This window comes from Peromyscus eremicus, chromosome 8b (assembly GCF_949786415.1).
Source record: "Peromyscus eremicus chromosome 8b, PerEre_H2_v1, whole genome shotgun sequence".
In the NCBI taxonomy this organism is placed as follows: Eukaryota; Metazoa; Chordata; class Mammalia; order Rodentia; family Cricetidae; genus Peromyscus; species Peromyscus eremicus.
The window spans coordinates 61687647-61758829 of record NC_081424.1 but is presented as its reverse complement, the minus strand read 5'-3'; the positions used below and the strand labels follow the sequence as shown (position 1 = coordinate 61758829).

The 71183-nt window shown below is 41.2% G+C and overlaps 3 protein-coding genes across 5 annotated transcripts; 2 read left to right on the top strand and 1 right to left on the bottom strand.

The window, feature by feature from the left end:
* Positions 1–4937: 4937 nt before the first annotated feature.
* Pdcd2 (programmed cell death 2) lies at positions 4938–24671 on the top strand. Of its 2 annotated transcripts, none has more exons than XM_059272923.1 (5): positions 4938–5284; positions 5640–5882; positions 6684–6815; positions 9823–9926; positions 24423–24671. In XM_059272923.1, the coding sequence occupies exons 1-5, from the start codon at positions 5002–5004 to the stop codon at positions 24480–24482; spliced, it is 822 nt and encodes a 273-aa protein (XP_059128906.1). In that variant the 5' UTR covers positions 4938–5001; the 3' UTR covers positions 24483–24671. The 2 variants fall into 2 exon arrangements, with proteins under 2 accessions (XP_059128906.1, XP_059128905.1); XM_059272922.1 differs by lacking the exon at positions 24423–24671 and adding an exon at positions 10754–11376 and having other exon boundaries at positions 4944–5284.
* Positions 16638–34221, bottom strand: Tbp (TATA-box binding protein). 2 transcript variants are annotated; one of them, XM_059272924.1, is made up of 10 exons: positions 34091–34221; positions 33198–33416; positions 32938–32987; positions 29849–30013; positions 28398–28774; positions 26167–26254; positions 21179–21270; positions 19307–19474; positions 17983–18077; positions 16638–17114 (listed from the first exon to the last, which is right to left on the bottom strand). In XM_059272924.1, the coding sequence occupies exons 4-10, from the start codon at positions 29900–29902 to the stop codon at positions 17035–17037; spliced, it is 954 nt and encodes a 317-aa protein (XP_059128907.1). In that variant the 5' UTR covers positions 29903–30013; positions 32938–32987; positions 33198–33416; positions 34091–34221; the 3' UTR covers positions 16638–17034. The 2 variants fall into 2 exon arrangements, with proteins under 2 accessions (XP_059128907.1, XP_059128908.1); XM_059272925.1 differs by lacking the exon at positions 33198–33416 and having other exon boundaries at positions 34091–34220.
* A 1805-nt stretch (positions 34222–36026) lies between these two features.
* On the top strand, positions 36027–50625 carry Psmb1 (proteasome 20S subunit beta 1). The gene is made up of 6 exons (XM_059272926.1): positions 36027–36186; positions 37998–38105; positions 39024–39105; positions 42085–42214; positions 49210–49316; positions 50379–50625. Exons 1-6 carry the CDS (start codon positions 36077–36079, stop codon positions 50562–50564), a joined length of 723 nt encoding a protein of 240 aa, XP_059128909.1. The 5' UTR covers positions 36027–36076; the 3' UTR covers positions 50565–50625.
* The last annotated feature ends 20558 nt before the right edge of the window (positions 50626–71183 follow it).

The following is a 71183-nucleotide window of genomic DNA, read 5'->3' as shown; positions in this document are numbered from 1 at the left end:
AGTTCCAGGAAAGGCGCAAAGCTACACAGAGAAACCCTGTCTCGAAAAACCAAAAAAAAAAAAAAAAAAAAAAAAAAAAAAAAAAAAAAAAAATCAATATCTCTCCTATATACAAATGATAAAAGGGCTGAGAAAGAAATCAGAGAAACATCACCCTTTACAATAGCCACAAATAATATAAAATACCTTGGGGTAACACTAACTAAACAAGTGAAGCACCTGTAATGATAAGAACTTTAAGTCTCTGAAGAAAGAAATTGAAGAAGATATCAGAAAATGGAAAGATCTTCCATGCTCATGGATAGGTAGGATTAACATAGTAAAAATGGCAATCTTACCAAAGGCAATCTACAGATTCAATGCAATCCCCATCAAAATCCCAACACAATTCTTCACAGACTTGGAAAGAACAATACTCAACTTCATATGGTAAAACAAAAAACCCAGGATAGCTAAAAGAACCCTGTATAGACATTAGTATCAAGACATAATATCATGAATGTAATAAATCAATACAATTAATGTAATTAATATCATAAATATAATTATTGAATGAATACTGCAAATGTAATCAATGAATACCACAAATGTAATTAATATCATGAGTGTAATTAATGAATATCATGAGTGTAATTAAAAAATAAAAAAAAGAATCCTGTACAATAAAGCAACCTCTGAAGGCATCACTATCCCTGACCTCAAGCTCTACTATAGAGCTATAGTAATAAAAACAGCTTGATGCTGGCATAAAAACTGACATGTGGACCAATGGAATCGAATTGAAGACCCTAACATTAATCCACACACATATGAACACCTGATTTTTGACAAAGAAGCCAAAACTATACAATGGAAAAAATAAAGTATCGTCAACAAACGGTGCTGGCATACCTGGATGTCAACATGTAAAAGATTGCAAATAGATCCATATCTGTCACCATGCACAAAACTCAAGTTCAAGTGGATCAAAGACCTAACATAAATCCAGTTACACAGAACTTGATAGAAGAGAAAGTAGGAAGTACTCTTGAACGCATTGGCACAGGAGACCACTTCCTAAATATAACACCAGCAGCACAGACACTGAGAGAAACAATTATTAAACGTGACCTCTTGAAACTGAGAAGCTTTTGTATGACAAAGGACACAATCAATAAGACAAAAAGACAGCCTATGTAATGGGAAAAGACCTTCACCAACCCCACATCTGACAGAGGACTGATCTCCAAAGTATATAAAGAACTCAAGAAACTAGACATCAAAATACTGAACAATCCAATTAAAAAATGGGCTAAAGAGCTAAACAGAGAATTCTCAAGAGAAGAATCTCAAATGGCTGAAAGACATTTAAGGAAATGCTCAACATCCTTAGTCATCAGGGAAATGCAAATCAAAACAACTCTGAGATACCACCTTACACCTGTCAGAATGGCTAAGAGCAAAGACACTAATGACAGTCTATGTTGGAGAGCATGTGGAGCAAAGGAGAACACTCCTCCACTGTTAGTGGGAGTGCAAACTTGTACAACCACCGTGGAAATCAGTATGGTGGTTTCTTAGAAAATTGGGAATCGATCTACCACAAGACCCAGCCATACCACTCTTGGGCATATACCCAAGGAACGCTCAATCATACCACAAAGATACATGCTCAACTATGTTCATAGCAGCACTATTTGTAATAGCTAGAACCAGGAAACAACCTAGATGCCCATCAACAGAAGAATGGATTTTTTTAAATGTAGTACATATATACAATGGAGTACTACTCAGCAGAGAAAAACAATGACATCATGAAATTTGCAGGCAAATGGATGGAACTAGAAACTATCGTCCTGAGTGAGGTAACCCAAACCCAGAAGGACAAACATGGTATGTCCTCACTCATAAGTGGATATGAGATATAAAGCAAGGAACAATCAGACTGCAACCCACAGAATCAGAGAGGCTACCTAGCAGGGGGGACCCTAGGATGACTGTGGCTTATAATAAGTTTTGGTTTTACTCAATCACTGGGCAAGCCTTAGTGAAACATTTCACTATTAGGATAAGAATTTGTACTGTATCAAGCTGATAAAAAAAAAAAAAGACTTTGAAAGCCTTTAATCCCAGTACTCAGGAGGCAGAGGCAGGCAGGACTTTCTATGAGTTCAAGGCTAGCCTGGTCTACATAGTGAGTTCCAGAACAGCCAGAGCTATAGAGACACTGTCTGGGGGAGGGTGGGGGGAGACTTTGAAAGTAGATTCTCTGGCTTTTGAAATAAATCCTGATAAGCAAAACATGAAGACAGAGCTCTCCTTTCCCAAGGTGTCTCAAGAGTGCTGCAAGTAGCTGGGTGGTGGAGGAGCACATCTTTAATCCCAGCAGTGAGATCCAGGACAGCCAAAACCACACAGAGAAACCCTGTCTCCAGAAAAAAAAAAGTGCAGCAAGTCAAGAGGGCTCATGCTGGCCTCGAGCCAGAACCCACGGGACCTCGTGACCTTTGAGGTGACCTGTGTCAGCAGTCCTCTCTCATTCCTAAACCACCCTACAGCACCATTTACGAAAGTAAATTCCTTAGAGTAAGAAATAGCTGGATGCCGTGTAACGACAGGACCTGGGAAGCTGAGGCAGGGGTCCCCTGAGAGTTGAACTCTGGAAGAGCTTTCCACTGGCACAGCCGCTTGACAAAGACCCAGCGAAAATGAGATGTGTGATGGCCTCCGGGCCACTTTTGCTTTTGATCTCCATATGTTGCCTGCTTGGCGGGCTTCTAATATTTGTACAATTTGGGGATATTGGATTGACGGAAAATTTCTAATGAGTCATTAATGCCTCCTCAAAAAAAAAAAAAAAAGGCATGTGCCACCACTGATGGTCAGTAAAGTTTTTTGTTGTTGAAAATAAAATAAATTAAATTTAAAAAGTATGCCAAATGGCAGAAAAAACATACTTTTATAATTAATAGGAAATAAAAGAAATGGGCTGACCCCTCTATGAATATGTATAGTCACTCCCATGCTCTCCTTGCCTGCTGAGAGTAATAAATCTTTCTCCCCTCTTCTGTCTTAGCTGTGCTTAATTTGGCTGTGCATACAAGATTGGAACCCACTGCAGTCTAATGTTGACACAAAGACTACAGCTTTCACCTCAAGGTGAGGTGGATGAAGTTTATTCTGGAGCTAAATTTGAGTTTCTCAGGATGTTAGGTCTGACACAGAGGTAGGCACTAAGGGCTCCTTAAGGGGCTAAAAACAACTCAAAGAGAAACAGTATCAGTAACATTTTAAACTCTTCAAAGTAAAAAACGTTTTGTTAATTGATCAGACTATGAAAACAGCTTCCTTCCAGGAATTCTGGTTTACATTAGCCAGTAACACACTTTTGTTTTGTCTTTCTGTTTTCCTGAGATCTGTCTAAATCCAACACACAGGACAGTGAGTATTTGGGCCCCCCAGCTGTGTGAAGCGTTTCCATGAGTTTGTTTGTTTGTTTCTTTTTTTTTTTTAACCACCCAGCTAAAAGATTTATTTATTTATTATGTACACAGAAGAGGTTGCCAGATCTCATTACAGATGGTTGTAAGCCACCATGTGGGTGCTGAGAATTGAACTCAGGACCTCTTGAAGAGCAATCGGTGCTCTTAACCTCTGAGCCATCTTTCCAGCCCCCCATGAGCTTGTTTCTAATGCTCATCCTCAACTGTGAACATTCTTTAACCGCAAGAGGACAAGCTTCAAGGCTCTGCGTTTGTTTGCCGTTATGATATTACACGGTGTGTGAGTGTGTGACCCCGAGGGTATCACGAAGGTGCAGGGAAACATGTTGGGCAGATGCAGCAGCGGGCTGGTGAGCCACCTGCTCCATGCCTATATGGCATGGCAGCAGGGCAGCGGGTGGACATTCACAACTCAGAGGCTGCATCCTTTCGGAAATGGTTTATTATAATGAGGGATAAAGAGAAAGACAGGAAAAGACAGAAAGGAGAGGGAGAGGGTTCGAGGGGTGTGCACCTCCTGAGAGGGAGACAGAGAGTCAGAGAGGAGAGAGGGGCACAGAAGAAGAGGAAAGAGAGAGAGAGGGAGAGAGGGAGGGGAGGAGGGAGGGAGAGAGGGAAAGTTTTTCCTTAAGAGGAGGCTTCTATGTCAAGAGGCAGGGCAAAGCCAAGGGGTGGGTAAGAACATTAACATTTGCCCCCAACCTCAATTTCTCGCAGCAGAGCAGACCCTCCCTTTGAAAGAGAAGAGGAAAACAGCAAGCTCTAACATTTACTATGATTAACAACCTTACTTAGGATATACTACGTTACATGAAAACAGAATAAGAAACTCTCTGATACGACACAACACCAATATCCACTTAGACAACAGGTTCCGTTTGCTAAAGATAAAACTGTCTTAATAGAAACCTGCAAAATTTCAGCTTCTGTACAACTTGCTCAGCTCCTGGAAAAATCTTTTGAAGCAGGGATTAAAAAGGACCACCCTAAGATAGTCACAAGATTATGGCAATATCTAACGAACATAAAACTATGAAATGAGCCTGGCGTGGTGGCACACGCCTTTAATCCCAGCACTCGAGAGGCAGAGGCAGGTGGATCTCTGTGAGTTCGAGACCAGCCTGATCTACAAAGCGAGTTCCAGGACAGCCAGGGCTCTTACACGGAGAAACTGTCTCGAAAAACCAAAAAAAAATCAAATCAAAATAAAACAAAAACCAACTATGAAATGTTTTTGATCCGGGCCAAGTCTCTTTACCCAATAGCTAAAGTCTACAGCTACGAACCAACACCTTGAGCTCAGAGGTCCCCAAAGCCTGAAAAAGCATCTGGCCCCCGCCTTCCCGGAAGTAGAGACAGTGCAGTGGAGGGTTGAAGAGGTTGGGTCCCGCCCACCAGCAGCCCGTATTCATTTCCGCTTCCTGCCTACTCTTACGGTGACCGCCAGGCGGGTCCCAGCCAGCGGCCTGACCCCGCCTTCCGGTCCAACGCGGACCACCCGCTTCCGGCGCTAGTACCCATGGCTGCAGGGGCGGCCGGGCCGGCGGAGTTGGGCTTCGCCGAGGAGGCCCCGGCCTGGAGGCTGCGTAGCGAGCAGTTCCCCAGCAAGGTGGGCGGGCGGCCGGCGTGGCTGGGCCTGTCGGAGCTGCCGGGACCCGGGGCGCTGGCGTGCGCGCGCTGCGGCCGCCCGCTGGCCTTCCTGCTGCAGGTGTACGCGCCGCTGCCCGGCCGCGACGACGCCTTCCACCGCAGCCTCTTCCTCTTCTGCTGTCGCGAGCCGCCGTGCTGCGCCGGCCTGCGAGGTGAGCGGCCGGCCTGTGGCTGGGCTGCCACGGGGGCCAGACCCCGGGCGTGGGTGGTTGTGGTCCGGTAATGGAAATCGTTTCTTAGAAATGTGCCCCTACGGAGTCTCATCCTTTTGCACTCGGTGATAACTGTGATCGGCACGAACTCTTTAGAGACAGCTAGTTGTGCTCCTGTCAGGTGGAACTTCCCGGTTCTATTCCCTCTCCTATAGGAACTGCTCCCTGAAAGCGAAAACCTCACTTTTCCTTTTTAAATAACCCTTTATGAGGTGACACCGAAGAAGGTCCAAATGTTTGAATTTTGTTTCTCTGAAAACTTTTATACTTCCCATACCTCTTCTCTTCGTTTCAGTTTTTCGTAATCAGCTACCAAGGAAAAATGAGTTTTACTCATATGAGCCACCTTCTGAGACGGGAGCTTCAGACACTGGAGGATTGGTTTGTCTCCAGCTTAAGTCCGGAGCCCATCTCTGCAGGGTTTGTGGCTGCTTGGGCCCTAAGACGTGCTCTAGGTGCAGGCAGGCACATTACTGCAGTAAGGAGCATCAGACACTAGACTGGCGGCTGGGACACAAGCAGGCTTGTACAGAGTCAGGTAAGACTTCCTTGTTCTGACTCAGTTTCCTCGCCTCAGTCAACCCAGATACTTTATTTTAGTTTCTGATTAAAGTTGAAATTAGAAAACTTTATAAATGTTCTAAGAACTGGTAACATGAACACTTCAATAATGAAAGTACAGTGTTGTTGAATCTTACTCATGTGGACAGCCTTTCTTGAGTATTGGCTTTTAGGACTCCCTAACCTAAAATACAACCAGCCATATTAACAGAGAAACATAGTAGTTAACAGTAGTCATACATAAAGCTTCACTATCTTTTGGTTCCCTGATCTGATTAAATTATCAGTTCTTAACTGTGAGTGACTTTGTAGACTGTGATCTATGCTTGTGCTGGTCCTAGAGTACATGAAGTTAAGTATATTAATCCAATCCTTTGATAACAAGTGACTGCTAACAGCTGGTATATTTATTGTACCATTTAATCTTATTTTAGCCTACTGTGTATTTTACAGATATCATTGAGCCAGTGGTGGTGATAGATGCAGGAGGAGTTTGAGTTTGAGGCCCATCTGAGCTACATAGTGAGAGCCTGACTCATAAAACTCATAACTTCACATGTTCTATAGGCAGCAGCCTCGTACATTTAATGTCTGTTATTTCACTTGGTGACTGGCGTAAGGCTACATAGTGATTGTCCTCTTCCACAGTGACTGATGTTCAAACTGTGATGAAATCACTCACCAACACTGATCTCAGAACTACACTTTAGAAATGGGAACATTTCGGATCACCTTCAAAACTAAATGTTTATTAATGAAGCTAATAACTTCTTTGTAGATCATTTAAACCAGACAGCTCCAGACCACAACTTCCTATTTCCAGAATTTGAAATTGTAACAGAAGCAGAAGATGAGATTACACCTGAGGCTGTGGAAATGGAAGATTATTCTGAAGTTACAGGAAGCATGGGTAAGGAGTCGGTGCATCAGTTTTACAGTACTATGATCAAATATACTTTGGAAAAAAAACTTCAGTGAAGAAAGGCTCCATCAGTGTGTGTCTGTGGTGAAACAGAGAATATCATGGTAGAAGATTGTAGATCAAAACAGTAACTATAGAATGTATGACAAGAAGGGCCCTTTATAACTTAGTCTTTTAGATACATACTTTGGTTATCTTCTCTAGAGTTCATGCTCTAGGGCTGTCTATGCTGACCATTTAACAGAAACCTGAGTAGTAAACAACACAAGTGTAGTCACCAATCCAGGATTCACCCTATCCTAAGGCTGCTTATGCATGGGGTGCATTGCACACACTGCCTTGTACTTCCAGTGAGGAAATGAAGTTCTAGGTATCATGTGTTTGAACAAAAAAATAGGCTTTATAGTTTGATTCTAGATCTTGCTAACTCTAGAATTTGAACTTTTAAACCCTAAGGTCAGGTTTATAGAAACTAAATTAGAATCTCAGTTACTGGTTCATTTGCCACAAGCATTAAAACATTAATGTCAGAGTTGTTTTGTGGCCCAGTTCATGCTTGGTAACAGGAATACACAATGGGAAGAATGGCACCTAGTAGTCAGGAGGAAGCCCATGAATGCTCAACCAAGTAAAATGTCTTGTGACAGATAAAAGGATGCTGGGCTGGAGAGATGGCTCAGAGGTTAAGAGCACTTGCTGCTCTTTTGGAGAACCTAGATTTGGATGCTATGCGAACTACCTGGATGTAACTGTGATGTGTCTACTCATGTGTACACTGTTGCTCATGTTTTTACAAGTGGCAAGACATGCAAGTTTTCCTTGAGAAAGGAAGTTAATGGGAGGGACGGTGTGCTCAAGAGTTGTGACTGTGGGACCTGGCAGTCATATGAGTAGGCATTCTATAAGAAGCAATCATAACAGTAAGCAGTTGAATTATATAACCACTTAATTCTACATGACTTCAAACCAGTATTTGACAGTAGATCTCTAGTAAAAATATATTTCAACAATGAAAAAAAAAATTAATGAACATATTTTTCTTTTACTTGGAGACAGGTTCTCCTGTAGGCCAAGCTGCCTTGAATTCATCCTCTTGTCTCTACCTCCTGAGTACAAATATTACATGTGTTACATCATTTTATATCTGACTGCTGTATTTTATTGAGTAAATTGATGTACTGGGTCTGGGAAAAGAATAGTACAGATTTGCAAAAAGTAGGTCTGAATTTTTATTAGAAGATGCCAGCAACTCATAAGTACTTTTATCTACAACAAATATTTAAAATTCTTGAGATTTTTAAATGTTTAGAAATTGTTAGATGATCTTATTTGTAGTTGGTACTCCAGATCTATAAAATGATCTACTTAAAGAGGTAGTTGATTCCAAAACTAGGGAAGAAGTACTCAAATAATAAAAGAAAGTGGTTATTATCAGAAATTAAAGAAGTTAACAGTTAAGAATTCAGTAATCTATCATGTCTTTAATCCCAGCACTTTGGTGGCAGAAGCAGGTGGACCTCAGTGATTTCAAGGTCAGCCTGGTCTACAGAGTGAATTCCAGGACAGCCAAGGCTGTTAAATCAGAGAAACCCTGTCTCGAAAAACCATACACATACACACACACACACACACACACACACACACACACACACACACACACCCCAAACAAAAGTAGATCTTAGTGGTACAGACCTATAATCCCAGCTACTCAGGAGGCTTAAGGCAGGAGGATTCGAAGCCCAGGGCCTTCTAGGGCTACCAAATGAGGTTAAGGCAAGCCTGAACAAATTCACAAGGCCCTATCTAGAAGAATAAAAACAGAATGGGGGTTGGAACTCAGTGTAGGATATTTTGCCCAGCATGTACCAGGCTCTAGATTCAATTCCTGGTTTTGAAAAACAGAAACTTTATGGTTTGGGCAGCAAGGAGAAAGACGTTGGGAGGGAGGAGAGGGACAGGGAGATACCTGTGGAGTATCTTAAGGTCCCCCAAATCATTAATGCTTTGCTTCTAAACTTGAGAGAACATCAGTCTGAGGGAGTGTACATTCTCCATGCATCCTGGCTATTTATGGCAGTAAGTGCCTCCTCCAGTTTATCAAAATGGTAAGAAAGTGAATTTCAGCTTATCTGACTCAGGATATCAAAACTGTATTTTGATACATCACCAACACTAAAGGCTATATTGGTAGCCACTGGTCTGTTCAAGAACAGTGGTTCAGGTTAGGTAGAAGTTCCAAACTGGCTATGGAACAGGAAATGGCATTTCTTGACTGTGAATGAGTGCAGACTGGAAAGAGATAGGTGAGATATAAGGAGACTTGAAATAAGAATCCAGGCCGGGCAGTGGTGGCACACACCTTTAAACCCAGCACTCGAGGCAGAGATAGGTGGATCTCTGTGAATTTGAGGCCAGTCTGGTCTACAGAGAAAGTTCCAGGACAGCTAGGACTGTTACACAGAGAAACCCTGTCTCGAAAAACAAAACCAAACAAACAAACAAAACCAAACAAAAAAAGAATCCAGATAGTTTAAGAACAATAGTGATGAGGATTCACATTGCAGGGAGTCCTAAGATGCAATGCTATGGGGCTGGAGAGATGGCTCAGAGGTTAAGAGCACTGCCTGTTCTTCCAGAGGTCCTGAGTTCAATTCCCAGCAACCACATGGTGGCTCACAACCATCTATAATGTGATCTGGTGCCCTCTTCTGGCGTGCAGGCATGCATGCAGATAGAACACTGTATACATAAATAAATAAATCTTTAAAAAAAAAGATGCAATGCTATATGCCATCATCTATATTTTAACTCGAAGCCTTAAAGACTAGACCTATAATGATTACATAATGTTACCTAGAAATAAGCACTAATGTTACTTCAACAGAGGAAGCTGTCTAATTAGGTTATTAACTAGATTCCCCATACAGAATTGTTAAGTTGTGGGGATTATCCCAGTATTCGATAATTATTGTGTGGTTTTTTTTTTTTTTTTCAGGGAGAATACTTGAAGAAGAACTAGATTCCATGGCAAGGCATGAATCCAAGGAAGATCACATTTTCCAAAAGTTTAAATCCAAAATAGCCCTCGAACCAGAGCAGGTAAGGTGGGATTTATACCTCTTCATTATGTTCTCAAATTGACTATAACCCCTACTTTCAGCTTATAAAACCAGTATGATTCAAATGCCTATATACTGTATACACGTAAATATATACATACACAATTCTAAAAAAAAAACAAAACATGATATATTGTTAACTTTCCCCCATTAAGTTACTTTATCATAAACAAAAATCACTAAAGGCAACTTCCTAAAAATACTCAATTAAATAAGCATCCAGACCTTTACACTTAGGTGGTTTTTAGCAATGGTGATATATTTTAAACAAAGTGAATTTACCCTTTTTTAAACAACTTAACTGAGCACCATGTCTGACTACATATATATCCCTTTTTTATTTAAGGATTCTGACTATATATGAAAACAAGTACTAACTACTTTGGGCCACATTTTGTATTCAGACTCTAGTAATGAGTTATTCTTAACTCCTTTACAATGCAGTGAATAGGAATGAGATTCTATCATTGTGGGGCCAGTGCCTGTTGCTGAACCAGATAACCTGAGTTTGGTCCTTGGGACCCACACAGAAGTTGACTCACAGATTATCTTCTGACCTCTGTACTCACACTTTGACATGAGTGCTGCCATATGCATGTGTACACACACAATAATTTTTAATTGTTTTAAAAGGTTCTGATATCCTAGGGAGGAACATCACTATTTAGGAAATAAGCTGAAATAATGGCTTTGAGGGTTAGGGATGTTGGTTGTATATAGAAGCACATGTGGATTTTCTCTAAATGATCCTCAGGTCATCATTCCATTGGAAATTCTTAGATGAAATGTGGTCCTTGTTGATTTTAGATTCTCAGGTATGGAAGAGGTATTAAACCCATCTGGATTTCTGGTGAAAATATTCCTCAAGAAAAAGATATTCCAGATTGCTCCTGTGGTGCCAAGAGGATATTTGAATTCCAGGTCATGCCCCAGCTGTTGAACCACCTAAAGGCAGACAGACTGGGCAGAAGTGTGGACTGGGGCGTCCTGGCAGTCTTCACCTGTGCTGAGAGCTGTAGTCTGGGCACTGGCTACACAGAGGAATTTGTGTGGAAACAGGATATAACAGATACACCTTGAAAAAGGTTACATTCTTAAAAACGTTCCTTATGCCTCTGTACCTCACAATTCCACCTCCAGGACTTTATCCCAAGGAAGCAGTTACCAAAGACGGAAGTATGAAAATGTTGGTTGATATACTATTTACAATGTCTCTATATTACTAAATGTATTCTAATAACAGGGAATTACATTTTTGGTATATCCATAATGAAGGGTGATAATATTAATGTTACAAACATACATTGATACCAAGTAAGAGGGGTATAGGGTATAAATAAACACCAGGATATTATTATTGATGTTCATGGTATGTCAACTTTGGAAATATTATGTGTGCACAGAAATAAATATGCTGGAGAGGTGGCTCAGCTGTTTGTAATTACTATTATTATTCGTAATGTATTCATGTTTTGCCACACATACTTCAGAGGCCAGAAGAAGACACTGAATCCCCAATCCCCTGAAACTGGAGTTACAGATCCTTGTGAGATGCTATGTGGGTGCTGGGAATCAAACCTAGGTCCTCTGCAAAAACAGCTAGGGCTCAGTTAATCTTTGAGCCATCTCTCCAGCTTCAGGCTCAGCTATTAAGAGTGCTTGCTACTCTTCCAAAGGACCCAAGTTCAGTTCCTAGCACCCACATCAGGAAGCTCACAACTACCTGTAACATCAGGTCCAGAGGATCTGATGACCTTTCACCTGTGGAGACCCAGTACATATATGGCATAACTCATACAGATACACAAAACATACACATAAACAAAAAATAAAATCTTAAGAGTATCTGGGTGGGGGCGTGGTTGGAAAGATAGCTCAGTGTTTAAGAGCACTGGCTGCTCTTCCAGAGGACCTGGGTTCAGTTCCCAGCACCTACATGGCAGCTCGCAGCTGTCTGTAATTTGAGGTCCAGGGAACCCAACACCAATGCACATAAAATAGAAATAAAGAGAATAAGAGTCTGGAACTTTATCAATTTTAAAAAAAAGTGTTTGGAAGGAACCATGTGTATTTCTTTAAACCATCACATTCACAGCATTTCTCCACCTCCAAATTTACAGTTAAAGAGGTTTGTAGGTAAAACTGAAGTACTCAATACTGTCTGGTGCCAGAACATGGAAAAACTGAACTTTGTTAGACTGAGTAGGATGAAGGAGGAGCCAATAAAGGAGCAGTAGTCCCAGGCTTGACAGGAGCCTGGATTTGAGAAGGCCTTACTTCAGAACTGGCCTTGAAAAGCCAGGGGACCTGCTTATAGAAGACTGAGAAACAAGGGCTTCATCTTCCCTGTGCAAATACTTTGTACAGGCTGCCCTCCTGGGTTGACGGAGGTGAGTGAAGACAAGGAACAGGCCCTGGAAGCAGCACCCTGACTAAAGGGAGGTTCTGGGCCATCTTTCAGGTATGGGGTGTTCCATATGGTCCATGGCCAAGCAAATGGCCACATCTTAAGACGTTAACAGTGCTTCCAGTCTTCACCCACTCACAGTGAATTCCCAACATCAGAGAACCACACTAAAACAAACCTCAGCAGAGCTGTTGTGTTATATGTTACCTTAGCAGCCCTGTTCACCTTGAATCTTAATCTGCCAAGGTTATATCACATTCTACTACCACTGACTATCTGGCTATAGCATATTTTTTTTTTTTTAAGATTTATTTATTTATTAATGTATACAGTATTCTGTCTGCCTGTATGTCTGCAGGCCAGAAGAGGGCACCAGATCTCATAACAGATGGTTGTGAGCCACCATGTGGTGCTGGGAATTGAACTCAGGACCTCTGGAAGAGCAGTCAGTGCTCTTAACCTCTGAGCCATCTCTCCAGCCCTGGCTATAGCATATTATACAAAGTCCTGGCCTACGAGTTCATACCACCTATGTGTACATTAAGTTACACATAGAACCATTTAGAGATTCCTAAGGGGGACACCTGTTATTTACCAAGCTACTTTTAAGCTTGTTCATTTTTAACTTGAGGTAGCTAAAATACTAAGAACCACACAGAACTAGTATTACAGCTGTAGAAGGAATTGGCAATTAGTGGTAAACGTAGAAACACAGTGACTCAGGAAAAGACCCAGACAGAGTGTGGCGTCACATCCCAAATTACCTGTAGCCCTGTCTACTCAAAATGTATTAAGAGAAAGGTCTGAATGCTGAGGGCTTTTATAAGTAAATGTGTTAAGTTATTTACAAATGGTAAGGGCTATTATTTAGGGATATCCCCAGGTGGTATGGACATTAATGTACCAGCCAGGCACTCATGAGTACATTTGGGTCAACCTTGGAGGCCCATGGATTCAAGGCCAACTCAGGCCATAAACTGAGTGCCTGATCAGATCGGCCTGGGCTAGATATAGCAAGATCCCTTCTCACTAAGACCATTACCTTGTTTGGTTTTTGTCAGTTTGACAAACCTAGACATATCTGAGAAGAAGGAATCTTGAGAAAACGGCTCCATAAGACTGACCTGTAGGCAGGTCTGTGGGCACTCTTGATGAATGTGGGAGAGCCCAGCTCACTGTGGATGGTTCCACCCCTGGGCAGGTGGTCCTAGATTGTATAAGAGGCTGAGGCCGGGCGGTGGTGGCGCACGCCTTTAATCCCAGCACTCGGGAGGCAGAGCCAGGTGGATCTCTGTGAGTTCGAGGCCAGCCTGGACTACCAAGTGAGTTCCAGGAAAGGCGCAAAGCTACACAGAAAAACCCTGTCTCGAAAAACCAAAAAAAAAAAAAAAAAAAAAAAAAGAGAGAGAGAGGCTGAGCAAGCCAGTAAGCAGCATTCTTTCATGGCCTCTGCTTGAGTTCCAGCCCTGTCTTCCCTTCATGATGGATTATAACTATAAACTGAAATAAGCCCTTTTTTCCCTAAGTTGCTTTTGGTCATGGTATTTTATCACAGCAACAGTAACACTAACTAACACAACCACTTTCTCAAAAAGACTGCTGCATGTGTAATCTAGATTACAGTACACTTAACATACCGGTACATACTAATTTGCCATTCCCTATGTCCTTAAGAATGAAGGGTTCTACTCTGGGGGTAGGTCAGTCACAGAGATCATCCCCTGCAAGCACAAGAGCCTGTGTTCTGTCACCAGTATGTCAAAACTAACAATGAGGATAAACAGATATGCGTAATACAGAACAGGTTAAATAAAAACCTTGGTGAGACCTAGTGGTTCATGAGGCTTATAATCCCAGCTACTTAAGAGAGTAAGGTGGAATCATTGAGTTCATGGCCACCTGGGCTATAGAACCCTAATCCTGTCAACCTGTCTCAAATAAAAACAGGAAAGAAAGAAGAAAAAAAGCAAAGTACGTTTGCTGGGGAATGCCATTCTCTATGCTGTGAATGTATTGCTCTGATTGACTGATAAATACAATGCTGATTGGCCAGTAGCCAGGCAGGAAGTAGAGTAAAGGCGGGATAAGCAGACAAAGAGAATTCTGGGAAGAGGAAGGCTGAGTCAGGAGGATGCCAGCCTGCCGTCCAGGGAGCAGCATGTAATGGCACACAGGTAAAGCCACAGAATACGTGGCAACATACAGATTAACAGAAATGGGCCGAGTTTAGTGTAAGAGATAGTCAGTAGAAAACTTGAGCTAATGGCCGAGCAGTTTTAATTAATATAAGCCTCTGTGTGTTCACTTGGGTCTGAGTGGCAGGACACAGGAAAACTTTAGCTACATGCATTAAAGTCCCAGCCACTGAAATGTTAAAAGTAAATACCAGAAAGAAAAAACAAGATTACTACTTACCAAAACTACTACGTGCCTAGAACGTAGGGTTCAATACAATCAACTATTAACAGCAGTAATAAGAGTTCAATAGATTGGAAAAAGCTAAATATATACCAACATTTTTTCTTAAAGTGTTATGAAAAAAAAAACATAATGAAATAATTTTTATGAAATGAAAATGCCCCATATAAAAAGAATTTTAAAAAGAAAAACATATAATCTTGAAGAGAAATACTAGAATGATGCCTTTCCAAGTAGTTCTCATATTACTAACATCAGTAATGTCTGGGAAGTGCAAGAAAGGGTACTTTGTACACTTTTTTGGGGGGATTGGAATCTAGTATTGATTTGTCAAAACTTAGAACACATAAATGGTTTATAATACATCAATTCCTCTTGTAAAAGTATACTATAGAAATCTTTAATGTATTCAAAATACACATACAAGAATAACTGGTCCAGCACTGTACAGTGTGTGCACTGCAGGTAACAAAGGACCATCCCTAAGGGAATAGTTCAAATCAAGGTGTCGAAGAGGATATTACATTGTGTATCTTGGAAGGATAACTGATAGATACACTGACTGCAAAAATGAAAGTCACAAAAGAACATATGCTTCATTATTTTTCCAAAAATGAGATGAAAAGTAGCCTCAAAGGACAGAATTGCACATTAAGAACTTAGAAAGCAACACACCGGGTGACTGTAACACCCTCATCCACCGTTTCCTCACCACAATGAACACACCGGGTGACTGTCACACCCTCGTCCACCGTTTCCTCATCACAATGAACACACTGGGTGACTGTAACACCCTCGTCCACTGTTTGCTCACCACACTGAGTTCTGGGCCAGGATCCAGAAGTTGGCAAGGCAATACCAGCCCCCAGTGCACAGTTCTTTCCCACACTTGGTCCTGAGTGACATGGTAACTGGTAAGCACTGAGGATTGAATCCTTACTCTCCCAACTACTGGCATTCAATGGGACTCTTCTCTGTCTTATCTCAGAATGGTACTCTAGTAACCCCAAATTCCAGGGGGCTAATGCCAACTGAAAACAGTCACTTATTTGTGTGTGTGTGTGTGTGTGTGTGTGTGTGTCCCACCGCCACCATCACTTGAGAGCTCAGGCATAATCTAGGTGAAGGGTTAGAAGACACTCACTAATCTGGAAGTTACCTAGGGAAATAGGTAAGGATGGAAATAAAAAGACTTCTTTCTGATTATACATACTCTGAACTGTGAAAAATGTACTTTTATAATTAAAAAAAAAAAAAAGGACATAAAATGCTCCTAAAATAATCCAAGGCCTTATAAATGTCCACCTGATATTTCATGAGAAAAACAGCCATAACAAAAATGTTCTATCAGAGAAGCTTGCTATCTGTGGACAGGGCACCACACTTTTATGCCTGAATTACTCAGAGCCCTCCAATGTCCCTTACTAGCTATGAAACCTTGGATAAGACTCTGGCAAAGGCTGAAAAGGGAACAAAACATAACTAGTTTGGTGAAGACCCCAGACACTGTGGAGTATCTAGGAAACAAGGTGTTCAATGGGGACCATAAAACCAATGGCAAGTCCATTTTCACTGCAACAGGCAAAAAAGGAAAAAAAATGACAAGCAAACAAAACAATGGTCTCAGGCATTATATCTAAAATAAATTTCTTTGACAGTATGATCACATGTCTTACAAGGTATCATTTATAACAAAAATCTAACAATTTACAGGCTGCGTTTTTTTTTGTGCAGAGTACTCTGAAGAAAGAAAAGTATGTACATTTGTTTTGATTAATACAACTATTCAGTTCTGCAATACTGGGAAGGCGGAATGTATCTGGCACAAAAATAACTCCTTAGAGTTACAAACTAGAAAAACAACACTTTTAAAAAAAGATTTTTACTTTTTCTGGTAGAAATATAAAAACTGGCTTATGTGGGAAAAGTTAAAATAAAAAGTCCAATTGTACAGGTGGCTTTAACACTTAAAGTTCTGTCCCTTAAACCAACAAACTCATCAACAGCAGTGTTTAAAATCTAATATAAATAAGTGGGCAGTGCTGCCCAGATAGCAGCACAGAGCAAGCGACTCACAGTGATGCTGCAGGTGATCTCAGTGCAGAGGAGGGAACCTTTCCAGTATCCTGCAGCAGGACACACATGTCACTTCACTGCCACCTGTGAAGAGTGTCCTTCTTCTCACAACTGTACCATCAGTGGTACCAAAACTGACTGGTTTTAAAAAACAAGTGGGTAGGGGAGGCGGGGTACATGGCAGCCACTATGTGGTCTTCCTGAATCCCTTTAAGATGGGGTAGATGTTTTCAAATGCTTCATAAATTTCTGCTCTAACTTTAGCACCTATGAAGACACATAGGAATAGAAATGAGATGGTTAAGTAACATTTCTTAAAATAGAAAGTAACATCACTACCTTAAAACAAAGCCACAAATACAATTCTCTCCATACCCAGTTAAGACAAACAATGCTATTGAAACAAATGGTAGAGGTCCCTTGTCATAATCCTAGCGTTTTTTGTTTTGTTTTATTTTATTTTTCTTTGAGACAGGGTTTCTCTGTGTAGCCCTGGCTGTCCTGGAACTTGCTGTGTACACCAGGTTGGCCTGCCTCTGCCTCTGCCTCCTGAGTGCTAGGATTAAGGGCCATGTCCTGCTCTCTAGCTTTGTTTTTTAAAACATTATTTTCTTACCATTTTAAAAAATGGTACACCGGGTGACTTTTAACACTCTAGACCACCATTTCTTTACCACAGTTGGTCCTAGGCCAGGATCCAGAAGTCAGCAAGGCAATACCAGCCCCTAGTGCACAGTTCTTTCCCACACTTGGTCCTGAGTAACATGGTAACTGGTAAGCACTGAGGACTGAATTCTTACTCTCCCAACTACTGGCATTCAATGGGCTCTTCTCTGTCTTATCTCAGAATAGTAATCTAGTAACCCCAAATTCCAGGGGGCTAATGCCAACTGAAAACAGTCACTTATTAGTGTTCCCTCCTCGCTTGCTTCCACAGTCAAGCATAATCTAGCTAAAGGCCGTAACTGTAGCAGGACTCTGCTGTTTTCATCCTTCCTCCTTTCTCATGAAGGTTAGGATGGGAAGCAAAATGTAAACAAAAACATCCTCACAAGGGTAGACAACTGTCCCAACCCAGAAATGCCATTCTAAAATTATTTCCAATTTTGGTACACTACTTCCCCCTTTAACTTACCTGTTAATACAACTTTTCCAGAAACAAAAATAAGGAGAACAATTCTGGGTTTGATCATTCTGTAGATTAATCCAGGAAATAATTCTGGCTCATAGCTAGAAAGAAAATGGGAAAGAGTTTAGAAATCATCAGTTTTTGTGTAAAAGCAATGAGGCCTTGTGCTAGGAAGTAGTGAGTGGATAAGCAGATGTGAACAAATAGGACACACAAGAAGAAAATGGCAAACAAGAGCCAAACAAGAGCCACGTGTGTCATGGACATGGCAACAAACTACATGTCCTCCTATCACTTAATGCTGTCTTCACAGAATCTACATTTTCTGTGATTAAAAACAAGAGCTGTAATTCACGTTTTCTGATCCTCATTAGATTCATTTTGGGCAAGTCTCGGAATAGCAGCTTAATCTCACCATTCACTCTAAGAGCTGGTACTGACAGTCAGCCTTGTAATAATATCTCATCTCCCCAAATAGAAATATTCTGGAGCTGTCAGTTTTTCTAGCAGGGTGACTTAACCAGAATGATAAACCAAATATGGAAATGAACCTACTCCTTGATCACACTGTCTACCTGAACTGACATTAGTTAGTGAAATTCTAACCTAGTGATTTTGGGTTTATTAGTTCAATCTGATAAAAAGACCTGTCTATCTTATATGTGACTGGTAGATAAACCCAGGAAAGATCTATATGAGGAAGAGCAACATTGAGTGAATATCTGAAACTCAAACAGGAGTTCCTAGGTTGAAAACTGAACCTAATGTGCCAGGTATCAAAATGCCATGTGCAAAGGCCCTGAAGCAAGAATATGGTGAATGTGAGGGAAGTGGTAAGCTGGTGAGGCTGCAAATAGAAAAAAAGATACTGAGATAAGGCTTCGAGTAGGGAAGCTACGCAAATGTTCACCAGAAAATGGCAAAGAATAATAATGGACAGCATATCCCTGCTGCTTATATTTATACTTTGCTGGTATGTTGACAAAAAAAAGATTCAAACCAGGAGAAAAGTGGTAGAAGAAACTACAAATTCATGTGTTTAAATGCATTTATTGACTAACAAAATGATAAGGCATACAGAAGTGAATGAATATTCTCCATTGAAGGGGAGTTCAGGAGTCACTAAGTGACTAAGGAAATGGGAGTTGTAAGGACTGGAGAACTGCAGTACAACTGCAGACACCTTATGTTTACAAGCAGCACACTCAACTTGCAACTACATCATATGCCTAGAAACTGAATGTCTTAAATGTATTTCACCCTAGATGATGCCTGAGTAGATTATAAATGGATTGTTGCTAAAACTGATCCCAGTACCTCTCAGACCTACCTACTGAACTGCTGGTGGGTCAGCACAAGGCCTTCCAGCCTTATGGGGAACTTCACATCACAGCTCCCCACCATGTTTTGGATCTTGAAGTCTAAGAACTTAGCTGGAAAGCCCAACTTCTGCACAACTCTAGCGTATTTTCTTGCTGCTAGTCTGGATTGTTCTTCACTACAGAAAGGAAAAACAGTGAGTTATGTATGGGAGCCCAATGGAATAATTTAGAAGAATAACTTAAATGAAGTCTAAATTAGAAAAGTAATTAAACTATCCCTGAGTCCCTAACAAAAACCATAATCTACCAAAACATCAGCCTTGGACTTGCCACATTATTGACAAGATCTAGTTTAAAAGATGTGATGTAGCATATGGTTCAATTATCATGATCACTGCTATTACTGCTACATTCTGACCCACAAATTTCTACTGAGATGAAAACTTTCTAAAACCATAAAAAAAAAACAAAACAAAACAAAACAAAACTAAGGCCAGATGGCGGTGGTGCATACCTTTAATCTCAGCACATAGGAGGCAGAGTCAGGTGGATCTCTGAGTTCAAGGCCAGCCTGGTCTACAGAGTGTGTTCCAGGACAGCCAGGGCTACACAGAGAAACCCTATCTAGGAAAAAACCAAAACCAAAACCAAAACCAAACCAAAAACTAAATTAAAAAAACACTAGTAAAATTTACTATTGACAAATACACAAATTCTATCTTCCTTTACATCAAATATCTATTCTTTTTTTTTTTTTTTTTTTTTTTTTTTTGGTTTTTCGAGACAGGGCTTCTCTATGTAGCTTTGCGCCTTTTCCTGGAACTCACTTGGTAGCCCGGGCTGGCCTCGAACTCACAGAGATCCGCCTGGCTCTGCCTCCCGAGTGCTGGGATTAAAGGCGTGCGCCACCACCGCCCGGCTCAAATATCTATTCTTAGGATACCATTATTGGACAAAACTGTGACTTTCCAACTTAGGAAGCTTTCATCTGAAAAGCAGGATACAAATACAATGCTACAACCAAAGTTGTACAGGACAGCAGGGTAACAAAAATGATGCTATTCAAGGTGATTAAGATAACCCACTAAAAATAACACGTTAAAAGTGTTAGACCAACCTAAGTCAGAAGCTCATTTTCTAGTAAAAGGGGGACCTGTAGGGCCCTTGCCTCTGTTTTGGGTAACTGTTGCCTTGCTTGCTGACCTTGACCTTGATATCCTCCCTATGCCAATTCCCTGCCGGGTTCTACCCTCCTGAATGCTTAAGGGAAGTTCCTTGTCTGTGTATACTGCATAATGGGAGTTAACAGCATAGATGCAAGATTGTAAAACATCAGTAGTGAACTTCTGCCCTCTGGGGTTCTCCCATTGTGCTGTAAGCCTGTATTTAAGAGCTTCTCCCTCCTTCAATAAACAGCATTTGGCAAAAAAATAAAATAAAATAAAATAAAATAAAATAAAATAAAATAAAATAAAAAAAGTGCTAGTCCAGCTGGGCGGCGGTGGCGCCCACCTTTAATCCCAGCTCTTGGGAGGCAGAGCCAGGTGGATCTCTGTGAGTTTGAGGCCAGCCTGGGCTACAGAGCGTGATCCAGAACAGGCACCAAAACTACACAGAGAAACCCTGTCTCAAAAAACCAAAAAGTGCTAGTTTAGCTGGGTGGTAGTGGCTCATCCCTTTAATTCCATCACTGCAGAGGCAGATGGACTTTTTTTTAGTTCAAAGCCAGGTTGGTCTATAGAGTGAGTTCCAGGAAATCCAAGGCAGGTTTCTACACAGAGAAACCATGCCTTAAAACAAAGTGCTAGCCTGATAATGTAAATCTATCCTTTTTTCTTTCATAATACATCCATCAGAAACAAAGAATCCCTTAAGGATACCTCTTGGCTCCTGTGCACACCATTTTTCCAGAACTGAAAATCAATGCAGTTGTCCGTGGCTCTCTTATTCTCATGATGACAGCAGCAAACCGCTAAAATGGTCAGGAAGAAGCATTAAAATTACACTTAGGTTGACTGATTATAGAGTTTCTGTTACTGGAGAAGGCTAGAGTGTTGTAGGTCCTGAGTCAAACTCTCTTGGCTATACCAGATATTCCCATCAATGCATTTAAAAACTTTTAGAATGTTTTTATTTTTTTATTCCCTTTCTTACATTTATCTACTTTTTTTTTTTTTAGTATTTCTTCTTTATTGGGCAGTTTTTAAAAATCTCTTGACTTTTCTCTACTGTTTTCTAACATTTTTCTCCTTTCTATTCTCTTGAACTTTCCAAGTTTGCCCAATTAAACAATCCATTAGTACCAAAGTCAGTACTGCAGAAAATACTTAAGGAATGCTATACACAAAGGAAGACAGTCAGACATGAGAGCTCAAGAAAGAGTAAGAATTTTATGAGGAATAGATGAATAAATGAGAACCAAGAAAGAATCAACCATGTCAGACTTAGTAAACCAACCAGAAAAAACAACCAAGAAAATTACAGGAATCAGATAATATTTTTCAATAGTAACTCTGAATGTAAATGGTCTTACTTATCCAATTAAAAGACAAAGGACTAGTTGTTTTTCTAATCCCACCATTTGCTGCCTGCAAGAAACACACCTCAATGGCAAAGACACTTACAAACTGAAAGTGAAAGCAAGGAAAATGATACATAAGCAAATGGAAACAAAAAACAGGCAGAAATAACTATACTGACAAAAGTAGGCGTCAAGCTAAAATTAGAAGAGATAAGGCTACTACTATCTTAATAAGGTGAATGATCCATCAAGTAGATATTACAGTTGTAAATATTAGAAATAACAACAAAAACTTGGTTAGAAGTGACCAGTGGCCAATTTGATTCTTTATAGTTGATATTCTGGTTAGCTTCATACTCAACTAAAAAACCGGCTATGAAGTAGGTCCCACATGTTTCCTATATTTAGGACGGTTCTTTAACTCAATCTCTAGATGCTGTCACATTTCCAGTTTCAAGATGACACACAATTAATGAAATCATAGTACAAAGCTGGGCACAGTGACATACTTTTAATTTAAGCATTCAGGAGGTGGAGACAGAAGGATCTGAGCTTGAGGCCATAAAAGTGAAATCACAGTATAAAGTATGCAACCCTTTTACAGACAGAAACACAAGGCAGGCAAGCATAGTGAGCAGTTTTGAAATCTGGACCTCCCGTGGTTTGGGCTATGCATACACCCTACTGCTAGTAATGCGCCTGGCAGCTGAGACCCTTACCTGCATGAACAATACATATACCGCCCTCTCCAAACCAAGAAACCCAGGACCCCCATGTACAGAGATACACAAACAGCAAACTTCAAACAATGGAAGAAGTTTCTCCTTCTCTTGATCAAACAGAATCTATTCAATCATACTCCAGTTATGTCCGAGTACGAGACAGGGAGGGCGGTGGGGGGGGGCTCCCTGATTCAGCTTGAAAATTTTTGGTGCAATAAGGCAAGTTATATCCTCTGAGTAAACTTTTAGGGAGAATCCTCTATTACCATTTTATTCCCATACAAAATTGGGCATGCATATCATTAAAATCAGTTGCATCATGGGAAGAGACATTCATAGTAGATAAGTTACATAGCTTGAATGTATTTGTCAAATAGAAAAACACACCCCTAATAACCAACTCCTCTTTCCTTTAGAACATATAAAATAGCGCCCCAGGCAGTCATCTGGGACCCTTGAGTCCTTTCTCATTTATGTGGCCCACCACCCTTACTCCTGACAGCATATCTTTCTGATCTGTACTAAAGCCTATAAATGAACTGTTAGTTTGCAATCTGTGTGGACCTTTATTTCAATTCCTTGAATTCCAAGAACCTGGGAACACAAGACGCAGATTCTGACTACCAGTATCAGTACCAGAAGTATGAGGCTCTCTCACAGGAGGCCATGTAAGGAGCTGTCACAGGAAAAGTGTGAGGACGCTCACAGGAGGACACATAAGGCACTCCCACAGGAGGAAAACAGAAACTCTCATGGACAACCTCCACTGAAAGTATATAAAAAAGGGGGAGAACTGAGATTCTCTGGCAAAAGAAATAGGGCAAAACTAAGACAGGGTTAAGGCAAGGTAAATGTCAAGGTTTCTGGAGACTTTACTAGAATTGTATGTTCCTTAATGACCTATTAAACTGTAAAAGGACAAAAGCCTGATTAGCCTCTTGCTGGTTATCAGACTATGTTTTAAAAACTGTCCCAAGTTCTTTCTGCTGCCGCCTTTTTCTTTTTCATTTATACAACTTAATTTCCAGGGCTGGAGAGATGACTCAGCAGGTAAGAGCATTTGTGCAAGCCTGAGGACCTGAGTTCAGACCGCAGCACCCATGTAACAATCAGGTCACATCACATGCACACCTGTAATTCTGGTTCTGTAGAACTGAAGACAGAAGGATCATTGGAGCTTGGATACCCCCCCTCCCCCAAATGTGAGCTTCAGGCTCAGGGAAAGACATCCATAAAGATATAAAAGAGTATGGTGGAGAGTGACTAAGGAGGACATCCAACACTCTTCTGGCCTCTGCATATGCTCACAAGCTAATGCACTTGTACATATACACCACTCACATATATACATAGTCACAAAATCATCTTATTTTCCTTTATTAGAAGAAATATATGAGGTACTGGTTTCCACGGTAAAGGTTTACATGTACATGATGACCTTGTGACAAAGGCTTCCCACTTTAGGAAACTTTCTGCAAATCTTCTCATCCTAGCCTTCTCAAGCAACATCCAGGCACCCAGGCAGCTCTCCATCTGGACCTCACAAGTGTCTATTCATCTGTCAGTACAGATGTTCCATATGTAAAAAATATTTTCTACTGGTGTATGTAAGAAAGTCTTGCCGGGCAGTGGTGACGCACGCCTTTAATCCCAGCACTCGGGAGGCAGAGGCAGGCAGATCTCTGTGAGTTCAAGTCCAGCCTGGTCTACAGAGCGAGATCCAGCAAAGGCGCAAAGCTACACAGAGAAACCCTGTCTCGAAAAACCAAAAAAAAAAAAAAAGGTCTTTTAACACACACTAGGCTATTTATTATCTTAGAAACTAGTGCTTTCTCCCTCCTCCCAAATCTTTATTTATTTATTTTTTTCTCTTTTCTCCAGTTCCAGTATTGTGGCTTCAATGAAAATGGACCCCATGGGCTCATATATTTGAATGCTTAGTCACCAAAGAACAGAACTATTTGAGAAAGATTCCTTCCTTCCTTCCTTCCTTCCTCCCTCTCCCTCTCCCTCTCCCTCTCCCTCTCTCTCTCTCTCCTCTCTTTCTCTCTCTCTCTCTCTGCCTGCTGCCTTCTGATCAGAATGTAAAGCTCTCAGCTACTGCTCCAGTACCACACCTGTCTGTTTCTGGCCATGATGATCACAGACTAACCCTCTAAAACTGTAAGCAAGTCCCCAATTAAATGCTTTCATTTCTAAGAGTTGCTTTGGTCACAGTGTCTTTTCATAGCAATAAAACAATAACTAAGACATCTGGTAATACAAAAGTCTTTGGTCTTGCTAGGCCAGTGCTCTACCACCAAGCCACACTCTAATCTCCTGCAATTTCTCTGTCAGAAAAGCCATCTGTGGCCATACCACTCAGAACACACCTGATCTTGTCTATCAGAAAAAAACTTCTAAGTTACACAAAGGTGGGAAAAAATGTAACAAATTTCTTGTACTTACAGCCAACAATTATTAACTATTGATCAATCTTTCTCCACCCATGTAATCCATCCCTAATTCTCTCACAGGATTACTGAAGTAGGTACCACAAATATGTCACCAGCTATTCTTCAGGATATAAATGAAATATTCTGTTTTCCAACTCCATGTGGTCCCCTTCACAATGTGAGTGTATGTGTAGCATGAATCTTAAAAGGTCTTATTAATTAAATAAAACCTGATGTCAGTTATTGGGGTGAATGCTGGAAGATCAGAGAGACAGAACAGGCCACAGCCACCTCACCTTGCCCGTTCCTCAGCTGATCCTGTTTCCTCGGACTGGAAGCCTCTGAGTCCTCATCCAGAATGAATCTCAGCTGAACTGCTGCTAGAAGCCTGAAAGCTTAACCAGCCAAATGCTTCTAGTTCCTCGTCTTCATGCCTTATATATCTTTCTTTCCTTTCTACCATCACTCCCTGGGATTAAAGGCTCACTTTCTGGGATTAAAGGTGTGTGTCACATGCCTGGCTATTTCCAATGTGGCCTTGAACTCACAGAGATCCAGAGGGATTTCTGCCTCTGGAATGCTAGGATTAAAGGTGTGAGTGCCACCATTTTCTAGCCTAAATAGCTAGTGGCTTTTCTGTTCTCTGACCCCAGGTAAGTTTATTAGGGTGCACAATATTTTGGGGAACACAATACCACCACATCTATGTATGAATTTCTACGGTATTCAGTAAAACACAAGTTAAAGAACTGAGGATGCAGCTGGGCAGTGGTGGTGCACGCCTTTAATCCCAGCACTTGGGAGACAGAGGCAGGCAGATCCCTGTGAGTTCAACACCAGCCTGGTCTACAGAACAAGTTCCAGGACAGCCAGGGCTATACACAGAGAAACCCTGTCTCGAAAAACAAAACAACAAAGCAAAAGAACTGAGGATGTAGCTTAGACAGCACTACCCTAGTGTGGCTGAGGTCCTAGGTTGAAACTTCAATACTGCAAAAACAGGAAAACAAAACAAAATGAAAACGTCCCAAAATGAACTTTTCCTAGGCACTTAACATTCAAGATAAGCATGATACCACTCATTTTGCTGGTATCAAGAAACAAGCGCAATACAAACTTCTCAACAACAGATTTAGGAAGAACTTTCTCTGTATCTTATACAGTCTGAAATACATGAAAATGGGTCTAACCTTGGGATTATATTCAGCATTTCGGGCACGAAGTGCAATGGTCTTTAGGTCAAGTTTACATCCAAGATTCACCGTGGATACAATGTTTCTGCAAGAAATTTGAAAACATAATTACTTAAAATATTTAACTTTTATACAAAGAGGGCAATGGTCTTTAGGTCAAGTTTACAACTAAGATTTGCTATGAATACAATATTTCTGCAAGAAATCTGAAAAGAAAACATGATTCAGATTGCTGATCCATTATTTTTCACTAGGCTTTAATTAAAAAAAAAAAAAATGACAGCCGGGTGGTGGTGGTGCACACCTTTAATCTCAGTACTTGAGAGGCAGAGCCAGGCGGATCTCTGTGAGTTCGAGGCCAGCCCAGGCTACCAAGTGAGTTCCAGGAAAGGCGCAAAGCTACACAGAGAAACCCTGTCTCGAAAAACCAAAAAAAAAAAAAAAAAAAAAAAAAAAAAAAAAAAAAAGACATGACAAAACAAAAAAACTCTGATTTTAAATGTTTAAAAAGCGTCACATACCAGATATTTTTACTCAGTATCCAAAACGTACCCTGCAGTGTTAACTATCACTCCCATGTTCAAAGCATCTGAAACTCTAGGGAATGGACTGTGTTTGGCTTGGGATGCACATGACTCCCAAGTGGAAGAACCAGGACACCTTGAAGCTTCATTTAACTACCACCCCTCCTTCCTGAGCTCTGAAATAATACTAACACTAGCTCACTATTAAGTCACTACAGGAAAAATAGGCAGATGTGGACTTTCTCAATCTTCCCAAATAAGCTATCTTTTGGAAAAATGGAATTCAATGTCTTTGGCAAGGGAAGAAAATATGTCTTCTTTTCTGCTATTTACCACAGCGAATCATGTTAAATAGAATCATCTTAGCAGGCTGAGAAGATAATTTAGCTTGTAAAGAGCTTGCCATGCAATCATGAAGACTTGAGTTCAATCCCTAGAACCCATGTAAAAAAGCCCAGAGTGATAATGTACACTTGTAATTCTAGTGCGAAGGAGATGGAGGCAGGTAGATCCCTGAGGCTCATTGGCTAGTCAGCTTAGCCAAAACAGCAAATTTCAGGACAGTTAAAATACTCCATCTTAAAAACCAGGGTGGGTAGTGAGTGTCCTGAGAAATGACTCTTGAGATTCTCCTTCAGCATACATAGGGAAGTGCCTGTACACACGCACAAAATCTATCATCGTTCACCTGGGTCTAAAAGACTGTTTCATGCCACTATGTCCCATTCTTGAAGCATTCTATGCAATACTTCTTTTTTTTTTAAATCTTGAAACAGGATTTCTCTATGTAGCCCTGGCTGTCCTGGAACCACTCTGTAAACCAGGCTGACTTTGAACCCAGAGATCTTCTGGCGTCTGGCTCCCAAGTGCATGCTCTGTGGATATGGAAATAAGTGTATGTCCTAAGCTGGTTCTAATAGATGTAATCAGAATTTCAAACAGAATGTCCGTGGAAGTCAAATAGGCATAAAACATTAGTTTGGAGCAGTGTAGACAAAGGAGAGCTAACAGGGCTTACCTCTCTAGAACCCTTTAATCAGGCCATATGCTTCCCTAAGGTAAAGCTACATACTTGTTACTAAGTAGAATCTGGATTTGAGCTGTTTCAGGAAGAAATAAAAAAGCCTATATCTCCTACCTTTTTACATGTGGGAACTATTTCACTTAGGCAGAACAATTCATCAAGACAAGAACTGCCATCCTCACTTTGAAAGAGAGACACAAATCTCCAAAGATATAAATACAGCCTTCACAGCAGAACTGTAAAAAAACCTGGACCTAAGACCTCTGCTGACACTATGGCCAAGGCTGTGATACAGCTGGCCTGTGACTCAGTCAATTAGCTACAAAGAAATGTCCACAGTATTGATAAAACTCGGTTTTCATTTCAGTGGCCCAAACACATAAATACAAGCAACTCCATTTCTAAGGAAAGGTTTTGCTGAGAGCACTGACTCAATTCTGTAGCTTCAATTCCTTGCCAAGAGCAGATGAAGCTACAGTGTAACAGAATTACCAGAGTCACTTCTTTAAGTAAATCCACTGTCTGAAAGCAAATAATGTAATACCACTGAGAGCCTCTGGTGCAGGGGTCAGAGGACAGGGAGTGAGCACACACACACACACACACACACACACACACACACACACGTCACACACGTCAGGGGAGAAGGAGCGAGAGCACACGAGCTAAGAGGTACTCACTGTAGCTGTGGTACGATCCCAGAGCTCTCAGAGGCTGGTGTGGCAGGAGTGATAGGGGTCATAGGGGTCATTGGTGAAGGGTACAAGGGAGTGGTGCCTGGCAAGGGTGCAGTGGTCAGAGTCTGAGAATGGAAGAGCTGTGGTGTCTGGCCTGAGGCACCCTGTGTGGACTGCTGAGATGTTGATTGCTGTACTGAGGCTGCTGCAGTTGCTACTGCCTGCTGCTGCTGCTGTTGTTGCTGCTGCTGTTGCTGCTGCTGTCTCTGTTGCTCTTCCAAAATGGACAGACTATTGGTGTTCTGAATAGGCTGTGGAGTAAGTCCTGTGCCATAAGGCATCATTGGACTAAAGATGGGAATTCCAGGAGTCATGGCACCCTGTGGAAAGCAAAGAGAATGATAAGAATTAATGTTGAGTAATACAGGTTTTTTCCTAGTAGAACCCAGGTAAAGTATAAAGCCTGGTGCTTTCTGAATATAATAGGTCATTAAATACTAGGGAAGAATTTGGCATCCTGAGATGCATCACTTTTCTCCCTAGTACTGAACCTCGTAGATGAGCGCTTAGCATCTGGAATCTGACTGTTATTTATGATATGCAAGAGAGATGCTTAGCCTCCCAAGCATATCTAGACCATAAGGACAAAGCATAAGTGCATGTCCCTATTTAAAGTGCTACGCATGGGCTGGGAGCTCAGTGGTAGAGCGCTTGCCTAGCAAGTGCAAGGCCCTGGGTTTGGTCTTCACCTCTGAAAAAAAAAAAAAAAAAAGAAAAAAGAAAGTGCCACGCAGTATATGAGGATGACTCACTAACTTAACATGTGACCAATTTGTTTGATGGATCACAGTCACCTAGAGGTTCAAGATGACAAGCTCATGGCCTACTCTATCATACTACTTGAAAAAGCTATTTATTCTACTAAAAAAAAAAAATCAACAAAGCCTGTAAAATACTATGAACTGCCTTTTCTATGATGCTTCTATGCCTTACATTGTTATATTTAATAATTATTTATGTGGAAGTAGGAAGAAAAAAGATGGCAAAATTTATACTGAATTGGTAACAATCTAGGTCTAATTCTATCGCAACTATGCACGTTTTACATCAACACTAATCTTGAACTTAGAAAGTAGATTTGGTTGTCATCTTAGGCTAGAAAAGTGACAACAACAGGGTCAAGAAGGAACCTTCTGGAGTAAATGGAATAACTGTTCCACAGCTCACACAGATGGAATGGTCTTCTAAATAAATTAGGTTCCAAATAAACTCCCAAGCAGACTCCCCAAGCAGAAGGGTATCATGCTTACCCAAAGCAGAAATTTCCACAAAGTAAATAAGCTTAAAAATATACAAATCCATGTTCAATACTGGACGGCTAAAGTTTACCGTCTTTCGCTTTCTCTTAAAGGGAGTATGTCAGCCCTCCTTGCCCCTCCTTCCTGCTCTATTACCTGTGGGGAGGCCAAGCCCTGAGCATAAGGTGGGAGGCTGTTGTTCTGGTCCATGATTCTCACTTTCTTCAGTACTTGGATTTTATCTAGAGCATCCTCTGCAAATTCTCCTTAGAAACTTCTTTTATTTTCTGGGTTATCTTCACACACCATAAAACAGTGATGCTGTGCTTGGAAAAAAAAATGCTTTAAGTTTAAACAGGTTTCAGGTTCATACAAAATACACACACACCAGCTATCTTGGAAAAAATGTACATATCCCTAGTCCATGTTTCCTGTGACTCACATAAAACTGCCAACAAAACAAAAACTACGTTACTATGTTCTTAAATATTCTAAATAGTCTAACAGTACTGAAAATGAAGGTGTTAAGATAAGTAATAAAAACTTTTGGAAAAAGAGCTGCCAAGAAATGGCTCAGCAGGCACAGGCATATGCTGTTGATTCTGATAATCTGAGTTCACCCACATGGTGAAAGGAGAGAACAGATTCTCACAAGTTGACTCTAAACATAAACATGATTTATTTTATATATTATATGTGTGGGTATTTTGCCTGCATGCCTGCCTGCATGCCTGGTGCTGGCAGAGGCCAGAAGAGAGGGTCAGATGCCCTGGAACTGGAGTTAACAGATGGTTGTGAGCCACCACAGGGTCATATATATACTTAAAATAAATATGGGTCTTTGGATACACAACTTGTAACTTTGAAACGTGTATACTTTTTTTGTGAAATTAGATGATAACAAATGTTTAGATTAAGATCAAATTATAGGGCTGGAGAGATGGCTCCAACCTGGGTTCTCTGGAGAAGCAGGCAGTGCTTTTAGCCTGTGAGTTGTCTTTTCTAAGAGCCGGAATCAGGGACCAGCCCTTTGGAACACCACACCACCACCATCACCCCCAGCAAAGGACTTTTTTTTTTTTGTATGGGGGAACACCTAGGGAAAACTAATTCCTAAGCAAACTGTACTACCAGAGGAGAACACTTATTAAGCACTGTTTATATAGCACTATTAGGTCAATGCTGGTTTTTAAATATTCTGCTCGGTTTTATACCCTTTACAATGTCTCAAGCATAAAACGTCACAAATAATGAACTTGACACAATATGCTTTAAGTAATCACTTTTTGGTGTTTTAATTTTAATTAAAGACAGATTAACAATCAATGAAACATTAATTTTAGAAATACAATATTCTTAAATTTTCAGAACACATTAATAAAAACTATGCTTGGAACTGGTCCCCCCCCCCCCCCCAACAGGGTTTTTCTGTATAGTTTTGTGCCTTTCCTGGAACTAACTCTGTAGCCCAGGCTGACCTCAAACTCACAGAGATCTGCCTGGCTCTGTCTCCTGAGTGCTGGGATTAAAGGTGTGCATCGCCACCGCTGCTGCCATGACCACTACCACCGCCCGGTGGAACTGGGTTCCTTACATCATCATCTCTTTAGTGGTCATGGATATGCAATATGATTACGGATTAAGAGACTATGAAAAGAGCTTTTTTTTTTTTTTAAATTTGTAATGGTAGTGATAGAACCCAGAGCCTCAAAAATGCTAGGCAAATGCCCATCCTCGATTCTTTAAAGACATTTTTTTAAAATCAGTTCAGTTCATGCAGACCAATAACTTGCTCAGAGAGGCCGTAAGGACTGAAGGAATCAACAATGGATGAACAGACAGAATGAGCTAACAAATCAAGATTAGTCTAACTGTTAGGTAGTGGCAGCGCACAGAGAGAGTTCCAGGACAGCCAGGGCTACATAGTGAAAATCCTGTTGGGGGAGCAGGGTGAATCTAACTATATACACATAGTATGCACAGGACAGATATTAGCTATTGCAATTAGATCTTTTTAAAGAAGATTTTCATTTTATGTGTATGAGTGTTTTGTATGCATGTATATATGTGCATGACATGTGTGGTGCCTGCAGAGGTCAGAAAGGGGGTATTTGGTTCCCTACAACTGGAGTTTCAGATGGTTGTGAGCCACCAGGTAAGTGCTGGGAACCAAACCTAGGTCCTCTACAATAGCAGCAAGTGCTCTTAACCACTGAGCTATTTCCCCAGCCTGACAATCAGATCTTATTCTAAACATTTATCATCATCTAATATCACACAGGACATACAGGCTTCAAAGTTACAAGTCATATATTCAAAGATCCACAGTCACGTTAAGTATATGCTGGTGGGCTGGAGAGATGGCTCAGAGGTTAAGAGCACTGGCTGTTCTTTCAGAGGTCCTGAGTTCAATTCCCAGTAACCACATGGTGGCTTACACCCGTCTACAATGGGATCTGGTGCCCTCTTAGGGTATACAGGCATACATGCAGACAGAACACTAAATACATAATAAATAAATCTTCAAGAAAAAAAAAAAGGTATATGCTGGTACAGGCATTTTCATGTTAGCTGAATCAATGAAAGAATTTCATAATCACTTTGAGAGGACAAAGGACCCAAAAGATAATCCTACAAACTCACTATTGAAAAAATGAAGAGATGCCTGTTTCCTAGAGATACTAGCTATGTGAGAGATACTAAGGTTACCAGAAAATTAGACTTTTTCTGATATCATCAGAAAATGTATTTATTATTCTGTAACAGAAGTGCTCCAGATACAAAGATAAAGAGGATACAGTCCTTATCAAACAGTCCAATATAAAAAAAAAAATACATATAACTGCAAAAAACTAGCCAGCACTAAAATTGCAGGTATTTACTAAGGCATGATGCAAGAAAGCTGAAACCAGCATACATGACTTCAAAATCTTTGCACCTAGGAATGGGCCTGGCATGTAGTACATGATCCTAAGTGAATGCTATGGAAGAAAGAATACAAGCTACAGTCAAGGGGCTGCAGACATGTTCAGTAGTTAAGAGCATTACTGCTCTTCAGAAGGCCTAGGTTTGATTCCTACCACCCACACAGCAGCTCACAATTAGCTGTAAATCCAGTCCCAGGGAATCCAGTGCTTTTTGGTCCTCCATGGGCCCCGGGCATGCATGTGGTACACAGACATACAGGCAAAACATTCACATACATAAATCCTTTAGAAAATCAAGAAAAAACTAAAGTTACGTACCCTTTTGAGAGGCCAGATCTTCCACAAAGCAGGAGCAAATTAACACAGGTCTAGCAAGAGGAACAAAAACATACAAATCAGCACTGCATACAAGTGAAAGGGAGACAAAAAGAGCATGCAGTATGTAAGTAACAGGCTTAGTGACAATCACTCCAAGAGATGACAACAGCGGGTGGGGTTATATAATTCGGAGTGTAAGATGTTATTACACAGGCAATGGGATTTTTAAGTTAAAGGATTTTAAAGTGCAGTTTGAGTACCTCCTTTGTCAAGAGCAGAGAAATCTGAGAAAACTGAAGACTGAAAATTCAATTTCAGGGGTTTCTGCTTTAGTCGAGCCCAAAGATAATAAAGGCTGGATTTAACGTCCAAAGTATCGCCAGAGATTTATCCCGATCACTTTGTCAAATGAGTTTACCGAAGCGGTTGATTATATAAGACGCAAATTTGTAGCATGCTATGCAGAGGTCATCTCACACCTGCAGACGATATAAACCATCTTTCCTCACCTGTCTCATAGAACCGAAATAATCACTACACTAACTTATTCTTAGGCTGTTGTTCAGGGTCTTCGTCTTTTGGAAACTGAGCCATCAAATTGAATATTTGAGAAACCAGTTCTGCAGTCTTCGAGCGTCCTAACCCAGTCCGGCATCTTTTCCCAGAAAAGCCTGCCAAGGGTTTTGGAAAACCAGGCTAACCTGAGCCTGGAGACGGAGAACGTGTAAATAAAGTAAGTATCGCGTGTTTATATGTTAATCTCTACTGTGCTTCTGACGAGATGTTAACAGTCTCAAAGCCGCTTCCGAACAAAACTATCCTTACTAGGGGGACAAGACGAGCAGCCACAGGCCTGGGTAAAAAACTGTTTTTCTAACGGGGGAAAGCAGCTGAGGTGTGCGGTGCGCGGTGCTGTCCGGTGCCAGCCCCTCAGAGACTCTCACACTTGGCACTGGGTTTTAGGACCCCGCCGAAGCGGTGGTGGCCCAGCGACTGGTCCTCGCTGAGCAGCCGCGCTCAGCACGCGCGGAGGACCGTTCCCCGCCCGGCCGCGCTACCATGCCGTGTCTGCTCCGGCCGTCTCCGGGGACCCGCTGCAGAGGTCGCCTTTGTTACGGCCCTCACAGCAGAGAAAAGGCTGAACGACCGTTACCTGGGCACTGCGGAGAAAATGACGCGACCGCAGAAGCCTAGCCAAACCGCCAGCAAGTACCCGCCACCGCTACCGGACTCGACCCCACCGGAGCCTGACGCACATTTGATGTCGTCACTTCCGCCAGTTGCGTTCTTGACTGGAGCCCGGCCTGGGAAACGAGGGGCGGAGCTCCCCAGAAGTTCCGGGGCGGGGCCCCTCGGCAACCCTTTTTAACTGGTTCTTGTCGAGAGCTAGAGCGGTGTGGAGTGTGTAGCGGTAACGGTTGGGAATGTGGTAATCGGATCAAACTCAAGCAAGCATTCTACCAAAGAGCTACATCCTCAGTCTTCCATGCTTTTGTTTGTTTGTTTGCTTGCTTGTTTGTTTGTTTGTTTGAGAAAGAGTTTCTCTGGGTAGCCCTGGCTGTCCTGGGACTCACTCTCTAGAAAAGGCTGGCCTCGAACTCAAGAGATCAGCTTGCTTCTGTACCTCTGCCCCTTTGCCCTCCTCTGCTCCCTTGCCCCTCTGTCTGGGATTAAAGGCATGGGCTACCACGCCCTGCTAGTCTAACATGTTTTTAAACTCACAGTGTTACCCTTGGCAAGATCACAGCCTCCTTCACTTAGTTCCGTAAAGTGGAATGAAAGTTTAGAGCTTTGTGCAATCCATAATGTGAATGGCAAGCAGATACTCCTTATCATGTTCTCAGTGAAAGTTAACTCGAGTCCAAAGAAGGACAACAAAACAGACGGCGTTTAGTTACAAATTCATTTACATTTTTTCTTACGCTACTTCTTTTTTTTTTTTTTTTTTTTTTTTTTTGGTTTTTCGAGACAGGGTTTCTCTGTGTAGCTTTGCGCCTTTCCTGGAACTCACTCTGTAGACTAGGCTGGCCTCGAACTCAGAGAGATCCGCCTGGCTCTGCCTCCTGAGTGCTGGGATTAAAGGCGTGCGCCACCACTGCCCGGCCTTACGCTACTTCTTAATGCTTGATTGAATTCCAGCATATCTTGATTTCTTCCTTCTATGGTTTATCTAGGAAGATACATGTATTGTTCTTACTTTCTTTCCCTTGTATTTTGCCCTATCATCGAAGTAATGAGCTCTTTTAGGTTAGCTCTGTGTGTGTGTGTGTGTGTGTGTGTGTGTATGTGTGATGGACAGTACCTGTGTGTGTTGTGTTGACCTATGCATGGACTCTAATAAGTACAATAGTATTATGTAGCTATTTTCTCCTAAATGAAACAACCTCATAAGATTTAGGAAATTAAGAAAATTTAACAAAGGCCTGACAAGAGGCAACCTAAGTGAAGGAGGGTTCATTCTGGCTTACAGCTTGAGGGCATACAGTCCATCGTGGGAAATCACGACACCTGGAGAAGGGGGAGTCACACTGCATCCACGGACTGGAAGCCTAAACAGATGAATGTTAGTTTGCTTCTTTTTTATTTAGTCCAGAAAGCCAGGCCGTGAGATGGTACCACCTATATTCAGGTTGGGTTTTCCCATCTCAGTTAAACCATCCTGAAATAACCTGTATAAATATGCCCCCAGGTTTTTACTAGGTGATTCCAGGTTCTGGCTAGGGAAACCTAGTATTGCTTCCTGGGTCGCGTGGCTGCATATACCACACAGCTGACCACGCATCCTGACCGGCAGGCCTTGAACACAGCAGGGGCTGCTAATCCTTCCCAAATGCTGTAACACATCACCAATGTGACCATTCGAGTTGTCGTTGCTCTGCAATTGGGTTCATTTTTGGGCATGGTCAGACTTTTAACTTTTGATTCGCCATGAGTGAATCCAAATGTTTTCTTGAGGTTGGAAAAACAGGTCTACTGGAATTGGCGGATCCAGGATATGGCGGGACTTAGGCGCAGACCTCCCAGAGCAACGACGAGGGCGGGCTAGAGGAGCCCGGTGGGTGGGTGGGGGCGGGGCGGGGGACGGAAGTGGACCTGCCCCGGCGGCCATTTTGCCGTGAGACAGCAGGAGCCCGGCGCGATGCTTTCCACTGCTGCTTACAGGGACCCCGACCGAGAGCTGGCTATGGGGCCTCACGGCTCCGCCGGCCCTGTACAGCTGCGGTTCTCACCGTATGCCTTCAACGGAGGGTAAACGCTCGGGTCTGCTGCGCCCACCTTGGTCGAGCCCGGGGTCGCGGCGGGCGGGTGTGGGAATGGCGGAGATGCCGCCTGTTAGGGCGCTCCGAGGCCCGAACCCGGACCGGTGCACCGACGCCCTCGGTGCCGCCTGCTCCCGCAGGGCGGCTGCAACCTGAACCCTCCGCTCTGCGGGCTGTTGTTTCGTGGGGCTTGAACAGGTTTCCAAAGCCAGCCGGAGAGGGGCGGTGTTGTTAGGATTGATTTGCCCTGGTTGGTAGACTCGTAGCGGTTTCTGTGGCCGAGCCGTCTGATCATTTATTATTTCAAATAGAAAATAACGTTGATGAGTTAGACTTAATTTTGTAGATCACTGATTTTTTTTTCTTTTAATGCTTGTTGGGTTTAAGTTCAGGGGTGACATATAGCAGTTGTTTTGTTCTCTGAGACGTGGCCTGCTGGGCAAGTCCTACTGATCTGTGTCCCCGGCCTTAGGCGGTCGGCCTGTTTGTGTGTATTATCTCGAATTGCTTGTGCATTTTAATTATCTGCTTTATTCGAAGGGATGTTTTTCCTTCGAATTTAGGATCTTTGACAATACAGATTTTATACGTTGAAACAACCATTAAAAAAAAAAAAACACAACGTAGCTTGTTAAGAAAAGCAAAACAGCCAGGAGGTGGTGGGGCATGCCTTTAATTCCAGCGCTCGAGAGGCAAAGGCCACCCTGGTCTACAGAGCAAGTTCCAGGACAGCCAGGGCTACAAGGAGAAACCTTGCCTTTAAAAAAAAAAAAAAAAAAGGAAAAGAAAAAACATTAACTATGTCTTTATGAATGTTGAACATTGACTATATAAGGAGTGAAATAGTGGTTTTAACCTTGGTTGTGCCATTTAAAGAACAAATGTGAATGTGTGCTGTGTGGGTTCCTTTCAGTTTCTTGTATAGGTTGAGGGAGACTCAAAGTGGTTACATTTTTGTAAGCTGCAAGCAGTTAAGTGAATATTCATAGTCTTAGTCCTTGGCTCTTGGCATTTAAACAGCCCTGTCAAAGGGCTGGTATGTATCCCTGCAGGCCAGAAGAGGGCATCAGATCCCATTACAGATGGTTGTGAGCCACCATGTGGTTGCTGGGAATTGAACTCAGGACCTCTGGAAGAGCAGCCAGTGCTCTTAACCACTGAGCCATCTCTCCAGCCCTCCAGTGTGCTTCTTAACTCTGAATGTGAGCACTGAGTACTTACGTTGTAAGGCGTGTTAATAATTTCAGGGTGTTCTCAATGTAGTACTCATTCACTTTTTAACCTCCTGTAGTTCCTCTTAACTCATTACTTTCCTCATGGTACTTACAGCTCTCTAGTAAATTACTCACTCTCTCTCTCTATCTCTCTCTCTCTCTCTTTTGTTCCTTTTAGCATTTATTGCAGCTAGCCTGCCAAGCAGCCTCTGGTTCTTTAATGATGAAGGTGTGACTCAGTGTCTTCCCTATCACCTCTTCCCAAGGAGGCACTAGAACAGGATTTGTGTCCCATTTTATATTCTGTGTCATATTTTTGAGAAAATTGAAGCCTTCAGAAGTTAGCTTGTCCTCAGGCTTATAATAGCGAGGGTGCCATTAGAATCTAGGTTAGGAATGTTCCAAGATGACATACAGCCAGGGATACTTTCCTCCTGTCTTTTGTCCTTCACTTGAATTGTACTCTTATATCTAATAGATTTACCCAGACAGGTCCTGTGGAGCACACTCGTATTTGACGAGATAGAGTTGCCACCCTGAAGAATTAAATTTTTTTTTGTCTTTTTTTTTTTTTTTAATTCATCAGTACTGTTCTGGCAATTGCTGGAGAAGATTTTTCCATTGTTGCTTCAGACACTCGGTTGAGTGAAGGGTTTTCAATTCATACCCGAGATAGCCCCAAATGTTATAAATTGTAAGTAAATCAATCTTTCTTTTTTTCTTTCTAAGATTTATTTTATGTGTGTGTATGTTTTGTCTGTATGACACCATGTGTGTGCAGTGTCCACAGAGGTCAGAAGAGGGCATTGGATCCCCTGCAGTTATAGTTGGTTGTTAGCTGCCATGTGGATACTGTGAGTTTAACCCACCCAGGTCTTCTGGAAGAACGGCCAGTGCTCTTAACCATCCATTGAGCCATCCCTGCCCATGAATAAATATTTCTAAAGACACATTCACTTGCCTTTGTGGTGGCAGTTGGGAAGGTGCAGGGCTGATGACAAAACTCTGTTAAACTTGAAGAAGAAGAGGACCCATCAAGGCTTGGGTTCTTTGCATAGACGTTTAAGGTCATGTGGAGTAGAAAATAAGGAAGGCAGCCTTGCCATGTTTCAGTCCTAGGCATGGCCCATATCTTTCCATAAAAAGCAATGAAGTTTGTATGTCTTCCCAGTTCCCAGCTACCCAATTTTTCTATCTCATTGACTGTTCTTCCATAAGGAGATTAGAATTAGACTTTAGTCATATGTTCATGTATTTTTAACTTTATTTTTTTCTGTAGAAGTAGTCAGATTTATGAAACTTCTATGTGACCCTTGGGCTATATCATACTTCACCTTTCCCAGCCCTAGATTGTAAAATAGTCACCCTCAATTTTCTTTAGCCTATTAATAGTATATTTTTGGCTTATCTAAAATTAATTTGGTGTAAGGAGATATTGGTATGTAGACTCCCATGCTGCAGAAATAAAAGAAATAGAGATAGTCCTTTTATGAACTCAATTTGCTTGTAGGACTACTATCTCTATACCTGGTCTCCAAGAGACAAACATGTTGCTTTGTAATATCATTGCCCTGCTTTATCAACTGATTTCCCTGAAATTGGCTTTTTACAGAACAGACAAAACAGTCATTGGCTGCAGTGGTTTTCATGGAGATTGTCTCACTCTGACAAAGATTATTGAAGCAAGATTAAAGGTAGGTGCTTTTGTACATGTCTACCCTGTTGGAACAATTCATAAGATTCTTGTGAGCCTCAATATGACTGTTGGATTAGAGAGATAGCAAGTTAGCAGGTGGAGTTAGCATAGCCTAGAAATAAAGCAATACCACCACTGGTTGTTGGGGCCACACAAATAACAGGAAACAGCAGCACATCTCTTTAGACCTCTGTGCCTTGTCAGGGTTGTCTATTTTCTGGAGGTAGCCTGAGGGCTCTTTTGAAGTTTCTCCATCTGAAGTGTATCATGTCTGGCTGTGGCAGAGAATAGCCCAGGCAGCCTATTGACAGGAGCATGATTTGGGACTGTCTGCTGACCTTTCCTTCTTCACACGTTTCCACACTAGTAGACAACACAAAAAAGGAAAAAAATAATCTCTGGAGCATTGATGAAGGAAGGGCAGCAGCCCATCATCATCTGTCAGTCTTCAATAGAAATCACCAAGGGGTGATGTGATAGGAACATGTTAGCAGGGATGACCACATTCTCTGTTGCTTGTTTGGGTCACTTAAGGAGATACATCACATATCACAAAACATTTACAAAACTTATATTTGCTGTGGGGCTGTGTAGAAATTATTTCACTGTATATTTTAGAACATATAGTATTCGAAAGCTTCAGAAATTTACATTTATTAGCAGATACAGCATGTCTTCTAATTGATACTTTACTATAACTTATCTTAGTAATTCATCTGTATTTGTCTGCTTTTTGTCATATAGCTTACTTGTAATTGTTCAGTGTTTTGATCTTGATTTACAGTACTTAGGCTTTGCTTTAGAAATGCTTGCTCTGTGACTAACAAAAAATGGTGAAATTGGCCAGGCATAGTGGCACAGGCCTTTAACCCCAGCAGTCTGAAGACAGAGGCAGGTGGATCTCTGAGGCCAGCCTGGTCTACAAAGCTACTTCCAGGACAGCCAAGATTGTTACATAGAGAAAACATGTAAAAAACAACAACAAAAATTGTGACCTTAAATCCATTTTATGTTTATAATTTTTGTAGATAATTTGAAGTTTATAAGGATTTAGTATATCAGGATTATGAAATTCATGTATTGTCATCCTAAGATCTTTTTTAACCTAGTTATTGTAGCTTGAGTTTTCCTGCCTAGCCCACGGTCAGGGCAAATCTCTCTCACCCGCCAGTCCCACAGCCACTCAGACCCAACCAAGTAAACACAGAGACTTATATTGGTTACAAACTGTATGGCCGTGGCAGGCTTCTTGTTAACTGTTCTTACAGCTTAAATTAATCCATTTCCATAAATCTATACCTTGCCACATGGCTCGTGGCTTACCGGGATCTTCACATGCGGCTTGTCATGGTGGCGGCTGGCAGTGTCTCTCTGACACAGCCTTCCACTTCCCAGCTTTTTTCTCCTCCTTGTCCCGCCTATACTTCCTTCCTGGCCACTGGCCAATCAGTGATTTATTTACCAACCAATCAGAGCAACACATTTGCTATACAGAACATCCCACAGCAAATTATTCCATTTATTTTCTGTGTATGGATGTTTGGTCTACACATACGTATGTACACCATGGGTATGCCTGGTACTCAAGGAGCTCAAAAATGGTGCCAGATCCCTTGGAACTGTCTGTGAACACTTGTAAGCTGCCATGTAGGTACTGGGACTCAAACCCAGGTCTTTGCAAGAGCAGCAAGTGCTCTTAACTCTGCTGAGCCATCTTTCCATTCCAGTCCCTATGATCATGTTGTTGTTTTTGTTTTTTTGAGACAGTTTCTCTGTGTAGCTTTGGAGCCTATCCTGGAACTCACTCTGTAGACCAGGCTGGCGTCGAACTCTCAGAGATCCACCTGCCTCTGCCTCCCGAGTGCTGGGATTAAAGGTGTGTGCCACCACCTCCCAGCTATGATCATATTTTTGAGACTGTTTTCCTTGTCAGACACTGAGAAACAAGACTGTTAACCTTCGATGATGTGTTTGTGTAGGAGTTTACAAAGAGTGGGATCTGAATGATACAGTCCACTGAATTTTTGTTTGTTTGTAAGAGACCAGATCATAAATATTTTAAGTCTCAAGGGCTATCTCATTTCTGTCACAACTACCCTGTATTGCTGTTGGATTGAGAAGGCAGCATAAACAACATGGCTATATTCCAGGAAATTTTTACTTACAAGAGCAAGTAGTAGGTCAAGTTTGGCTGCTGGTGCTGATGCCATTGGGGTACACAGTGCAGGGATGAGATGCATTTGCAGCATGCTCCCCAGGCTCAGCTTACATGCCCTGTTTATTACATTGTTGAATTAGTAGTGGCCGAAATAAAGAGAGTAGGGTAAATAGCCTCTTTAAACCAGCATTCTTGACATCCTTCCCTTAAAAATCTTTGTTTTGAGACAGGGTTAGTATGTAGTCCTGGCTTCCTGGAGCTTGATGTGTAGACCAGGCTGGCCTCAGACTCACAGAGATCCTTCTGCCTCTGCCTCCATGAGTGCTGGGACAACCATCTATTCACTTAAAATAGGGAGCCAACTACAGACCAGAATAACAGTTCTACCACAGTCTTACCTTGTGAACCAATGAGTTTATTGGGGTTATTTAGACGAGTATGGGTGAGGGGTTACTTATAGGAACATGGGCAACTGAAAGGCTGCTGCATCACCAGAAAACCCACTGAAGCTTAGGTGACAAACAACTCAAGAAAGCTGCTTCTTGAAACCCTCCCATCAACATATAGGCAGCTGAGTGAGGGGGAGTTTTCTTCTTACAATTGTTTACTTTCTGTATAACCTTGAGAAAGGCCCTCTTGAATCTTGATTTCAACTTTCCTGGAATTTGTCAGATTTATTAGCATCCTGAGTCTTGAGAGTCTTGCTCTTTCTTCCAGGGAATGTTTCTATGCCTATACTGTGTACTGGTTGTCATTGAAGTTTGACAGGTTCTGACTCTGCTTTCCTCCCCCCCCCCCCCCCCCCCCCAAACCATGAAGATGTACAAGCATTCCAATAACAAGGCCATGACAACCGGGGCAATTGCTGCAATGCTGTCTACCATCCTGTACTCAAGACGCTTCTTCCCTTACTATGTTTACAACATCATCGGTGGACTTGATGAAGAAGGTAGCATGTTTCTTTCTGACAAATGCACAAGTGTTATTTCATAAATGTGTGTGCTTCTGCCTGGAGTGGAGCCATCTAGCCCAGCAGCTTTGTGTTCTGATCATGAAAGTAGAAGAAACTAAAGCTGAAAGGGATAAATAACATCCAGGGGCATACCGCAAGTACTGTATATGGTACCGGATGAGCTGTCAGGTATCTGTTTTCTCAGGATCTGGAATGTGTTGATAGTTATTAGCTTTTATTTTAGAGATTTGACCTACAGAACTTGATATATGGTTACATAATAGACATAGTTAATTCAAACAGTTCTTAAAAAGGAATTTCTGAGGCTGGAAGAACTTGTGGTTAAGCGCTTGCATAGGACCTGAATTTGGTTCCCAGCACCAACATGGTAGTTCACAACACAAATTTTAACTCCAGTTTAGGGGATCTGGTGCCCTCTTCTGACCTGTGGGTTTCACGTAAGTATGTGGTACTCAATCTGTTGTGTAACATACTTTTCCTGGGGAGACATAATACATACACACTACTCACCCTAGATAGGTAGCCCACAATAGACCAAAGTATGGATAACACCATAGTCCAACTTGGTGAGCTAATGAATTTTATTGGGGTTACTTACAGGACTGTAGGTAAGGGATTACGTAGAGGAGCAGAAATGGCTCAAAGACGGCTGCATCATGAAGGCTGGAAACCTGGAGCACACTGTACAGCCTTCGGGTAGTTTTAACAGGTTGGAGAGTGTCCCTTTAGGTAGTTGAACAATACATGTTCAAACAGCTCAGCCAATCTCTGCTTCTTTTTTGCAGCTTGGCTTGACTGAAAGTGACTCTCAGCAATATTTATTGTTTACTCTTGGGAGAAAAGGGTCTTTTTTTCCCCCCCGGAGCTGAGGACCGAACCCAGGGCCTTGTGCTTGCTAGACAAGAACTCTACCACTGAGCTAAATCCCCAGCCCCAGAGAAGGGTCTTATAAATCTGATTAGTTTTAGGGACTTCCTGGGGCTATTGAGTTTACCTTCTGTCTTAACTTCCCTATAGGATGGAATGTTTTAATCAGGGAGGAAATGGCTATACAACACACTCAGTACATGAAGGCAGAAGACTTAGACACATAAAATAATAAATCTTTTTTTTTTTTAAAGTAATTTCTTAGTCTTTGGAGCTGGACATGGTAATACATGGCTACAACCCTAGCACTTGGCAGCTGAAGTAGGGTTGTATCCTTCATGGGCTATTCATGACCTTATCTTAAAAAACAAGGGTGATTTGGGTTAATTAATACCTGTATTTCACACAGTGTTCTCAGAATATGTATCTTTCGATTTTCCTGTCAGAGTGAGATAGGATATATATTTAAGACTTTTCTTAAGCTGGATGTTGAGGCACATCCAATCTCAGCACTTAGAGGTGAAGGGTCTCTGATTTGAGGCTAGCCTGCACTACATAGCAAGTTCCGGACAGCTAGGACTACATAGAGAGATCCTGTCTCAAAAAACAAAACAACAACAAAAGATTTTATGTGTGTCTGTGTATTTGCTTCCCTCTCCTCATGTTTTTATTAGTTCTTGGAGAACTTTGTATAGTGTATTTTGATCATAGTCACCCATCTTCCCAACTCCTCCCAGGTACAACACCCTCTAATTCTCTGCCCACCCAACTTCCTGTCCTCTTTGTTTTCACTTCTTTCTCTCTTTCTTTCTTTTCCTTCCTTCCTTCTTTCTTTCTTCCTTTCCTCCCCAAATACAGTTGTGGTTACTCCTAGACGTGTGGCCTTTCACTGGGATGTGGTCACCCTGCTAGAGGACATACCCTTAAAACTGACTCTCCCTCTTTCAAACAGCTGTCAGTTTCCAAAAGCTCCTTCACTAAGGGTGGAACTTCATGTCCACTTCCCTTCTCTAGGTTGGGATTTGTCTCGGGCTTGAGCTTGCTGAGGTCTTGTTCACAGATCACACCTGCTGTGAGTCCTTCTGCCAATGCCCTCGGTGTCCAGAACAGTTCACTGTGGTCCTCACCACCGCTGGCATGCTGGTCTTTTCTCTTTCACCATCTTTTCACCCACACAAATAAATACACGTAATGAAACATCTTAGGAGCCATTGTAGATTATTTTTCACTCTGTGTGTGTGTGATATGCATGTGAGTGTGAATGCCTTCAGAGAGATGTGTCAGAGCTACTAAAGCTGTTGTGAGCTGCCCAGCAGGTGCTAAGAATCTTAACTTGGGTCCTTTGCAAGAGCAGTAAGTACACAATCTTAACCACGAGCCATCTCTCCAGCCCAGATATTTGTTGTTTTAAGATTGAACTGTCTTAAGAAAAATGAGTCCCAGGGGTGGGAGTGGGGTAGGATGAGGGAGTAGTGGGAAGTTTTCCTGGGTCTCGCCCGGTCCCACAGCCACTCAGACCCAAATAAACACACAAGAGGCTTATATTACTTACAGACTGTGTGGCCTAATGGCTCAGACTTCTCACTAGCTAGCTCTTACAACTTAACTCAACCCATTACTGTTAATCTGTGTATAGCCACGTGACCCCTGGCTTTACCTGTGTCCCATTACATGTTGCTCCTTGGACAGCAGGTTGGCATCTCCCCCCACTCTCCTTTTTCCTCACTATATCTCTTGGATTTTCCCACCTGGCTCCATCCTGCTCTGCTATAGGCCAGTGCAGCTTTATTTATTATCCAATGGGAGCAACACATATTCACAGCTTACAGAAGGACGTCCCACAGCAGGGGGCGGGATTATAAAAATGTACATTATATGTATGTCAAAGAACTAATTTAATTTTAAAAAAATGAGTAATAACTACAATAATTTTTAAAAGTAGCAAAAAGAAATCAGTCTTTGTGACTGATCTATCTTTCCCTAGCTGGATCATAGCAAAGGGCTCTGGAGATAGAATGTAGGTAAAATTGAGGAATTTGGCTCAGGGTTAAGACTGGTCTTCCCCTCTTTCAAGGGTGGAGCCTGATAACATGGTGCCTCCCTGAATTTTTTTTTTTTTTTTTTTCTGACCATCACAAAGAAGTCCTTTGCCTTGCCCCTTGCCTTGAGTCTGCTTTTCGGGCTTTCTTTTCCTCAGCTTGTTTTGATATTTTACAGTAACTCCCCTGGTTTGTTTTCCTCACTTCCCCTCCTCCTCATTCTCTTCATCTCTCCCTCCCTATTTTCTTTACAACTGCAGCTTACTTATAAGATTAAGTGAGGCTGGGCAGTGGTGCCGCACGCCTTTAATCCCAGCACTCAGGAGGCAGAGCCAGGCATTTCTCTGTGAGTTTGAGGCCAGCCTGGGCTACAGAGTGAGATACAGGACAGGCTCCAAAAACTATATAGAGAAATCCTGTCTTGAAAAACCAGGAAAAAAAACAAAAAAAGATTAGGAGTGAGAGGGAAGTAGGGTCAGTAAGGATAAGGATTAAGTATTAGGTCAGCTTTGAAAAGAAAAAGAATTTAAGATGGGTGAAGTAGCTAGGAGATGAAAGCATGATACCGTTAAGGTCTACAGATTTTAGAGATTGTCTAAGTTACGGAAATTTGTGATTAAGTAAAAAGAGAAAGGTCAAGGATGAGAAGATGTAGGAGTAAAATGAGGGTATATGAGCTGTGGCTGAAGAGTAAAAAATTGCCTTTGTAGACTGGGTTATCAAAACCAAGTCTTAAAACCTAACTTACAGCCAGGCAGTGCTGACACACGCCTTTAATCCCAGCACTTAGGAGGTAGAGACAGTCAGATCGGAGTTTGAGGCCCGCCTGGTCCACAGAGGGAGTTCCAAGATAGCCAGGGCTACACGGAGAAACTCTATCTTGAAATACCAAAAATGAAACATACGCTAGAGTAGAAATTAAATAAAAAAGATAAAATTATACTTGTAAAATTAATTGCTGACACATCCATGCTGAGTTGAAAGCTGAAATTCTCAAATCCGTCTGGCTACAGTACACTCCCTACTGTGCTGTGATGTGGCAAGTCGGACCTTGTGAGTGATTTGTTGGGGATTGGGAGTTTTGTTTTGCTTTTTAAGGTGGTTTCTCCCAGTCTGTAGCCCAGGTTGGCATTAAATTTGTTGTTATCCTCCTACCTCAACTTCTCAACTGATGAGGTTACAGACAGGAGTCACCACACTTGGCTCCACATTTTTAAAAGACCTCTTCTAGGGGCCGGAGAGATGGCTTAGCAGTTAAGAGTGCTTGCTACTCTTCTAAAGGACCCGGGTTCAGTTCCTAACACCAATGTGGCACCTCACAAAGTCTCCAATGTCAGTTCCAAGGGATCCCATGGCTTCTCTTGGCCTCTTCAGGCATGCACCATGTCACACACTTAATGAGCATACAGACAAAACACTCAGACTTTTTTTTAAAGACATTTTCTAAAATTCTGGTGATTATTCTTTGTTATAAACTCACGCAGTACATAGGCATATGGTACCTTCAGCTTTCCTCAAAGGTAGCCAGTTACAGGTAACAATATGCACACTGAACATGCAAGGAATACATGCATTTTACTAAGAGTGACCTCTGCCCGATTTATTTATTTATTAACTTTTTTTGGTTTTTCCAGACAGGGTTTCTCTCTCTAGTTTTGGAGCCTGTACTGGATCTTGCTCTGTAGACCAGGCTGGCCTTAAACACACAGAGATCCTCCTGAGGGCTGGGATTAAAGGCGTGTGCCACCGACGCTTGACGACCTCTGTCTGTTTTAAAATTACTTTTTTGGGCAGGGAGTGTTTGCCATGGTGCAGATGTCAGGACAGCCTGCCAGCAGGTTCTGGGGATCAAATTCAAGTCAACAGACTGCAGCAAGTGCCATCACTCTCTATCCATCTTTTGACCCTGACCCATCTTAGCATTTTAAGCATATTAACCTGTTTAGTAACTGAAACCAACAGCCCGAGCAGACAAGTCACGACAGGTGGAGTGGTCCCACTCCAAGAGTTGCTTTCTCTAGCTTTTTTGATTCTTTTTTTTTTTTTTTCATTTTTTTTTTTGTGTGTGTGCTTCTGTTGTGAATGAATGCTGCCTTTCTAATAACTTAAGATGCCTGTAATTTTTTGCTATCTTGAATATAGCAAAGATATCTACCTTATTAAAAACAAACAATGAATAATTTCAGTGTTTTACAAAGAAACACAAAGTCAAAGTATCTTGGCAAGACAATTCTGTTTGCAAAAGATGCACCAGAATCCAAACCAGGCTGGAAACACAGCAGGGCCAGCATTGCTCCCGTTTTTATCCCTGATGACTGCTCCTCAGCCCACTGGTGGGAACTCAGCCTCACTCTCTGACACAGTTGGCTAGTGGGCGTGAAGGTGAAGATTCAGGAAAAATGAGTCCTTATCAGGCTACCTGTGGTTTAATTTTTTTTCTTACACATATGCATGAAATTTGTATGTTTTCAAATTTTTTAGGATAAATCCTGTTCTGCATATGAAATTATTATGTCATGGGCATGGGTTTCTTTGCATCGGACAGATACTAATGACGAATTGCTTTTCCAAAAGACATAATTTGATTTCAGTGGAATCTACAAGGATCACTTTTCTTGTGTTTCTCTTTTTCTTTTTCTTTTTTTTTTTCAGAGCTGAGGACCAAACCCAGGGCCTTGCACTTGCTAGGCAAGCGCTCTACCACTGAGCTAAATCCCCAACCCCTTGTGTTTCTCTTTTTAAAAAAAAATTACTTGGGCTGGAGAGATGGTTTAGCATTTAGAGTATTTGTTGTCCTTCCAGAGGACCTGAGTTTGGAGCCCAGCACACACATTGGCCAGCTTACAGTTGCCTGTGACTCCATCCCCAAGGAATCTCTTGGCCTTCATAGACACTTATACATATGATATGGACATTTACATGGATATACACATAAATAAAATAATTTCTTAATTTTTAAGTTATTCCTTATCATTCCAGTAATTCAAAGCAAGCTGTAACATTTTGGGCCAAACAAAGCTCTTACTGGTATCATTTGTGTTTTGCTAAAACTCTTCCTTTATTAAATATTTAAAAAAAATTAAATATTACCATTAAATTGGGTTTGGTGGTGTTTGACTGAGGGTGGTTCTCATCCTGTACCTGAGTCTGGTGATGAATTCACTATCCTCCTACTTTAACCTAAACCGTGGTGTCTTAGGGTCTCCATTGCTGCAGTGAAATACCATGACCAAAAAGTGAGTTGGGTAGGAAAGGGTTTATTTAGCTAACACTTGTCATTGAAGGAAGTCAGGACAGAACTCAAACAAGGCAAGAACCTAGAGGCAAAAGCTGATGTAGAGAACATGGAGGTGTGTTGCTTACTAGTTTGTTCTTCATAACTTGCTCAGCCTGTTTTCTTACAGAACCCAGGAACACCAGCCCAGGGATGGCCCCACCCACAATGGGCTGGGCCCTTGGGCATCAATCACTAATTAAGAAAATGCTCTACAGGCTTGCCTACAGCCCAGACTTATGGAGGCATTTTCTCATTTGAGGTTCCCTCCTCTCTGATGACTCTAGCTTGTGTCAAGTTGACATAAAATGTCAACTTTTAGCTGGCACACATAATTTTTACAGTATGCTGTTAAAGAGTATGTTTACTTAATAGTAAAAAGATATACACAATGAGTTTCTGGTATTTTTACTTACATTTAGCACTAAGAAAATTTTAAGTTATCAGGTCTATGCTGCACCTACACAAGCTTATTTGTTAGAAGTAGTATTAAGATTTTGGGTAGAACTTGAAGTAAGGCCTGTGATCATTACCCACTGTGTCTGAATGGTGTGCTTGTTCAGGGCCATGAGATAGTTGCCAAGGACCTTAGTTCTAGGCAAGTTGGCCACAGTGTTGGGACATCAAGATGTGAACTTACCCCATTCCATAAAGAATAGCGTGCTGGGGTCCACTGCACAACAGTAAACATATTCTGACTTTTGCCAAAGGTTTAGCCAAGTCATTAGCACTCTGTATCGTGTTTTGACTACGTCTTTTCGCGGTGTTAAGTGTACTTTTTCTTCTTTAAGGAAAAGGAGCTGTGTATAGCTTTGACCCAGTGGGCTCCTACCAGAGAGACTCCTTCAAGGCTGGAGGCTCAGCAAGTGCCATGCTACAGCCTCTGCTTGACAACCAGGTAATATGCTTGTGCCTCTGCCTGTGCCAGCGAAGGCAGCTATGGTAGCTTCCAGCTTCTTCACTCTGCTGAGATGCTGCTAAGGTCTTCTTAACTGTTTTTCCCTACCAGACCATTTTTTTCTCTGTTCTGCTGGTGCCCTTTGGTCTTCACCTGCCCCGTGGCCTTACGGACTCTTTCTCTGCAGTCACTGGTCATGTCTTCGGTCTTCTCCATGCCATCTTTACCTGACATCACATAAGTGACTCCTTCATTACCCTGTTTCTGAGCTGTAGTCTGTCTCCCACCTATACTTTTTATTTATCCATCTTTTTTTTTAATGCTGCCTCAATTCAGACCTGCGTTTATTGGGTTTTCTTCCCAAAATTCTTTCATCCTCCAAGCTCAGTTATCTAGTTCATGCTATGCCTTGCCCTCTGCTGTTGGTTTGTCCATCTCACCTACACCACACCCAGCCTCTGCTTTGTCCTGAAACGATATCGTCTCCTATCTGATCCCACACTTCAATCAGGGGTGTTTGATGCTCTTCAATTTCAGTGCCTTCTAGTTTTGTTTTACTGCCATTGTAAAAGTACCATGACCAAAAGCAACTTAGGGAGGAAAGAGTTTATTTCAGTTTACCTGCTTGTATTCTAGATGGAGGGAAGTTGGGGTAAGAACCTGGAGGCAGGAACTGAAGCAGAGGCCATGGAGGAATGTTACTTACTAGCTTGTTCCCAGGGCTTGCTCAACCAGCTTGCTTATACAGCCAAGGACCACTTGCCCACAGTGGGCTGGGTCCTCCCACATCAATCATTCATCTAGAAAATGTCCCACAGACTTGCCTACAGGTCAGTCTGATGGAGGTATTTTTTCAGCTGAAGCCCCCTCTTCCCACATAACCCTGCCCCACCCTGCCCAGGTTCTTCTGATGAAGCTGCCTACTAACAGATTTACCTAATGACCATTTGGGGTTGTCTGGGCACGCCCTCTCCCCTTTACTATGATTTTTTTTAATTGTCTGTTTCTAGCTCAGTGTGTTTGTGCTCACATGATGCTTCATGAGAGTTTCTGTTTCTACAGGTTGGTTTCAAAAATATGCAGAATGTGGAGCATGTCCCCCTGTCTTTGGACAGAGCCATGAGGCTGGTGAAAGATGTCTTTATTTCTGCAGCTGAAAGGGACGTGTACACTGGCGATGCCCTCAGGATCTGCATCGTGACCAAAGAGGGTATCAGGGAGGAGACTGTTCCCCTGAGGAAAGACTGATTGTGGCCTATATATTGGAGCTGTGGCACAAGTGTGTTTTATTAAAAAGAAATGTAAAATACTCATTTTCTTACAGTGTGACTTCTCTAAATATGACAAATTGGGAAGAATTTCTTCCTTTGGGGCTGAAGAGATGACTCATCAGTTAAGAAAGTATGGCTCTTATAGAGGACCTAAGTTTGATTCCCGACACCCACCTGTAACTCTAATTCCAGGGGTTACAGTGCCCCCTTTTGTCCTCAACAGGCACATGCACATAAGTATATGTAATAAAAAATAAAATCTTTAATAAAAAAATTTCTTTTTATCTGGGTATGTTTATTTATGTATTTATTTAAGATTTACGTTACATTATATGTATGTGCTTCTGTGAATATATGCCACATGTATGCAGGTACTTGTAGAAGCCAGAAGAGGGTGTCAGTTTTCCTGGAGCTAGAGTTACAGGTGGTTATGAGCTATCAGATGTGTGCTGTGATCTAGACTTGGGTCATCTGGGAGAGTCACACACTCAACTACTGAGCCATCTCTAGCTCTAAAGAATGAAGAAAATGGGACTAGAGAGATGGGTTTTGTTTGGTTTGGGATTTGGTTTTTCTCAAGACAGGGTTTCTCTGTATATTCCTGGCTGTCCTGGAACTCGCTCTGTAGACAGGCTGGCCTCAAATGCATAGAGAGATCCGCCTGCCTCTACTTCCCAAGTGCTGGGATTAAAGGTATGTGCCACCACCTCCCGGTTAAAGAATTCTTGTTGACAAATTGTTTTGCATCTGTGTATGTTGGCATATGTGTCGGAGACAGAAGACTACTTGCAGACCTCATTCTGTCCTTCCACCTAGTAGGTCCGGGGGATCTTACCTGGGTTGCCAGGCTTGGCAGCAAGCACCTTCTGAGCAATCTTGCTGACTCTCAGCTGCATTTTAACTTTGTCGTAGCATTTGAATAAGCTGAACTGTAGATGTTAGAACTCACCCAGCTACAGAACTACCTCAGGTGTGGTGGCATTTACTATATTAGTAGGTAGTATTTATTAAAGAGTTCAATTCTTTTTAAAAAGGGGAGACCACGTTGTATGGAGTGTTTTTTTCTTTTTTCTTTTTGGTTTTTCGAGACAGGGTTTCTCTGTGTAGCTTTGCGCCTTTCCTGGATCTCGCTCTGTAGACCAGGCTGGCTTCGAACTCACAAAGATCCGCCTGGCTCTGCCTCCCGAGTGCTGGGATTAAAGGCGTGCGCCGCCGCCCAGTATGGAGTGTTTTTGACAGTTAATATATCTGCAGGTGTTTTAAGAACGAGAAAAAGCCAGATGAATTTCCTTACCGTTATCCCTTCTAAAAAAGTTTCAAATTATCAAAAACTGGGAAATACATAAAGATTCTATGAATACATTTATTACCCTGTGTCTTACAAGCTTTGGAACACAACAAATCTTGGTGTTTATGTGTGTTAGGACTCCTAAATAGACAAACGACAAGGGATTTATTAGGGGAGTTGACACAGAGCTGTCAAAACCACAATAATGTTCTCTAGCGATACTGTAGCATAAGCTAGTTCAGTGCAGCTGGACAGGACCTCCAGAGCACCATTTTTCTGAGACAGCTGTATGCTGTAACCCAGGCTAACCTTAAACTTAACAGTGATCTTGCTGCCTCAGCCTCCCAAAGATGTGTGGTTGAGAACCTGAGTTCTGATGACCAGGGGAGAAGGAGAAATGGTTCTGCCTCTGGAGAGAGAAATTGCTTCTATTTTCTCTCTATTCCTTCTATCTGTCTGTCTGACTACCTACCTACCTATTTATTTATTTTGAGACAAGATGTCTTGTATCCCATATTGGCATCAAACTTTATATGTAGTTGAGGATGACTTTGAACTTCTGTTCCTACCTCTACCTTTTAAGGGCTGGAATTAAAGGTGTTCACCACCAATCTGTTTTTTGCTGTGCTTTGCTATACCCAAGTTTTTTGCCTCCTGAGTGTAATGACTAATCTTGGTTGTCAGATTGACTGCATTTGGAATAAATTAAACCCAAGTTGCTGGGTATTACCTGAGCCCACCAAGCCACAAAGTTGGATGTGAATAGCAGCAATCAATTATCAAATAAATGGAAGTGGTTTATGCCTGATGAGGTCCAAGCAGACTAGGGAACAAGCAAGTTGTATGAAGTTGCCCAAATATCTTTGATCTGTTCCTGTTACATTGTTTTCTGTTCCCAAGCATGTACATATTCCCAAGCATGGGGCGTGCTTTATGATTGGCTGACTAGAAAAATAACTCGTGCCTGATTTTCTGATGGTTCTGCATGCTGTGCAGGCACCACCTAGAAATGGGCAGCTGCATCATTAGAACCCTGAAAGATACTGGTGAAGGGAAATCTTAACAGTGGGTAGAACTTCAGACAAAGCACATGGTCATTCATTTTGCTTGGAATGAGAAATGGCCAGGTGTGCTATTGTATTCATGGGCTGAAGCAAATGGTTTAGCTGGATGGTCAGGGGTTGGAAGGAGCAAGATTAGAAAATTAGTGAGAAAGTCGCTGGGGAAGAACTTTTGACTAACTTGGTAACTGAGGTATGTCAATCCAGGATATTATGGTTTTTGTGCTTTTAAGCTCACCCTGAGAAAGGAACATCTAGTGTAGTCACTTGCTGGCTAATAAAGACTTTCTATTGGTTGAACCAGTATTTGAATGGTCTCTAGTGGATACCTCACAACAAATATGAAGATTGTATTTGTCAGTGTCTTTTTATTCTCTTTAGCTACAGGTTATTTTAACATACTATTTCTGAATCCTTTTGACGTGGCCTTGTTGCTGAGGTCCAGAACGTGCTGTTAGGGTAATTCCTGGAGGTAACTTAACAATTATCTGGGTTTGTTTTTTTTTTTTGTTTTTTGTTTTTTTTTGGTTTTTCGAGACAGGGTTTCTCTGTGTAGCTTTGGTGCCTGTCCTGGATCTCACTCTGTAGACCAGGTTGGCCTCGAACTCACAGAAATCCGCCTGGCTGTCCCCCGAGTGCTGGGATTAAAGGCGTGTGCCACCGCCCGGCCTGGGTGGCTTTTAATGAAGGCTGCAGATGTACTTTAATCAGCCTCCAAGGGGCTGTTTGAAAAGCTACCTCTGTGTAGAGGATTTTATTCTTGCTGCAGAGAATGGAAGGGAGAGAACCTAATGAAAATTGTTGATGGAAAACTCATTAATTTCTGGAGAGAGTAGCCATGATTGACTCAAATTCCCTCTTCTTTGTCATGAACTAGATGATGGCCTGCCCAGAGATGAAAAGATGGAGAACCTGACAGTTAACTGAGGGAGCTGAGATTCCGAGTGTGCTGTAACACCTTGGCTTGTATCTGTCCATCTCATACATCTTAGGCCCACAATTGTTTGATTTCATCAGTGGTTTGCAAACACCCCACAGACACCATTAATTTTTCCCTCGACTTTTAGATCCCTCTACAAGTATCCTCACTCTGTACCCAACTTTTTTATCAAGAAATTTTTTATTTTACATACGAACCACAGATCCCCCTCTCCTCCCATCCTCCCCAAACTACCCCCCACCCCACCCCCCATTCCCTCCAAAAAGGCAAGGCCTCCCGTGGGGAGTCAGCAAAGCCTGTGTACCCAACTTCTGTGGCTAGCTGAACTGCTGTTTCGCTAAGTGCTTGTGTCACCTTCATTTTTTTTAAAGATTGTGTGTGTGTGTGTGTGTGTATACATGTGTGCACGTGTGTGCAGGTGCCCACAGAAGCCAGAAGAGGGTATTGAGCTCCTGGAGTTGGAGTTGTAGACAGTTGTGAGGCACCCAATATGGACGATTAGAACTGAACTCATTCTTAACCTCTGAGCCATCTCTCCAGCCCCATACTGTTTTCATTCTTAATTCGGTGATTTTAGTGTTGTCTGGCTGCATGTACTGTCTGCTGAAACATATAAATTATACTCTTTAATGAAGCTGAAGTTTTTTCTGGTCCTACCCAGCCCTACGGACCCCACAGCCACTTATAAAATAATCAACTCAGAAGCTTATATTAATTAAAATTACTTGGCCATTAGCTCAGGCCTACCACTGACTAGCTCTTACATTTAAACTCAGCCCATTTCTGTTCATCTACATGTCACCACTCCCTGGACGGCATGCTGGCATCTACTTACTTAGCCTTCCTCTACCCAGAATTCTCCTCTCTGCTTATCCCACCTATACTGGCCAATTTATTTATTTACCAGCATTTATTTACCAGCCAATCAGAGCAACACTTTTACACATACAGAACATCCCACAGCACTTCCCCTTTTTTGTCTAATCAAAAAGGAAGGGTTTAACTTTAACATAGTAAAATTACATATAACAATAGTAAGCAAGAATTATAGTTATAATATTTAGTTTATTTGTATTTGGCAAAATTAAAATATTTATTTTATATTTGTGAGTTTAAAGTTTTATATTTATCTTTTATCATAACCAAGGAAAATTATAACTATTTGGCCCTTAACTACATCAAAGACCTTAGAAGGATATATTACCTAAGTAAACAGGAAGTGTATTATAAGCAACTTTAAAAAATCTAGAATGACAGAGACAGCTGGCTGTCTGGACAGTCATTTAAAGTTTTTTTTTTTTTTGTAAAGTTGGGGCATCTGTTTTTAACCCACAGGCCTAGAGTTTCTCAGTTACTTTTTTGTGTGTGTGTTTTGTAGAATGTCTGGTAGTTTTTTCTCCGAAGCAGGAACCTGAAGGACCATTTTGTCTTATAAAGTTTAGTGGTTACCTTTTTATGGGTCCTGTATGTCTAGTTGATACATCATTTTGTTAAGTAGTTTAGGCAAGAACAGTTTCTTGCCCAAATGGCTATTTTTGTCAAGAAGAAGATAAACTCTATATAGAGTGGGTTTTTTTGTCTATTTTTCTTTTTTTGAAGTAGATTGGTGCTGCCAGGAGCAGACATGTCTCATTGTCCAGAAAGTTTAAATTTTTAAAATATTTTAAATGTCATATTTTGTAGGTTTTTGAAGTGTTTGAAGATTATTTATGTAATTGAATTATATCTATGTATACCTAGAGAATTTAACATGACTATAAGTTTGACTATCATAGAAGACTAATTATTAATCTGTATTTTAATTATAACTTCATTGAGTTGCACAAACATAATACCTTAAACAAGAGTAGAAATATACATATAGCATAACAAAATTAACTTTAAATTTGTATCAATAAACTAAAATCTATAATAATGTAAAACATTTTAAACAAGTTGTTCTTTAAAAGTAGGATCAATAATTACATTTTTATCTTATTACATTTATATCTTTTTAAAGAAAGAGATATTTATAATTAACCTTTAAATAAAAATAAGTATTTATAAATAATATTTTGGGAATTTGGGCGTAGCTTTTTTTTACTACTTTTTGTTGGATTGGAGTGTTGGCATTAATGGGGATCTTGAGAAAATTAAGACTTATGGTCAAGTCCTGACTGGAGTAGTCTGTGAGGCTGTGTTGTTTCATCTAGTTGTCTTGAAGCTGATTTTGGATGTTGGATGATCTGGGCCATGGTATTGTTGGAGACCTTTTAGGGGGTCTTGGCTGGTCAAACCTGATATATCTTAATCTGAAACAAATCTATAGTCTCTTGTTTTTTGTGGAAACAAAAGCAGAGCCTCCTTTTTAAAGCAATATATCCTTAGATCTAAATTTTGAAGTTAAGCTACCTTTAAAATATATACATTGGTTTAACTGAGTAGCCTTTATAATCAAATGTCTTTTTGTAGTTAAAAATCCCAAAAGACAACACAATCTAGATTTTTTTGTGTAATATTTATTTTTATGTGGCTTAATTTTTATATTATTTTTACTGTTTTTTAAAAGACTTTATTTTTTAAAACTTTTAAAAATATAATTGCATATATATATTTTAAGCCTATGTACATTTTTACATATAATGTAAACCATTTAGAGGTTTATTTAATCTGAATCTGACTTATTGTGTAACTATGATGGATGATTAGAACTGAACTCATTCTTAACCTCTGAGCCATCTCTCCAGCCCCATACTGTTTTCATTCTTAATTCAGTAATTTTAGTGTTGTCTGGCTGCATGTACTGTCCACTGAAACTTTATAAATTATATTCTTTAAGATCCACAAAGTATTTTTTCCTTTACTGGTATTCCTCAACTCAACATTTTTTTAAGTTTCTTAAGAATATCAATGAACTTGACATTTATGTGTTAATATTATTAATTAAATGATATATCATCTGTTGTTGCTGCCTGTTTCTGGCTGTGCAAGAAATGCTGGGTCTATGTGAAGCTCCATCTCCTTTTCCTGAGTTTCTGGTAACTAGCTTGAGTCTGATCTGGGAGGAATTTCTCTTCTGTGGAGAGGTGGCAGCTGTGTCCATGGACAATGACAATTTGTGGTTTCAAGTGTAGTAGAATATTATTTTAAGGTGTGTTACTTTTGTTTATGATGCATTTGTTTAACTCTGTGAAGCTGTGTTACTGTACCTGTGTAAAACACTTGATGGTCTAATAAAGAACTAGCCAATAGCCAGGCAGGAGAAAGGATAGGCTGGGCTAGCAGGCAGAGAGAATATATATAGTAGGAGAAATCTGGGAAGAGGGAGATTGAGGAGCCAGAGAAGAGAACTCCAGGGGTCAGCCACCCAGCTACACAGCCAGCCATGGAGTAAGAGTAAGATTTACAGAAGTAAAGGGAACGGGAAAAGCCCAGAGGCAAAAGGTAGACAGGATAAGTTAAGGAAAGCTGGCAAGAAACTAAGCCAAGCTAAGGCTGGGCATTCATAATTAAGAATAAGTCTCTGTGTGATTTATTTGGGAGCTGGGTGGCCCCTCAAAAGAGCAAAAACCTCCCAACAACATTCAGGATCCTGAGGTAGGCAGGTCAGGAGCCCAGGCTCCTGCACTCTGTTCCCCAAAATCAGTGTTATGAGATACTGTCTCACCCACAAGATGGCTATGCATTTGCCTGTTAGCACCAATGGATCTGTATGCATTTCAAGGTTGCACCTGATGTTCATTTATCCAAAGCTCCTCCCAAACCATAATCTAAGTTTACAGGCCCAGCCTTGTGCCAGCGCTGTAGTCAGCTGTGAGTTCATGAGTGCTTTGACCAGGCCATGCCCAGAAGACAGCATTTCATAGCTGTCCTCTTTATCATCCAGCCCTTGCATTCTTTCTGTTCTCTATTATGATGGTTAAAGAGACTTGGAGGGGAAGACATTGCTGTTTCATTAAGGCTGATTACTCAGCACTCAGCACCTTGACCAGCCGTGAGTCTCTGTATTAACTGTCATTCACTGCATGTAGATGTTCATCTGACCAAGGCTCAGGTTAGTATTAGTCTGTCAGTATAAACATAAATAATGTAAGAGGCAGTTTGATGGAATTATAAAACTGCTATAGTAATATATCTGTGTGGAGACAACTCTTGTCTCTACCCTTAAAAGTTACCTCAGTTGTATAAAACAGGGACTTGGATAAGGGAAGCACCTAAGATAGCAGATTCACCTACAATAATATAATTTTCCTTCCCAGAATTCCTGCTCCATAGTGTAGTTCCTACCAGCCACCATGAAGTTCTGTTGGGTCTGCCTGCCTTATAAGTCCCAACTCAGAAAGGCATAATTATTCCTTTTTCTTTTTCTTTCAGATTGTGGCCAGAGCTTAAGGACACTTTAACTCCCAATGAGTTGGGCTTCCTTATTCTCTAACCCCTACCCTTGTCATGTCAGTGACTCCCCCCGACTCCTGCTGGCTTATCTTCTCTAGTCTCCTCTGGGCAGCTGTGAAATTTATAGTTTGCCTGTCTTGTTATTTTTATTTTAAATCATAATAGTCCTCAACCTTAAAGTAAAATAAAAAAGGAGGCAGTCTGAAAACATGTCCTTTTGGCAAAACAGAAGCAATAGGTTCACCTTGGCCTGTGGCCTTAGCCATGGGCATTTGACCAGGTCCACAGTACCGGTATGAACTCCCTCCTGAGGGGCAGATCTCAGACCCAAGTAGAAAGCAAATGGTTACCCCTGTAACAGACCACTACTGCACCAGCAGCCACACCTCATTTGGCACATTGTTGTTATAGCATGCAAGGTCCACAGCTGGGTAGACCATTTTCCTTCTCTGCTGTTCGTGTGTAGCAGCTCTTAGCACTGTGAAAGCTAAACAGCAAGGAGGAAGCTTCCTTCTTAGTTCTCATAGGCTTTCTCCATGTCTTGTATCCAGAATATATGGTATCTTCAGCATTAGGATCTTACCATTTGGCTTTGGTGGGCACTAAGAATAGTGGTAACAGCTTGTATTGTTTTGGGGGCCTCTGGGGCCTTCCTTAATAACTCATAGGAAGGTATCCTAAGCCTGGCAGTGGATTTTTTGTTTAATAAACCATGGCTTATGGGATCATCTATCCATGCAGGGTACCTCCTTTCAAACTTTTTGTTATTATATTTTCAATTAGCTTATCAAGTAGTTGGTTTCTTTTTTCTTTTCCTTCCTTCCTTCCTTCCTTCCTCCCTTCCTCCCCCCTTCTCTCTCCCTCCCTCCCTCTCCCTCTCTCCCTTTCCCTCTCTCCCTCTCTCCCACTCCCTCTCCCCCTCCCTTCCTTCCTTCCTTCTTTTCCTTCCTTCCTTCCTTCCTTCCTTCCTTCCTTCCTTTCTTTCTTTTTTCTTTTTTATTTCTTGGTTTTTCGAGACGGGGTTTCTCTGTGTAGCCTTGGCTGTCCTGGAACTTGCTATGTTGACCAGGCTGGCCTCAAACTCACTGAGATCACCTGCACGTGCATGTTAGGTACCTTGGAGACCAGAGGCATCAGATTCCCTGGATCTGGAGTTACTTCTGACATGGTTGCTAGGAACTGAACTCAGTTCCTCTGGGAATGATCTTAACTGCTGAACCATCTGGGTTGGAATTGGCACTGGAATTTTAAAGATTATGGGGCTTTTAAAATTGTACTGTATTTTATATTATGATACTAACGTGAGAATATGGTGACAAACAAGAAATGAAAGGTCATGGTTTAACAGTGATTTTTCTGTGTGTTAAGCTGACAAGGAGTGGAGTGTCCTGACTAGTTTTTATTGTCAGCTTCACAGAGTCTAGAATCATCTGGGAAGAGGGAACTACTGAAGAATTGCCTTGATCAGACTGGGCTGTGGCCATGTCTGTAAGAGATTGTCTTGATTGATGATTGGTTTGCAAGGGCCCAGCCCACTGTGGGCAACAACATCCCTAGCTGGATTGGAAACCTAGCTGATTATAAGCCCCTGAACAAGCCAGAGAACAAACCAGTAAGCAGTATTCCTCCTTGATTCCTACCTTTCAGTTTCCTGCCTTGAGTTCCTGCCCTAATTTCTCCCAGTGGTAGATTATGACCTGGAAGTATAAGCCAGCTAGACCCTTTCCTCCACATGTTTTTGGTCATGGTGTTTATCACAGCAACAGAGTGAAACTAAAACAGTTCCATAACCAATTTTTTGTTTTGTTTTGTTTTCAAGACAAGATTTCTCTGTGTTGCCCTGGCTATCCTGGAACTCACTTTGTAGACCAGGCTGGCCTCAACTCACAGAGATCCATCAGTCTCTGCCTCCCAAGTGCTAGGATTAAAGGCATGCACCACCACTAGCTGGCTAATAACCAACTTTTTAAAATTAGGATGTTGGGCTGGAGAGATGACTCAGCAGTTAAGAACACTATCTGCTCTTCCAGAAGACTCAAGTTCAGTTTTCAGCACCCACATGGAAACTCTTGACCATCTCTAACTCTAGACCCAATGGATCAATCACCTTCTGGGATCTGTGGGCAGCAGGCATGCATGTGGTATATGGACACACATACAGGCAAAACACCCATACACATAAACAAATAAAAGTAAAAAATGGGTTCTTTTTTAATTAATTAAATTTGTGTACACATACATATTCACATGCCATGGTGCAATAGGGGTCAGAGGACAATGTATCAGTTCTCCTTCCATTATGTGGATCCTGGGGCTGGAACTTAGATAGTGCTGTGTAGCAATTTCCTTTCTTATTGAAACATTCAATCCTGCAGGTAAGTGCTTTAAGACAAATGGTAAACAAGTCAAAATACCTACAGGAAGTCCCTGACACTGGCCAGATTCTCTAGGTTCCTCCCTCCAAGATTAAACAATAAAAACTGTTGAGAGTCACTCTCAGACAAGCCAAGCTGCAAAGAAGACTTTGAGACTAGACTAGTTGGTTGGAAGAAGCAGATCTTCCTGGAAGAGGTTTAGATCAACTGAGGCACTGGAAAGGACACTCTCGAACCTGCTGGGCTGTCTGCAGCCTGTGCAGTGTGCTCCAGGTTTCCTGGTGTGTGAGCTGTCATCCTTGCTGGGGTGGGCTTTGGTAAAGCAGCTGTCTTTGAGTCATTCCTGCTCCTGTAAGTAATCCCACACCCATACTCCTATAAACATCCCCAATAAAACTCATTGGTTCACCAAGTTGGACTTTGGTGGTGTCCACACTTTTGTCTGTTGTGAACTCCCTATCTAGGGTGAGTAGACATGTATGTTGCCTCTCCCAAGGAAAAGTCTGTCACATAACAGGTGGTCAGCCTTTACCCACTGTTTTCTTGGTGCGTTTTTTTTTTTTGTTTGTTTTTTTGTTGCCCTTTGTATATTCTAAGTAATAATATTCTATCAAATATGTAACTCTCAGAGATTTTCTTCTATTCTGTGGGCCTCTTGGTTGACTGTTTTCTTTGTTGTGCAGAGCCTTTTGTTTTCTCAAGGTCTCATTTGTTAATTGTTAGCCTTATTTCCCATGCAACTGCAGCCCTATCATAAACCCCTTACCTATGCCTATGTGGTGACACATAGTCCTACTTAAAAAATACTTTATTTAGTTTTATTTTATGTTTGTAAGTGTTTTACCTGCATATATGTCTGTGCACCATGGAAACCAGAAGAAGGCATCAGATCCTCTAGAACTTTAGTTACACAGATTGTGAGACACTTTGTGGGTACTGGGAATTGAACACAGCCTCTGGTAGAGCAATCAGTGGTCTTAACCACTAAACTATTTTTCTCTAGCTCCATATTCCCTACTTGCTGCTATAAAGGTTTTAGATTCTATGTTGAGGTGTTTGGTTCATTTATAGTTACTTTTTGTGACGGATGAAAGATAGGATCGAGTTTCATTCTTCAACAACTGGATATTCAGTTTTCCCAGCAGCATTTGCTGAAGAGATTGACTTTTCTCTAATGTTTATTTATTTATTTATTTTTGCATCATTGTTGAAACCAGGTGGCTGTAGATGTGTGGACTTTTATCTGTGTCCTCCATTCCATTCATCTAGATGTCTGGTTTTGTGCCAGTGCCATTTTTTTTTTTTAACTTTTTTTACTTTTTTTTTTTGTTTGTTTGTTTTTTTTGAGACAAGGTTTCTCTGTGAAACAATCCTGGCTGTCCTGGAACTCACTCTGTAGATCAGGCTGGCCTAGAACCATGCCATTTTTATTACTATGGCTCTGTAGTGTAACTTGAAATCAGGTATGGTGATGCCATTAGCAGTATTATTTTTGTTCAGGGTTGTTTTGTCAATCTTTAGTCTTTTGTGCTTACATATTAATTTTGTTTGTTTGTTTGTTTTCTATGTCTCTGAAGAATGGTCCTAGAATTTTTACTGAAATTGTATTGCATTTGTGTCTTACTGTTAGGGCTTCTATTGCTGTGATGAAACATCATGGACAAAAAGCCAGATGGAGAGGAAAGGGTTTATTCTGCTTACACTTTCACATCTGTACATCATCAAAGGAAGTCAGGTTAGGAACTCAAACAGGGCAAGATCCTGGAGGCAGGAGCTGATGAAAAAGCCATGGAGGGGTGCTGCTTACTGGCTTCCCATGGCTTGCTCAGCCTGCTTTTTTGTTTGTTTCCTTTTCTCTCTCTCTCTCTCTCTCTCTCTCTCTCTCTCTCTCTCTCTCTCTCTCTCTCTCTCTATTTTGAGACAGGATTTTTCTGTGTAGCCCTGGCTGTCCTGGAACTCACCTGTAGACTGGGCTGGCCTTAAACTAAAGCATGCACCACCACTGCCTGCCTCAGCCTGCTTTCTTATAGAACCCAGGACCTCCAGCCCAGGTATGGCACCACCCACAATGGGCTGGGCTCCCCCCTATCAATCACTAATTAAGAAAATGCCTTACAGCTGGATCTTATGGAGGTGTTTTCTCAATTAAGGTTTCTGCCTTTCAGATAACTCTTGTTTGTCAAGTTGACATGAAACTAACCAGCACATATCTGTAGGTTGCTTTCTGTAAGATGGCCATTTTGACAGATATCAATTCTTCCAGTCCATGTGCATGAAAGGTCTTTCTATCTTCTCATCTCTTCCTCAGTTTCTTTAGTGTCTTTATAGAGGTTTTTTGTTTTCTTGGTTCAGTTTATTCCAACCAAGATGGTGAGTATGTGTGTGAGCGTGCACTTTGAATGGAATTGTTCCCCAGACTCTCAGCATGCTCTTCATTGGTATAGAAGCTTCTGCTTCTTCATCTGCTAATTTTGTAAACAGACTCTTTGAAAGTGTTTATCAGCTCTAGTTTTCTGTTGGAATGGATAGCATCTCTTATATTAAAATCATTTCATTTGCAAAGTTTTTCTTCCTTTAGCATGATGTTGGCTGTGGGCTTGTTGTATATTGACTTCATTATGTTGAGAATTATGTCCCCTGTATCCCTATTCTCTAACAAAGTTTTCATGAAGAGATGCTGGATTTTGTCAAAGACCTTTTCTGAATCTATTTCGTTTCTGTACTTGAGTTCTACTTATGTGATGGATTGTGTTTATTGACTTATATATGTTGAATCTTCTCTTTACTGAAGTCAACTTGATCATGATGAATGATCTTTATTTCGTTTACTAGTATTTTGTTGGGAACGTTTGCATCTGTGTTCGTTAGTCTATAATTTTCTTTTTTGTTGCCTCTGTCTGGTTTCGGTATCAGCATGATATTGGCTTATAAAAAAGTTCAGAAGTTTTCCTTCCTTTTCTGCTTTATAGAACAGTTTGGGAAATATTGGTCTAAGTTCTTCTGTGAAGGGTAAATAGAACTATAGTGAGCATATCTGAACTTGGGCTTTTCTTCAGTTGGGAGATTTTTGCAAGTGCTCTGGTCTTGCTGATGGTTTTAGGACTATTTAAATTATTTTTTTTCATCTTGCTATGATTTTGGTAGGTCATTTGCATAGAATTTCATCCATTTCCTTTAGATTTTTTCAAAGGCTAGATTTATGGAATATAGGTTTGTAAGATATGTTATGATTTTCTGAATCTCAGGGCTATCTATTGTAATGTCCTCCCTTTTCATCTTGGATCTTATTAATTTAAGTCTGCTCTCTGCGTCTTTTGGTTAATTTAGCTAAGGATTTGTCCATCTTATCTTTTTAAAGAACTAACTCTTCATTTCACTCACTTTGTATTTTTTTTTTTTGTCATTTCTATTTCATGAATTTCTACTCTTAAGTATTTCTCCTTATCTACTGATTTGGGGTTTGGTTTGTTCTAATTTTTCTGAGGTTTTAAGTTACATCATTAAATTATTTTGAGTTTTCTCTGTCTCTTTTTTTTTTAATGTGGGTGCTTAGAGCTAACTTCTTCTTAGGACCACTATTTGCTCTTGAGTGGCTCTGTAGAGTTTGTGAATCATCTTTGGAAAATATTTCTTTCATAAGAAGGAAATATTTATGATATGGAATGTGGGCTTGTTGTCTGTAAGGCTGAGTATCTGGTAAACACAGCTGATTTGAACTGTGGCCTCCATTGTAACCTCCATTGGACCTATGACCTGACTCCTGCTTTGACATGAGCTGCAGAGTTGGCCAAAGTCTAGTCAAGTATGCAACTAAGTCTAACTCTCTGAACTCTGCCAGACTCCATGTCACCCTCCTAGAGGCCACCAGATGGCATTGTGGACTTACCTCTGACACCCCCAGTTTGCTGCCAACATTCCCCAGGATTGAGTTTAGTTTCTGTGGGAGGCAGGAAACGAGAACTTGAGGCCAGGGGTGAATCCTGTTGTTAACTTGGAAAAATAACGTTTTGTGGATGCTTTTAATCTCAGCTCTTCCACATATTAAAGTGCAAAGGACAGAAGATAAACTCAACAAAACTGGTGATAATTGTACTGGAGGCATGTTAGGTATGTGTTCTGGAAGGGAGAGAGAAGACACACAGAAGGAAGAGGAGAAGGAGGACGAGAAAGGGAATTGACTATGAAAAAATCAGAACACTGGATTTATTTGGAGCTATATACTTTTTTTTTTTTTTTAAAGATGGAGTCTCACTATGTCTACAGCTCTTGCTGGCCTGGAACTTGCCATATATATATATATATATATATATATATATATATAAATTTCAAACCCATAGATATCTTCTTGCCTCTTCCTAAGTTCTGGGATTAAAGGCATGTACCATCACGCCTAGTGTTTTTTTTATTATTATTTAAAATGTTTTTTATCTTTTTATTTCAAAACCAACTTTCATATTGGTATTTGTATCTGCTTTTTAGAATGGATTGTTGAGCATTAATTGTAACAGCTAGAAGACAAAGGCATTGCTATTCTGTGGTAGTCTTACCAATTTTTCACCTCATTTAGAATATTAGGAACACGCATCTACAGATCCCAAACATGGGCTAGCTCCACCTGTCAACTGTTACCAGCCTGTTCTCTCTGCCCTTGGCAGTATAACTTCCATAGTCTCTGGAATTTTCTCAAACCATGGCAAAGCCTACACAGGACTTACCAACATTTTGTACCTGGATTTCAGGTAGGGCTCAAAGTTTTCTTTCTTTCTTTCTTTCTTTTTTTTTTTTTTTTTTTTTTTTTTTTTTGTTGTTGTTGTTTTTCGAGACAGGGTTTCTCTGTGTAGCTTTGCGCCTTTCCTGGAACTCACTTGGTAGCCCAGGCTGGCTTCGAACTCACAGAGATCCACCTGGCTCTGCCTCCCGAGTGCTGGGATTAAAGGCGTGTGCCACCACCGCCCGGCAAAAGTTTTAAACTTAGTGAAACATCCCCTGGAAATCGTACTTTCTTTGTAAAGCTCCCCAGTAGGAATGCTTCCTGTTTGCAGACTCTCCAGGATCCAGTGTGATCCAGAGGAAGGAGAGAATAGGAACAAGTTCTGAGCAGTGGTTATGAAATAGAGCCATGTGATTAACAACAGTGATTTCCAGAGGCTCTGGAAAGCATGTACACAGCAAAGACTTTTGACATGATGTTTCTGGTTTCTTTTTTTTTTTTTTTTTTGGTTTTTCGAGTCAGGGTTTCTCTGTGTAGCTTTGCGCCTTTCCTGGAACTCACTTGGTAGCCCAGGCTGGCCTTGAACTCACAGAGTCTGTTTTATTTTTTAAGAATATGGTTATGCAACCATGAGGTAGTGATGCATACTTTTAATCCCAGCACTCAGAACACAGAGGTAGGCAGATCTCTGTGAGTTTGAGGCTAGCCTGATCTACAAAATGAGTTTCAGGACAGCCAAAGCTGTTACACAGAGAAACCCTGTCTCAAAAAACCAAAACAAACAAAACAAAAACAAAAACAAGACAAAGCAAACAAAAAAAGAGAAAAGAGACTGTGTTTGCATATATACATAAAGCAGATATTTGTGTTTTCTTTCCTGTTTCTTTATCATGTAATGTAACATAAATTGAGACAATATCAATAGCTATTATCATATTTAACTTATGAGACCCAAAAAAGACTAAGTGTTCCTCAAGGGACACTAATACCTATTCTAAAATCTTTAATGTGTTTTCGGTTGTACTTGACGTAGTTATAGCATGTTAGGTAGAATTATGGTCTGGCTGTTGTTTTCATTTGGAAATTAAGCATAACAGAGGGATGTGTGATTGTGTGTCAAATTGACAAGGGGTGTACTTGTCATAGCTAATCTTGGTTGTCAATTTGACAACATTTAGAATCAACTGAAACCCAAGCAACCCGGCACACCTGTGAGGGATTTTCTTGATTGGATCATTTGAGGTGGGAAGACCCACCCTAAATCTGAGTGCTACCTTCTGGTGGCTGTGAACATAAAAGGACATCTGAGAAGCAAGCTTTACTTTTCCATGCTTGCCCTCACTCTCACGGGCAACTCCATCTGTCCTGTTTCGGAGGCATTCCTTCGCTGGTATTAGAATGTGCTTTTTCCGGATTCCAATGTAGACTGAAGACCAGCAGCTCTCCAGGAGTCCTCTGGGACTACAGCACCAGATTAGAACTATCAAGACATGTAGCCTTATAGACTGAAAAACAACCGAACTGTATATATATGGGCCTGATATACTGACTTAATGTTGGATGATTTTTCAATTTTATAGTCCTTATATAATGAACCTTTATCATTTATTTTTAAATTTTAGAACAGTTCATAAATACAAGTATATTTATTAATATATGTAAATAAATATATATTTATTCTTTCTATCAGTTCAGTTCCCTTAGATAACCCTGACTAACACAGTGAATAACAATGGGAAATGGCTGAGTAATTTATATTCACTACATGGAATATTGTGCAGGCACTGGAGGTAGAGGCCCAGAGGGCCTTAAAGCAACATGACAGAATATTAAGGCACAAGGGGAATGAAATATCCAGAGCACAAAATTGTACAGAGTGATCACAAGTATGTGAAAACATAAATATATTAATACAGAAGAAAAAGACCACTCAGATTAACAGAGTGGCCTAATATTGGATGATTTTCAATTTTATAGGTATTATATGATGGACCTTCATCATTTATTTTTAAATTTTAGGACAGAAGTTAATAAATTTAGAATTCCATATTTAATAGCTCAAACTTTGTATGATTCCAAAAGAATCGACCAAATTTCATGAGTTGTAATCTTCGTGGCTATTGTCTATTAATCACCTTGAAAAATACAGCTGGCACTTGGTTTGAATTGATAAGAGATACATTTTAAAGAATAAGTATTCCACTTTAACCAGTATATAACCCTCATTAGATAGGCATGTCTGGTCTAAACTGGGACACTTGGGGGGTAGACAATGCTGTCCAACTGTTATCACTAAAATGCCCAGTGTGCTTGTTTTAAGTCATCACTAAGCACAAGCCACTTTTCCTTGGAATTTCTCTAAATCTTTATTGGTTCGCTCCTGTCTTTTATCATGGAACATATAAGATACATACAGACGACATAGAGAGACCAGTGCAGTAACCCCAGGTACCTCTCAACCATGCCATCAACTATTCATAGCTAACCTTGCATCATTCTCCATTAAACTCCTGCCAGACTATTTTAAAACAAATCTCAGAATGCCTGTAATTTTAGCTTGTAAGTATTCTAAAGATCATGACTGTTTTGTAATAACATCACAGTATCATAATCACACTTTCAAGATTAACTGTAATTCCCCAGTATCAAATATCCATCCCATCTGTTAAAATCCCTTCATTGTTCCCTAAGTGTCTGCTAACAGTTTGTTCAGATTCCAAGGCCCCCCCACCTCCTCACACCTTCACACTCTTCAAATTTACTTATCAAAGAAACAGGTGGTTTGTCTTGCAAAGTCCCCATGTTTTGGTTGTCACCAATTACATTCTTGTATTTTTTTGTCCCTCTTTTCCTATAAATGGATAGATTTAGAGACTTGATTTCATTTGTTCTGTTTTTCACCAACTGAACAAGTCTTATTACTTAGAAGAGCAGTTTAGACCTGTTACCACTAGTTAAACAATAATGTACTTTTAAAGAATTAGATTTATTTATTCTGTCTTATGTGTATAAGTGCTTTTGCTTAAATGTATGTATTTGCATCACATGTGTGCCTGGTGCCCACAGAGTTTGGAAAAGGTTGTTAATCCCCTGGAACTGGAGTTATAGGTGGGCTCTAAGGACTAACCCTGGGTCCTCTGCAAGAGCAACAAGTGCTCTTACCTGAGGCAGCTCTTCAGCCCCAAAAGATCTTTGTTTCTTAATTAAAAATTAAAATTTCATAAATATATTTTCATGTAGCAACTTGTTGGACTATCTTTGGACCACCAGCTCGAAAATAATGACCTGGAGACTTATTATTAATTATGAAAGCTTGGCCTTAGTTTAGGCTTTTCCCAAGTAGCTCTTATAACTTAATTAACCCGTATTTTTTAATCTACATTCTGCCACGTGGCTTAGTTAACTCTTCTTAGTATAGCACATCCAACTTGCTCCAAGTCTGCTGGTGAAATTTCACACCTAGATTCCTCCTCCCAGTTTCTCTGTGCCTGGAAGTCCTACCTATATCTTCTGCCCAGCTATTGGCCATTCAGCTTTTTATTACACCAGTCACAGCAATACTTCTTCACACAGTGTACAAATATCCCACAACATTTTCCCCTCCCTCAACTCCTCCCAGATCCTCCTCACTCCTACCCACTAAACTTTTGTTTCTCTCTCTCTCCCTCCATCCCTCTTAAAAAAAAACCCAACACAACAAAAACCAAACCAGAATTATTTTATTTTTATTTGACGTGAATTGGTGTTTCGCCTGCATTTATATAAGTATGAGGGTGTCAGATCCCCTGTAACTGGAGTTACAATTTTAAGCTTCCATATTGGTGCTGGGAATTGAACCCAGTTCCTCTGAAAGAGCAGTCAGTACTTTTAACAGCTGACTCATCTCTTCAGCCCCATAAATCTTTTTTTAATATCAGAGTATCATTTTGGTTTGTCTTCTTTTATGTCAATATGAACTAATTTGCGTCTTCTCGGCACCTGTCCTGTTCCCTCACAAGATCTTCCTGCCTGTCTGGAGGGTGGTCACCAACCTCCAGGTCTGGCTTCAGAGCTCCTTGCATACACTCTGCAGTCCAGTGGGTGTGGTTTGTCAAGAAGCACTCTACCTCATCTCAGCTTCTCCCAATAATTCATTTTTCTTTTGTATTTCTACCCTGTCATCTTATCTCACTCCGTGTTAGTGTAAATCTCACTCATATTCTCAAGTTTTTCACAGTTATTGGTTATGATGGTTAGGGATTTTTTTTTTTTTTTTTTTTTTTTTTTTTTTGGTTTTCCGAGACAGGGTTTCTCTGTGTAGCTTTGAGCCTCTCCTGGAATTCACTTGGTAGCCCAGGCTGGCCTCGAACTCACAGAGATCCGCCTGGCTCTGCCTCCCGAGTGCTGGGATTAAAGGCGCACGCCACCACCGCCTGGCGGTTAGGGATTTTTAAGAGTTATTTCTGTTTTAGTTTTTTGGCTTATATATGCATGTATTTGGTGGAGGGTGAGTGTGCCATGACACGTGTGGAGGTCAGCAGGCAGCCTGTGGGAGCTGTCCCTCTTTTCCCCCACGTGTGTATCCTGGCATCAAACTCAGGTCATCAGGCGAGTTGGTGCTTTTACTTACTAAGTTATCTCACCAACCCTATTTTTGTCATTTCTTAGTTAGGTGTTTATGTGCCCAAGGAGGTCAGAAGAGGGCTGGATTACCGCTTGAGTCACAGGCAGTCAGTTGTAAACCGCTGGACTTGTGTGCTGGGAACAAGACTTGTAGGCTCTTGACTACTAAAGCCATCTCTATGGTAAGGATGGCTAGTTTTAATTGTCAACTGGACACAACCTAGAATCGGAGAAGAGAGTCTTAGTGAGGGATTGTAGCTCCTCCGTTTGGTCTTTGAGTGTGTCTGTGAGGGATTGTCTTGATTGCCTTAGCTGATATGAGAACTATTCTGAAAGTAGATAGCACCATTCCTTGGTTTGGGGTACTGGACTGTGTAAGAGTAAAGGAAAACTAGTTTTGCCTTCAGCATGTGTGTAGTCATTTCTCTCTGCTCTTTTTAAAATTTAAAATCTTTAGGTTTATTTTTATTTATTTATTTTTGTGGGTCAGGGGATTTGTGTGGAAATCAGAAAACTTGTAGGACTAGATTCTTTCCTTCTACGATGCAGGTCCCAGTGGTGGAATTAGGGTCATGAGAGTTGGCAGTAAGTGCCTTTACCTGCTAAGCTGCTTGCTTGTCGGCCCTCTCTCTGCTCTTGACTCCAGATGGAAAGGAACAGGTGCTTTAGCCTCCTGCTGCCCGACCTCTCCTCGGTGATGGACTATACCCTGGAATTATGAGTTAAAATAAATCCTTTCTCTTACAAGTTGCCTTTTGTCAGAGTATTTTATCTCAGCAGCAGAAGTGAAACTAGAACCTTGGCCTGCTAACTGTTCCCCCAGTCATGTGATTCCTTTTACAGCTTAGCACTGTTTTCTGTGCTCTCTGCTAGTGAGCTCTGGAGTCACAGGTTTTATTCTGAGGGACAACAGTCGTGGTGAGCTGCCCAGTCTCACCACCTCTGCCGTTATCTTTATTACTGCAGCCTATTTTGGGAGCGAGCCAGCGACAGCTGTAGGCCACATTTAACTCTCACAGCTGAGGCTCACAAAGTCTGCTTCACGATATGCACCTGGTCCTGCCTGGTGCCGCAGAGTCAAAGTGACTTGAGCATCTCTGGGAGACTCAGGGTGGTCCAGGTTCCTTTTTAGAAACTTAAGATTCAGACGATGTGTCGTGGTGACTCCTGCATGCTTGTTGCATGGCTAGTCCCCTGCCTGTGGCTCAGATCTCTGATGGCCTTAAAAGGAGAGGACTTGAGAAA

Coding starts and splice junctions, on each gene's coding strand:
- Psmb1 (XM_059272926.1), top strand. CDS start 36,077: ATGCTTTCCACTGCTGCTTACAGGGACCCCGACCGAGAGCTGGCTATG. Junction 36,187..37,997: donor CCGTATGCCTTCAACGGAGG/GTAAACGCTCGG, acceptor TTAATTCATCAG/TACTGTTCTGGCAATTGCTG. Junction 42,215..49,209: donor CGGTGGACTTGATGAAGAAG/GTAGCATGTTTC, acceptor TTCTTCTTTAAG/GAAAAGGAGCTGTGTATAGC.
- Tbp (XM_059272924.1), bottom strand. CDS start 29,902: ATGGACCAGAACAACAGCCTCCCACCTTATGCTCAGGGCTTGGCCTCC. Junction 28,775..29,848: donor AGGGCTTGGCCTCCCCACAG/GTAATAGAGCAG, acceptor TGCTTTCCACAG/GGTGCCATGACTCCTGGAAT. Junction 21,271..26,166: donor ATGCTGAATATAATCCCAAG/GTTAGACCCATT, acceptor TGACCATTTTAG/CGGTTTGCTGCTGTCATCAT.
- Pdcd2 (XM_059272922.1), top strand. CDS start 5,002: ATGGCTGCAGGGGCGGCCGGGCCGGCGGAGTTGGGCTTCGCCGAGGAG. Junction 5,883..6,683: donor GCAGGCTTGTACAGAGTCAG/GTAAGACTTCCT, acceptor ACTTCTTTGTAG/ATCATTTAAACCAGACAGCT. Junction 9,927..10,753: donor TAGCCCTCGAACCAGAGCAG/GTAAGGTGGGAT, acceptor TGTTGATTTTAG/ATTCTCAGGTATGGAAGAGG.